The sequence below is a fragment of the Saccoglossus kowalevskii genome, chromosome 14 (genome assembly GCF_978046115.1).
Source record: "Saccoglossus kowalevskii chromosome 14, keSacKowa6.1, whole genome shotgun sequence".
Taxonomy (NCBI): Eukaryota; Metazoa; Hemichordata; class Enteropneusta; family Harrimaniidae; genus Saccoglossus; species Saccoglossus kowalevskii.
In genome coordinates, this window is record NC_140654.1 from 5,796,439 (window position 1) to 5,868,527 (window position 72,089).

The 72,089-nt window shown below is 35.9% G+C and overlaps 3 protein-coding genes across 4 annotated transcripts; all 3 read right to left on the reverse strand.

Moving 5' to 3' along the window:
* Positions 1 to 3,345: 3,345 nt before the first annotated feature.
* Positions 3,346 to 20,116, reverse strand: LOC100378901 (cytoglobin-1). Of its 2 annotated transcripts, none has more exons than XM_002732439.4 (4): positions 19,912 to 20,116; positions 5,221 to 5,397; positions 3,847 to 4,075; positions 3,346 to 3,731 (listed from the first exon to the last, which is right to left on the reverse strand). In XM_002732439.4, exons 2-4 carry the CDS (start codon positions 5,388 to 5,390, stop codon positions 3,579 to 3,581), a joined length of 552 nt encoding a protein of 183 aa, XP_002732485.2. In that variant the 5' UTR covers positions 5,391 to 5,397; positions 19,912 to 20,116; the 3' UTR covers positions 3,346 to 3,578. The 2 variants fall into 2 exon arrangements, with proteins under 2 accessions (XP_002732485.2, XP_085363964.1); XM_085507838.1 differs by lacking the exon at positions 19,912 to 20,116 and adding an exon at positions 13,623 to 13,699.
* A 2,374-nt stretch (positions 20,117 to 22,490) lies between these two features.
* LOC100366547 (globin-like) lies at positions 22,491 to 28,757 on the reverse strand. Its single transcript, XM_002732442.4, has 4 exons — positions 28,623 to 28,757; positions 24,073 to 24,182; positions 23,564 to 23,792; positions 22,491 to 22,988 (listed from the first exon to the last, which is right to left on the reverse strand). Exons 2-4 carry the CDS (start codon positions 24,165 to 24,167, stop codon positions 22,857 to 22,859), a joined length of 456 nt encoding a protein of 151 aa, XP_002732488.1. The 5' UTR covers positions 24,168 to 24,182; positions 28,623 to 28,757; the 3' UTR covers positions 22,491 to 22,856.
* A 20,514-nt stretch (positions 28,758 to 49,271) lies between these two features.
* LOC100366699 (cytoglobin-like) lies at positions 49,272 to 54,807 on the reverse strand. Its single transcript, XM_002732443.4, has 4 exons — positions 54,746 to 54,807; positions 51,886 to 51,995; positions 50,998 to 51,226; positions 49,272 to 49,964 (listed from the first exon to the last, which is right to left on the reverse strand). The coding sequence occupies exons 2-4, from the start codon at positions 51,978 to 51,980 to the stop codon at positions 49,833 to 49,835; spliced, it is 456 nt and encodes a 151-aa protein (XP_002732489.1). The 5' UTR covers positions 51,981 to 51,995; positions 54,746 to 54,807; the 3' UTR covers positions 49,272 to 49,832.
* Positions 54,808 to 72,089: the final 17,282 nt, after the last annotated feature.

The window sequence follows — 72,089 nt, forward strand, 5'->3', positions numbered from 1 at the left end:
TGTATGTATGTATGTATGTATGTATGTATGTATGTATGTATGTATGTATGTATGTATGTATGTATGTATGTATGTATGTATGTATGTATGTATGTATGTATGTATGTATGTATGTATGTATGTATGTATGTATGTATGTATGTATGTATGTATGTATGTATGTATGTATGTATGTATGTATGTATGTATGTATGTATGTATGTATGTATGTATGTATGTATGTATGTATGTATGTATGTATGTATGTATGTATGTATGTATGTATGTATGTATGTATGTATGTATGTATGTATGTATGTATGTATGTATGTATGTATGTATGTATGTATGTATGTATGTATGTATGTATGTATGTATGTATGTATGTATGTATGTATGTATGTATGTATGTATGTATGTATGTATGTATGTATGTATGTATGTATGTATGTATGTATGTATGTATGTATGTATGTATGTATGTATGTATGTATGTATGTATGTATGTATGTATGTATGTATGTATGTATGTATGTATGTATGTATGTATGTATGTATGTATGTATGTATGTATGTATGTATGTATGTATGTATGTATGTATGTATGTATGTATGTATGTATGTATGTATGTATGTATGTATGTATGTATGTATGTATGTATGTATGTATGTATGTATGTATGTATGTATGTATGTATGTATGTATGTATGTATGTATGTATGTATGTATGTATGTATGTATGTATGTATGTATGTATGTATGTATGTATGTATGTATGTATGTATGTATGTATGTATGTATGTATGTATGTATGTATGTATGTATGTATGTATGTATGTATGTATGTATGTATGTATGTATGTATGTATGTATGTATGTATGTATGTATGTATGTATGTATGTATGTATGTATGTATGTATGTATGTATGTATGTATGTATGTATGTATGTATGTATGTATGTATGTATGTATGTATGTATGTATGTATGTATGTATGTATGTATGTATGTATGTATGTATGTATGTATGTATGTATGTATGTATGTATGTATGTATGTATGTATGTATGTATGTTTTTTTGTTCCACCGTTATCTCAAGAACCACTAATCAAATTTTGGTGAAACTTGGTACATAGATGCTCTGGGATAATGCGCAGAGTTGATTAGGTTTTGGTAAAAATCTATGAATATTAATTACCTAATTTGCATGATAATTAGCTGATTTTTAGCTGTTCCAAGACTGTTCCACTGATATCTGAAGAACCACTCATTGGATTTTGATGAAATTTGGCACATGAATGCTCTGAACTAGTGCGCAGATTTGATTAGTTTTGGGTAACTATGAATATTAATTACCTAATTTGCATGATAATTAACTGATTTTAAGCTGTTCTATGACTGTTCCACTGATTTTTGAAGAACCACTCATTGGATTTCAATGAAACTTGGCACATGGATGCTCTGAACTAATGCGCAGATTTGATTAGTTTTGGGTAAAAATCTGTTAATATTATTAATTACCTAATTTACATAATGATTAATCAATTTTCGGCTTTTCCACCGATATCTCAAGTACTAATAACATTTCAATAAAACTTGGTACATAGGTGTCATATGACACTGCACATACCTGATAGTTTTTAGGGTAATATCAGTACATATTAATTACCTAATTTGCATAATTAATTAATTTTCAGCTTTTGATATTTCGAGTAGTAATGATCATGTTTCAATGAAACTTGGTACATAGTTACTTGAGGACTGTGCAGTGATCTAATTAGTTTTTGGGTAAATATTTGTGCATATTAATCACCTTATTAGCATAATTAGTTAATTTTCAGCTTTTCACCTGATATCTCAAGTACTAATCATCACATTTCAATGAGACTTGCGACATAGATATTCTAGGACTATGCAGAGACCTAATTAATTTTGGGATAAATAATTGTGCCTTTTAATTACCTAATTTGCATAATTAGTTAATTTTTTGCTGTTCTATGATGTCTAAAAACCAATGAAACTTTTAAAGAGTACCCATCACATTTCAATGAACGTAAGACTATGCACCATATTAGTTTTTGGTAAATATTTATGCTTCTTAATCATCTAATTAACATAATTAATATTGATATCTCAAGTATTGATCATCACATTTGAATAAAACTTGGTACATAAATGCTCTAGGACAATAGACAGTCTGATTAATTTTGGGTTAAAATCTGTTCATATTAATTCTCTAATTAGCATAATAATTAATATTTTTTTGGTTCTTATCACATTTCAATGAAACTTGGTACATTGTGCAGACATTATTAGTTTTACACTTAAATCTGTTCATATTAGTTACCTTATTTGCATAATTAGTTTTCAGCTATTCCATCAATATCTCAAGTATAAGTAATTTTGAATTAATTTTTAATGTGTCTCCAAAACTCTCAGCACACGGGAGTTCTTTCTAAGCTTTCTTTGATTAAATTTTTTTTCTGAGCGGGGGCTATGACATGACATGTCATGTCTTGTTTTTTACTAGAAGGACATGTCTTTTGGCAGCATTTCTTGTATTAATTTCCATTGCACACAAAAAGTAGCAAATACTGTTACTGAAGCACAGAATTTGCATGATTTTTTCTCCCTGGCCATTCACGCAAACTGCAAACGAAGTATTTTACCTCATCCATAGTTGTTGACACTTAGCAACCGCCTTGATGGATGTATTTTGACCACCGGATTCTGACCTTGCATTCTGGCTACATTTACTGCCCTTTCATACCAGTTCAATTTCCTTTCATTATTACATCCAAATTTCATGATATTTAATATTTAAAACCAACCTTTATTTCACAGTCACTTTAGTTTTCACTTTTCTAAAATTATTTTACTGATCAAAAGACTTTTCACTCCCATCATGCAATCTCCCATAGTACTTCCGCAGACACAGTGGCGATCGCCAACATATCTACAAATAACCTCGCTCTCAGGAGCTGTGGAATGAGCTGCGGCAAGCCGAAATAGATCTCGATTGCATACAGCGCCACCAATGGCTGTTCCCGGCTCCATGCGTCGAGCTCGAGAAACCGCGCGATTTGGACGATGGAAGGAAGGGAATTACAGGTTCCAGGAGGTAAGTGGGCCAGTGCCCCCCATATGTATACTACTCGATTACTTTATCTCATGCGTCCACCCTAACCGTCTTGTAACGAGTTAATATGTATGTACGTCGAGCTTACCAATAGTGAAGTTAGTTGACGAATGTTCTTACGTAACTGATAGAAAATGACGAGTATCCCAAACTTGGACGAAACTCCGACCCCAATCGACATATCTGTTCATCCCTGTTCATAAATTACGACAAAATATACAATGCTTATTGTTGAGCTAATTTCCCAAATTTATTCAGTTCATTTCAAAGATCAAGCAACACCGGCGAGATCTCGGGATACCCAGCAGACATATTGCGTGATTGAATAAAATGTAAAGCAGATTTTTCGAAGAGCTTATGAATCTTTATTCCAATGATTCATTGCACAATACTATAACAATTAATTAGTTATTGTCTCGTAGCCTCTTAGTGACGTGAGCATCATTATCTGACGCCCTCTATGTTTTCATTTTGGCATAGGCTTCCTCCAGTGATCCCACAATGACGGATTTCATCACGCCCCATCCTTTCAACCACGCGTTTTTGACAGCCGGGGTGAAGCTGTCGCCGTTTTCCTTTTGCAGTAACCAAATGATAACCGGTCCTAATGCCTGGAGAGGAAAGTGACAAAACATTTGCAGGATTCAATAGAAATGATGGCATTGTTTGACGTCTGCTAATAATGAAAAATCTTGACTAAGTATTATTTTGTTATATCACACTTACATCAAAATGTGAAGAGGTGACTTTATTCTTTGAATGTGAGCTTCCAAGATCTTTGAGCAACTGGACCAACAATTCACCCTCCTCCAAACTCTCTATCAACGAGTTAACAGATGACATAACACGAAAACCATGTGCTTTCAAACGTGGATGATTTCGTAGTTTCTCTTCATCGTCAATTCCGTCAAGATTTTTGAAGAGAGATTTTGAACCCGGGACTGACTGAAACAGTCTGTTAAAAATAAAAAATAATTAAATAATAATTTATTGTTCCAATAAATAAGAAGAAAAAATCACACTTTCTTCAGAGTTTAACATATATACATGGCAGAATATATACGTCGAAAAACCGATCAACAAACAAGCTGCGCTCTGATTGGTCTAACAGTTAGGTGTTAAAGCTGGGTAGCCAATCAGGCACATTCTTGTAAGTAGCTTCGCATTGACACTCCCTTCGGTGTGAATAGTGTATTAAGATGTAAATCACACAATTTATAAAAATTTCAATCATTTATAAAAACAAGCAGCCTCTCGGCTGAGATAGCTCCGCTGTTAGCAATGAACATTTCAATTAAAGAACTGAAGATATCATTAGAAAATAAACAATATGTATTGTATCAAAGCAATTCGCATAATGTCAAAAATATCACTTTTTACCAAAAAAGACAAAAATATTTATTAAAATTAGAGAATTGAAGAGATCATAAAACGAACAAATCTGCGAGAGGTATACCTGTAGTGCCTATATATATAATATCAAAGCAATTGGACTTACGGTTTTTAACAAGAAGTCGAAAATATCACTTTTCACCAAAAATTTAAAAAATATTCACCAAAATTAGAGAATTGAAGATATCATCATGATATGAGCAAATCTAAGAGAGGTCTACCCAAGGTACATTAAACATCAAGTATTAAAGCATGCAGGCTTGTAGTTTTCAAGAAGAAGTCGAACAAGTAAAAAGTTGACACGGACGACGACGACGACGGCCGCCGGACGCCGACGGACAATCACTCATATGATAAGCTCCGCTCGACAAAGTCGACAGCGGAGCTAAAAATCTATAAAAGGGAAACGTGAGCTTTAGCTTTCAAATTAATCACAATAAACTACTTCAGCACGCCAGCATGGAGATTAAACGAGTATAATTTGTGTGTATACGTGAAAGTCATACACCATACATCAACAATGGGTGGTAATTTATATTCTGCAAGTGCAAGTTACGCTAATCAATTATACATGTGCAGTGGGCTAACTAGCCATATTCAGTGGGGCCAAACAAACATGCGCACAGTATGACTAATTAGAATACTCGAATAGGTTATAGGTTACAAAGTCTACGGATCATTCCATTGGATTAGACAGGTAACACTTACCTTATGAATAGGGCTACACCATTCTCTTTTTTCTTAGCATAAACGACCTTCCAGGATTCGCTGATCGCTTTCACTTCCTTCGGTGTCAATGTCGTCACCTCATCCGGTATATCGTCTGGATTAATTTCCGTCGTTTCCTTTACGGGTGTGTTTGATTCGGTGCTCTCCATTTTATAACTGAAAAACACGAATGAATAAAATGAATTGCATCAACATCCAAAGTTTGAACTGGAATATCGAGGTGACAATTTGTCTTGATCTGATTTCGAGAAATAAATTTGTGTAATCTCATTATCGCGGCTATAGTATTTGATACCGTTCTTTTGGATTCATACAGAAATTAAAGGGCGGTGGTCGTCACGTAGCGCGTGTTCGATTTTCATGTAAACTAACAATGTATTTTACACGCGTTGTGGATGTCGAACATATCGAACAGGACAGCTTGCACTCAAATGATGAACCAATACGACAGCCTCTTATATGTCCCCTTATATGTAAATTCTTTCTTAACTTGACATTTTGTCAGGATTGCTCGACTCAGTCCTTGATGCCGTTCGAAGTTTATCCTTATACACAACCACCTGAGAATAATTTCACCGTTATAACATGGCAATGCTCCGCGGACAGAAGGCTTCCCGTTTAAAAAAATATCATCGGGAAAAAAAATCGTACAGAAAGAACAAGACATTCAAAATATTATAATCGAAGATAACAGAAAGTTGATCCTTGTATTAAAAGCAAAACAAAAGTACTGTTGCCAGTCATTTGTTTTGTGTTATTGGACTTGTCTTGGATGTTTTTGTCCAATTTCTACTATACTAGATATACGTCTGGTAGCATCATACATACATCGTAGTCACAACATTTTTTTTTCTTTGAATTAGAAACGAGCTAATGCTACGTGTGTACCTGTTTATTTAGACTTAAAACTTTAGTAAGTAAGACATTTATCAACTTTATTTTCTTCCCTCTTTTAATAGTAAATTTAATAGCTAAGTTAGAGATTCAGAGCAAGATGTATTTTGTTAATTTAGTAGTAAAATTTATACTCGTACTTTGAAGTAGTAGTATCGTAACTTTCTATTGAAATTCTATAAGATTTGTATAATTTTAGTCTAAATGGTGCCAAGTATATACAATCGCAGTTTTGAATAAGGGTGTTCAAATAAATGTGTTTAACTATACCTTCGAGTACCATCTTAGTTTTACAATGATATAATGACAGTGAGCTACTATAAATCTAATACCTAATATGTTTAACATTTAATATCCTTTGGTAGTGCTGATAAAATACTATATACCATTTAAAAAATCAAGTTAGATTTTAGTTTCAACTTCATTCTATTGGCGCGATTTACTAGTATTGAATATCCATCTGAAAAATATGCTATTGCCATCTTGTAAAATATATTAATTTTTCCATAGTCTCTGATTAAGGATTCTCTTATTTTAAGAATTTTACTACTTCACCTTCCAAGCCGATTATTTACTGCTAGTCCCGAAATTTTCTCAAAACCATCCATCTTTTCAAAACGTTTTCCCTCCTCTGTATTCTAAATATTCAACTTTTCTAACCACGTTCGCACACATCTATCCCGAAAAATACAGACTCGGTGTCATTAGTTACATTTATTAGTACTTTTTCAAGTTGTTTTGCTTAACACTTTGTCAATTATATCTATAGAGCGCCAATTTTTAACCATCTACGAATCTGCATTTACACTTTAATTATTTTAATTAAATTAAAAATTATCATACGTATTTATGACTAACACCACAATATAGATTATATTAAAATAACGGCCATCTGAGGCGAAGCGGTCATTCATCGGCTTGTTTAGCATCTACCAACCACAGTTAATATTATACAACCAATATTATGATATAACCCTAGATATAAAAACAATATTTTTCAACAATATCAACAAAATAAAAATAGTCGTGAAGAATAGCATATACACAAAGTATATAGTTTAGCGTTTATTTTTTTTATTGTTGATTTACTCATTTATGTGCATGAGAATTGAAGAGCGATCACGTGAACACACCAAGATGGTCACGTGAATAACACAGGAATGATTTATCACATTGTGCCAAATACTTCAAAGTATGAGGCAGTGAATTTATTCCTAACATGGGACGTGCCAAGACATTTTAGGAGTTGTGCTAATAATTCGCCTTCTCCTAAAATCTCGACCAATGTATAGATAGACATCGTGGCAAGCATGAATGGCCGCTTTGATCTGACCGCGATGCGACATCGCGTTAAAGACTATTTTTTTGTAATGGTTCCAGCTTATAAGATGGGTGTTTCGCTTTTCAATGGCGTCACAGTAACCTAGAAAGTGCCGCAAGCTTCGTCTCATATATCTTTACCGCCTTTCCCTTCCATTCTTCGATATTTAATACTAGTATTCATTTCACAATGAAGTGTATGCAAAATATTTTACATGCAGACTATTCATCATTACTAATATACATATTATTCATATTCATTAAAAATATATTGTATCATGTCAAATACTGAATGATTGGTGATATCAGTGCAATGACAGAAGGAATGGTGATATCACTTGCAATAACAGAAGGAATGGTGATATCACTTGCAATAACAGAAGGAATGGTGATATCACTTGCAATAACAGAAGGAATGGTGATATCACTTGCAATAACAGAAGGAATGGTGATATCACTTGCAATAACAGAATGAATGGTGATATCACTTGCAATAACAGAAGGAATGGTGATATCACTTGCAATAACAGAAGGAATGGTGATATCACTTGCAATAACAGAAGGAATGGTGATATCACTTGCAATAACAGAAGGAATGGTGATATCACTTGCAATAACAGAAGGAATGGTGATATCACTGCAATAACAGAAGGAATGGTGATATCACTTGCAATAACAGAAGGAATGGTGATATCACTGCAATAACAGAAGGAATGGTGATATCACTTGCAATAACAGAAGGAATGGTGATATCACTTGCAATAACAGAAGGAATGGTGATATCACTTGCAATAACAGAAAGAATGGTGATATCACTTGCAATAACAGAAGGAATGGTGATATCACTTGCAATAACAGAAGGAATAGTGATATCACTGCAATAACACACGGAATGGTGATATCACTTGCAATAACAGAAGGAATGGTGATATCACTTGCAATAACAGAAGGAATGGTGATATCACTTGCAATAACAGAAGGAATGGTGATATCACTTGCAATAACAGAAGGAATGATGATATCACTGCAATAACACACGGAATGGTGATATCACTTGCAATAACACACGGAATGGTGATATCACTTGCAATGACAGAAGGAATGGTGATATCACTGCAATAACAGAAGGAATGGTGATATCACTTGCAATGACAGAAGGAATGGTGATATCACTGCAATAACAGAAGGAATGGTGATATCACTTCCAATAACAGAAGGAATGGTGATATCACTTGCAATAACAGAAGGAATGGTGATATCACTTGCAATAACAGAAGGAATGGTGATATCACTTGCAATAACAGAAGGAATGGTGATATCACTTGCAATGACAGAAGGAATGGTGATATCACTTGCAATGACAGAAGGAATGGTGATATCACTTGCAATAACAGAAGGAATGGTGACATCACTTGCAATAACAGAAGGAATGGTGATATCACTGCAATAACAGGAGGAATGGTGATATCACTGCAATAACAGAAGGAATGGTGATATCACTTGCAATAACAGAAAGAATGGTGATATCACTGCAATAACAGAAGGAATGGTGATATCACTTGCAATAACAGAAATAATGGTGATATCACTGCAATAACAGAAGGAATGGTGATATCACTTGCAATAACAGAAGGAATGGTGATATCACTGCAATAACAGAAGGAATGGTGATATCACTTGCAATAACAGAAGGAATGGTGATATCACTGCAATAACAGAAGGAATGGTGATATCACTTGCAATAACAGAAGGAATGGTGATATCACTTGCAATAACTGAAAGGATGGTGATATCACTTGCAATAACAGAAGGAATGGTGATATCACTGCAATAACAGAAAGAATGGTGATATCACTTGCAATAACAGAAGGAATGGTGATATCACTTGCAAAAACAGAAGGAATGGTGATATCACTTGCAATGACAGAAGAAATGGTGATATCACTTGCAATAACAGAAGGAATGGTGATATCACTTGCAATAACAGAAGGAATGGTGATATCACTTGCAATAACAGAAGGAATGGTGATATCACTTGCAATAACAGAAGGAATAGTGATATCACTGCAATAACACACGGAATGGTGATATCACTTGCAATAACAGAAGGAATGGTGATATCACTTGCAATAACAGAAGGAATGGTGATATCACTTGCAATAACAGAAGGAATGGTGATATCACTTGCAATAACAGAAGGAATGATGATATCACTGCAATAACACACGGAATGGTGATATCACTTGCAATAACACACGGAATGGTGATATCACTTGCAATGACAGAAGGAATGGTGATATCACTGCAATAACAGAAGGAATGGTGATATCACTTCCAATAACAGAAGGAATGGTGATATCACTTGCAATAACAGAAGGAATGGTGATATCACTTGCAATAACAGAAGGAATGGTGATATCACTTGCAATAACAGAAGGAATGGTGATATCACTTGCAATGACAGAAGGAATGGTGATATCACTTGCAATGACAGAAGGAATGGTGATATCACTTGCAATAACAGAAGGAATGGTGACATCACTTGCAATAACAGAAGGAATGGTGATATCACTGCAATAACAGAAGGAATGGTGATATCACTGCAATAACAGAAGGAATGGTGATATCACTTGCAATAACAGAAAGAATGGTGATATCACTGCAATAACAGAAGGAATGGTGATATCACTTGCAATAACAGAAAGAATGGTGATATCACTGCAATAACAGAAGGAATGGTGATATCACTTGCAATAACAGAAGGAATGGTGATATCACTGCAATAACAGAAGGAATGGTGATATCACTTGCAATAACAGAAGGAATGGTGATATCACTGCAATAACAGAAGGAATGGTGATATCACTTGCAATAACAGAAGGAATGGTGATATCACTTGCAATAACTGAAAGGATGGTGATATCACTTGCAATAACAGAAGGAATGGTGATATCACTGCAATAACAGAAAGAATGGTGATATCACTTGCAATAACAGAAGGAATGGTGATATCACTTGCAAAAACAGAAGGAATGGTGATATCACTTGCAATGACAGAAGGAATGGTGATATCACTTGCAATAACAGAAGGAATGGTGATATCACTTGCAATAACAGAAGGAATGGTGATATCACTGCAATAACAGAAGGAATGGTGATATCACTTGCAATAACAGAAGGAATGGTGATATCACTGCAATAACAGAAGGAATGGTGATATCACTTGCAATGACAGAAGGAATGGTGATATCACTGCAATAACAGAAGGAATGGTGATATCACTTCCAATAACAGAAGGAATGGTGATATCACTTGCAATAACAGAAGGAATGGTGATATCACTTGCAATAACAGAAGGAATGGTGATATCACTTGCAATAACAGAAGGAATGGTGATATCACTTGCAATGACAGAAGGAATGGTGATATCACTTGCAATGACAGAAGGAATGGTGATATCACTTGCAATAACAGAAGGAATGGTGACATCACTTGCAATAACAGAAGGAATGGTGATATCACTGCAATAACAGGAGGAATGGTGATATCACTGCAATAACAGAAGGAATGGTGATATCACTTGCAATAACAGAAAGAATGGTGATATCACTGCAATAACAGAAGGAATGGTGATATCACTTGCAATAACAGAAATAATGGTGATATCACTGCAATAACAGAAGGAATGGTGATATCACTTGCAATAACAGAAGGAATGGTGATATCACTGCAATAACAGAAGGAATGGTGATATCACTTGCAATAACAGAAGGAATGGTGATATCACTGCAATAACAGAAGGAATGGTGATATCACTTGCAATAACAGAAGGAATGGTGATATCACTTGCAATAACTGAAAGGATGGTGATATCACTTGCAATAACAGAAGGAATGGTGATATCACTGCAATAACAGAAAGAATGGTGATATCACTTGCAATAACAGAAGGAATGGTGATATCACTTGCAAAAACAGAAGGAATGGTGATATCACTTGCAATGACAGAAGAAATGGTGATATCACTTGCAATAACAGAAGGAATGGTGATATCACTTGCAATAACAGAAGGAATGGTGATATCACTTGCAATAACAGAAGGAATGGTGATATCACTTGCAATAACAGAAGGAATAGTGATATCACTGCAATAACACACGGAATGGTGATATCACTTGCAATAACAGAAGGAATGGTGATATCACTTGCAATAACAGAAGGAATGGTGATATCACTTGCAATAACAGAAGGAATGGTGATATCACTTGCAATAACAGAAGGAATGATGATATCACTGCAATAACACACGGAATGGTGATATCACTTGCAATAACACACGGAATGGTGATATCACTTGCAATGACAGAAGGAATGGTGATATCACTGCAATAACAGAAGGAATGGTGATATCACTTCCAATAACAGAAGGAATGGTGATATCACTTGCAATAACAGAAGGAATGGTGATATCACTTGCAATAACAGAAGGAATGGTGATATCACTTGCAATAACAGAAGGAATGGTGATATCACTTGCAATGACAGAAGGAATGGTGATATCACTTGCAATGACAGAAGGAATGGTGATATCACTTGCAATAACAGAAGGAATGGTGACATCACTTGCAATAACAGAAGGAATGGTGATATCACTGCAATAACAGAAGGAATGGTGATATCACTGCAATAACAGAAGGAATGGTGATATCACTTGCAATAACAGAAAGAATGGTGATATCACTGCAATAACAGAAGGAATGGTGATATCACTTGCAATAACAGAAAGAATGGTGATATCACTGCAATAACAGAAGGAATGGTGATATCACTTGCAATAACAGAAGGAATGGTGATATCACTGCAATAACAGAAGGAATGGTGATATCACTTGCAATAACAGAAGGAATGGTGATATCACTGCAATAACAGAAGGAATGGTGATATCACTTGCAATAACAGAAGGAATGGTGATATCACTTGCAATAACTGAAAGGATGGTGATATCACTTGCAATAACAGAAGGAATGGTGATATCACTGCAATAACAGAAAGAATGGTGATATCACTTGCAATAACAGAAGGAATGGTGATATCACTTGCAAAAACAGAAGGAATGGTGATATCACTTGCAATGACAGAAGGAATGGTGATATCACTTGCAATAACAGAAGGAATGGTGATATCACTTGCAATAACAGAAGGAATGGTGATATCACTGCAATAACAGAAGGAATGGTGATATCACTTGCAATAACAGAAGGAATGGTGATATCACTTGCAATAACAGAAGGAATGGTGATATCACTTGCAATAACAGAAGGAATGGTGATATCACTTGCAATAACAGAAGGAATGGTGATATCACTTGCAATAACAGAAGGAATGGTGATATCACTTGCAATAACAGAAGGAATGGTGATATCACTTGCAATAACAGAAGGAATGGTGATATCACTTGCAATAACAGAAGGAATGGTGATATCACTTGCAATAACAGAAGGAATGGTGATATCACTTGCAATAACAGAAGGAATGGTGATATCACTTGCAATAACAGAAGGAATGGTGATATCACTTGCAATAACAGAAGGAATGGTGATATCACTTGCAATAACAGAAGGAATGGTGATATCACTTGCAATAACAGAAGGAATGGTGATGGTGAAAGCAGGAAGGAAATTAAATAATTGTAGGTAGAAAGGTAAACAATAATATAGAGAAATGAACAGGAATGGGAAAAGAATACTTGAATACTAAAAAGAAAACAATATCGAAGGAATAAACTAACAGTTTATGAACAATAGAAAAGAAGACAATAACGAGAATAACACATTGTAGAAATAAAACAATATGTAGAGGTATGTTTGTTATATTAGTATTTTAGTAATTTCATTGATGCGCATTCACAACAGCCTAAGGCAAACTATACTTTCATCTTGTAGATGGTTTACCATTGTCCGAAAAAATCACCCTTGTTTTTTTTCGTACACGGTAAAATAAAGTAAAAATATTCTGATTAAAAGATATTTTCCCAATATTTAAACCTAATATGTTTACACTTGTATCACACACCTGTTAGCATTCAAGCTCATCATCACTAATTTTGCGGTGATAATTGTGATAATCACTCGCGGATTTAGGGGGAGGCGCGCCAGGCCTGATTCTCACCTATCACATTCAAAGCGAAATATCACCTCCAGCACCGGTTACTCCGTCCAAATTCTTGCTTCAAACATCATAACTTTAAGGTCAAAGATCGGTGTATTCATTGCCGACTGTTCTGTTACGTAACATCATAAATTCCACTTGCGTTCTCCCCATTATGGGCAAGTCAATGTAAAAGTACATGGGGCAGACGGGTGAAGGGTTAAAGTCCAACTCTAAAGTTTAACAAGTAACCTGTAGAATGTTGTGTGGGTAATATTTTTATATTGATTTTTGTTGCATTTGCAGCAAATAGTTACCAAACAATGAAAGATCGATAGGATTGGATATACCTCTCAGCTGGCTTCACATGCATAGTTCAAGACTGCCTAACCGGTGCTTATACCAGGATTTAGTTACAGCACTGTGGTCTGTGGTTACAGCTTCATTTTCCGAGTAATCACAAGAAATTGACATTACAATAGAAAATAAAAGACTGGCACTCCCATACAATTAATAGCAAGTGACATTCCTGGAATTGAAACATAGATTTTGAAGTCACTGGTGTAGGCATTGAATAACTTCAAGTTGGCATAAAGACGAGGTAGTTTATTTAATCAGTGCTGAACTAGAGGTTGAAATTATAATTAAGTTCGTTGTCATATAATTTGTTTATTTAAATTTCTCATGAATTCAAATAGAATACACTGGTGAAAGGATGTTTTTGAGGTGTGGTTACATTGTGTATGGAGTGGTAGGGTTGGGTGTCATATAATTTTTTCATTTTCAACTCTCATGAAATCACACTAAATTTCACTTAATTTATTTTCGATGAAAAGTTTTCAAGCATACGGTGTGAATCAAATTTTCACTGTGCTGTGTCAAGTCTCAATAGAGTATGAGGGAAATGGCATTTTCACTGGAATTTATTTTAGCGGAAAAATGTTCACAGTGAAAGGAAGTATTCCACATTATTACATATATACTGCAGTTTATTTTGATTCGTCTCTGAAATCAAAATCGGTACTTCCACACCCCATATGCAAATGAGGTCTGAGAGCGAATAAAGTAGTCCGTTCAAGAGTAGCGTTTTTCGAAACATAGCAGAAATAAACAATATTTAGAAGTACGATACTTTACGTTTGGGTACATGAATATATTTGCCGAGTGAAATGAAATTTGAACAACAGTAATGGTACTTCTAAGCAGTAACTTATTTTGACTAAAACTAATTTGCATATCACCCATGCAATGATGTTTTTGGTATTTTCACGGTCAATATGCAAATGAACATGGTATTGGCGATTCGCTCCACTTGGATTGCCCTTAAAATCACTTTAATTTTGTGTATCTGTGTGTGTGTGTGATTTCTAGTGTTTTCACGTATTAATTCTTCTGTGATTTGTTTGGCTTGGCCGATTTCGCTCAAACTTAGCAGGTAGGTCACACCTTCACCCTAGTTATCAGGAAATGTATCTCCTACAAATTTTGGATACAACACCTCAGACATAGCTCATTTTGCTCAGCTTGAGTGTGGGCACAAAGTTACTATTGGTAAAATCTGAAAACAAATTCTGACCACCGTTTCCATGGAAACAGCCAACAACTGAATTTGTTAATACCTTCACGCCAAATGTATCACACCCTACATTTCTATGATTAAAAAGCATGGACGTAGCTCATTCTAATCCGCTTGAGTGTGGGCAACAATTTACTGAGATTTATTTTGGCTTGGCTAATTTTGTTTATAATTGACAGGCAGGTCGTACCGTCACTAATTGGCAAAACAATCCTGGTCCACAGCTACCATGGCAACAGCCAAAAACTGTTTTTTGAATACTTTCGACCCCAAATTTACCTCCCACTAGTCTTGTATTCATGCCTTTTATTTTGGCTACGTTGCACACCGGTAAGAGATCACCGACGCCGACATTGTTACACTGTATCAACGTAATCCCGACGCAACTTTGAACTTTGAATGAACTGTAAATGCTGCCTGCAATCTAGAAAATACTATGGGTTGGAAATAATAAATTTAAGGGATTGTTCAGTTACTCTGGCCTGGGGGGGGGGTCGGCAGATTCCATTTTGTCAGCTGTAAATCTCAGTTGACCCACCCCTATCAACAACAAAAAGTGGGCGACCCCCTAACATTATATTTTAAAACATGCTGACCCCCCCCCGAAAAACAAAGAAACATTAACAGTTTTGGCTCTGACATGATTACAAAATGTATGATGTGCATTGAAAATATCGTGGTTTGCCGTAATTTTTAGTGTTTGCATTTAATAGACCAGTCACCTTAGGAGGGGAGGGGAAGCATAAAGCCAAAAAACGACTACAGAAAAGGCTGCAGGAAGTAGGGAAATCTATGCTGCTAAAGATAGTAAATAAAAACAAAGCTGTGGAGTACTCACTCAATAAACGCCCTTTATATAAGATAGGAAAAGAGGATTTGAATCTAGGCGGTTTGAAAACTAATTTGGATTTAATATATCTTTCATATCTTATAGACCAGGAAAGCTTTACACCTGAAGCACAGTCTGTGCTTATGAAAACAAGGGACACTTTGATTTTTGTATAAATTTGTGTTGGATTTTGGTATTTTACAGAGCAAAATATGCATATTTAAAAGTTAAAAAAACAAAAAAACTATTTATTTATATACATGAATCCATTTAACTTTTTTGATTTGCTGAACAAAAACTGTCACTGCTCTTTGTACTAATTGCTGTGTTTTTCCGTCTCCAGCTACAATTGGATAAATCCAGTAAATATCTTATACAATGGTGACTTCAGACTTTAAATAAAATAATCTGATATCACATGGACTTGGGATGTGTTCAAAACTTAACAAATTTATAGGCAATATGGGTAATAGTTATTATTAAGAACACATTTGTACGATTAACTTTTTAATCTATTGTTCTGAAATAAAATTTAAAAAAATATATGCATAAGCGCGTGTGTGAATTGTGGAAAACAGGGTGATCCCCCCCCCCATTTGCAAAATCAAAAACAGGGTAACCCCCCTACTGATCCACCCCAGGCCGAAGTAACTGACCAATCCCTAACAACAGCATACGTCCTAGCAATAAAATAAAATGACTTCTAAGGACTGAATGTTTTTTTGCGAACTTTGTATACAGTGCCCGGTTTTAGTTATAAACCGACGTTAGCTTCACGTTCATGTCCTACCATGGCAACAGCCGAAAACATATTGCTAGTTTTTTTTTAGTGGAGTGGATCGCCAACCGGCTTGTTTTCATTGGCAAAATCGTTCAGCAACATGTTTGGCATATTAGGTGTACATCACATGGACTACTACGATTGAGAGAACTTTATGTATGTTGAATGAGTTTTATAAACCCCGAAGGGCTCTTGGAAGATCCACCCGCAGTAAAATTAGCGATTGCCATGGAGGCGCAACCATCAACATCAAAATCCCAGGAGGTTTCTGCTGGCGACGTTACCCAGTTCCAAATACAGATCACCAACACCAAATAAGCAACATTTTAACCGGTAATCAAGATTAATTCAATCCACGGCTAACAAGCAACATCACAAGTGAAGTTATAGCGTGAAGCTCAGCGACTACTGCTGACAACGTAAGTCATGCTTGCGTGCCTTCACCATTGTATTCAAACGAATCACGTGGTGTGCCGTTCTCTTTCAAACCCGGGATTCGATCAATAGGGGAGTTTCAGTAAAAAAAACACATTGCAAATCATGCAAATTCAACATTTTCAAACCAGTATACTAAAACAGAAATGCTCAGCGATGCAAAAGAAGGATAGATGTTACTTTTCATTATACACATCTCTGTTGATACAATCCCTCACATATTCTATTCCCAGTTATACCTGCGTAAATGGATTAGCCTCTTTTGATGTTGACATTCAGACTAAAATCACGTGACAGGCTGTTAAAATTGGCTGTTGCATACACTTTCGCCGGTCTGGAAAATGTGTTTAGTTAGCTCTCATTCAAGTAACAATGCAGATTTCCCAGTGGGAGTGAAAATATTCGACTCTGCCATTAAAAAATAGGGGTGTTTTGAGCAAAAAAACGAATAACCATGGAGTGCACAACACACTGAATTTCGGAACAAATCTTGCATTATTTACAGCAGCAGAATACCACAGAAATATCAGACGAAACATGGAAACACTATATATATATATATATGTATTTCGGCCTGAACCCTCTCTATTGCAATTCCAGGAATTACCCCCCATATGTGCAACCATTTTCCACCTTGGTACCACCCAAGCCTGAAAACAAAATCTTAATACCACGCTGAAGCGTTTGGTAATAAACAGTAAACACGGTGTCACGGTAAATGCTCGTCAGCAGTGATTTCGCTGCAGGTTCTGGCATTACTTCTCCAAATTGGACGTGGTAAACAGGTTGGCATGGTCGGTGCATAATCCGGTATAACTTCCCAAAATTGTGAACTTGCGTGGTGTCTTGAGCAAATGACCTTTTCGCCCTCGACATGTCCAAGGACATATTGAGCAAACTTAGATTTAAATGCATTCAACAGAGGTAATATGGTCATGGTCAATACAACTATCACGTGTCTATCTCTCGTATTACTATATATAATAATCGTTTACAGAAAATCAGAATTTAAAAATAGTATTCGAATACAACAGTCCTAATGCTCCCGAGTCTGTCGTCATTTCATAAATGCATAGGTTGCGACAAAACGTGCTACAGATGTGCTACAGTACATGGTTCACGGAAACATTTAATAAACTTGACAAATCTAAAGAAAATGCGGGTCGTGTTTATATATTCTAGTAGACTGTGAATATCGGAATGGGACAGAGGGAATGAAAATTAATCTACTTAGGGTTTCAATTGTGGGGAGAGGTCAAATGATCGGACAAAGATTGAGTTGAGTACGTGCTCTCTGTTCAGAAATATACACACGGCAAAATGTGGTGAAAGGCTATGACGACACGTGGTTGCCAGGAGAATAAACAAAAATTTTGCACTTAGACTTCACACTTGATACAACTGAGTTGCGAAATTAGAGACTTTTTGCATTCTCAGCAGAATAAATCTTATTTCTATGCCTGTATTGATGTGTTCTCTGGCAAGTTTTAGCGTTTACGAATAAAAAGAAACAATGATGTCACTTAGAAGAGTCGACAGTAATAATAATCTTTATTATCAAATGGAATAACAGATATCGACGGAGAAATTGAAGGAAAATATAAGTGTTGATAATTACTTTGCAAAATTGTTTGGGTTATATTTTAACACAACGATGTTGCTGTGATTTATTTGCTTTTTTCTATAGAGTGTATGTACTTTGTTATATAAATGTTCTATTGCTATTTTTTTCGAAATCAATTCTCAGTCTCTCCGAGTTTCTAATAGCGTGGCTCTTACTTTGAGTCATATGTCGCCTTTCATAACTATATTTTATTCAGATACTTTGTTGTACAAATATATGTCTTATTTATTTTATTTATTATAATATTGTAAAATTAGTACGCATGCGCCTGTCGATGTACGAATGTCAAACCACAGCAAGAAATTGATAACTTTTTTGATCGGAGTCAAAAACTCTAGTGTTTTTTATTAAGTTTGATACTAGATAACCAAGCTTTGATTTAATGTGACCCTAGTTGTGTTAGTAGTAATTGAAACCACTGAGCAGCGCTTCACAGAAAGAATACCTGGGGTTGATATGTTTGCACGCTGGCGTCGTAGATTCAACGGCAATGACTGTGTCTTACCAGAAAGAGTACTAACGAGAAGTACCGCGATTGTATCACGCCGCTTTTTTTTTTCAGATGTCTGGTCGGAACACGTCATCACTGCCGACTCGAATATAGCTGTAGCATAGATTGTGTCTCACAATTATTATATATGAATCAGAGATATTAGATCATGTATAAATAACGCACATATATTGCTTTCTAAGCAGGATATGGAGTCAGGTTAAACATGAAACTACAACCCGCTAGTTTCAAGGGATACTTTTGAAACTTTCTCGAGTACGGTAAATTATGCCACCGGGGAGCATGGAGTTATAATATAAATATAATGCAATGTTGATATTTCATTTGAAGAGGTCGTCAACCTTTATTTCCAATCAAACCTCGCGAATGTAACCTTCGTTCTACCCCAAAGCGCTTCCGTTACCATCGGAATTGAATTAAAATTGTGAAGTTGACCATTCGATTATACAGTTGTCAGTGCGACGATAAAATGACAGTGTAACTACAAGATTACGTTTAATATACAGTAACGTATATGCATGTCTGAAGATCAAATACTGACTGATGGTACTCACCTGTTGACGACACCAACAACGACGAGTCTCGGAGTCCAAATGGCAAGTTTTCTGCGTGTCAGTTACTCTTATACAGCGCGATTTGAATTTATTTAATCTGCTGAACCCAAGTCATGTGTAAACTTGTAAACACGTACGGCAGAAATGCCTAGGTCATATAGGGGCGAATACAATCACACTCACGCCGAGATAGCTCACCGGAATGGACAAGTATGTGGTCAAAGGTCAAATAGAGTTGACATCAAATCTTCAAACAATCTGAATGTCAATAACACAGCAATCATGGAATTTTATATATTTATTTATAATATATTTCAGGTTTACAGAATGGTCGATAAAGGGTCTGTCGTGGTGTGGATATTTGTAACATGTGTACTCAGTTTTGTAGACCGATGTGTGGAACAAATGTACGCTTTGTATTCAACAATAGATTGCACGTTATTGTCAAAGTGTACAATAAATCAAAGGTTATCTGATAGTTAACGTGGCCAATTTGCTACTGGTTTGTCGGTAGTTTGATTTTCACGGTCTAATGGTCGGAAATAAAAAAAATGAATCGAACTTTTCTCAGCCGGGGGATACAAGAGTGTGTTGCTCGCCATAGTGTCACTATTGTGGTTCGGTTACAATTGTTTATCGAGGACGACTCCGTTGTCATAACACATCTTAAGCTTAACCATCACTGACCTCGTCTACATAATAATATCTATTGGTAGCTCAACGGGAAAACCAGTTTTAGGTATTCAAATTCAGAGCTAATTTGGGTGAAACAGACACCGCCCACCACCGCGACTGTGTAACCATACGCCTCAAAACATTCATACACAGTATTGTACTGGATCCAAATTATTTTCTATGTATGCAGTGATGTTAGTTTATTTCTTTACTGTGATTGATTTACCTGATTCCAATTCAGAAATGTTTTTGCAACATCATGCAGCTCAATATTATAAACATACTTCGTTTGAAACTGAATAGAGGACGTTGACATTAGCGCCCCCAAGTGTAAAAAACACGACAAATAAAACTATGGACACTAGAGGGCAGTATGAACTTAACCATATACTAGTAGATGGTTTACGCATGTACGAGACTATTGTTGATAAATAGTGGTTATACCAGAATCCAATGCGCTCTCCCAGTGACAAGCATCTGTTTGTAGTGTGCACTAATATCTACTTTGGCTCGTTTAAGTTCTTCGATGCATTTCAATCAACCCATGAATCATCTAGGCAAACCTGGACAGTGTCGGTCAAAGTCTCCATCTGTGTTAATATTGGACCCATATCACCTCATATGTACGGCGCGACGGCCACCTCTTTAAACAAGGCGGTGTTACTGTGGTGCATTTCACAAATCATGTGTACACACTATCTGTGGACAATAATTTTGCTGTTACGTAATCAGTAATGCGTCTTGAGTCTTTATTATTGTTGTATTACTTGAATTATTCGGCGATTTTTTTTATTACTGACCACGTGCCTTGTAGACGTCCACGTGAAAAGAATGTTTCTGATTTAACGGGCCATGTGTTAGATACCCTTCTGTAGATACTCAAGCATTAATTCCACAATCCACGTACCGTAATGTCACGTTTATCTCAAAAAAGTATTTTTTTTTAACCTCAGGGTTTTTCCACATATGACAATTATAGCAGTACATTAAATATACTCACAAAGTATAAGCAATTTGCAAGGATTTCACGAATATTTATTCAACATTGAAATTATTTTTATTTATTTATAGTTTGTTGTTGTTGTTTTTTTGTTTTTTTGCATTTTTTTTTATATTCACAGTTTTGGTCTCCACTGCTTTACACGAAATGCCAGAAGTGTTACATTATTAGGTTAACACCCTATATTACATTAGTACAAAATAATAAAGCAACTGCCAACAATCTCTGACGTCATTTCGTAGATAAACACGTGATCAACATAGTGTACACGTTTCACACACGAATTTGAACTTCTGATCAACTATTAAACACAAATTGAGAGAATGACTAATTTTCATAATCATTTACTCATTGCTTATTTTTCACACACTTTCAATAAAATGGAAATAACTCTCACACAAAAAGGCAGGCTACTGCTTTGTAAGATACATGGTAATTCTGGCATTGTTTTTTAAATCTAAATTATTATTTCTATTATTATTGATGTACAGTCTTAACAAATATGTCATCCATTCAAAAATTAGTCATTTTTGTACTTTTACTGTCAATTCGAGCGCTTGTGGTAGAACCCCAAAATGTAACGCCAAAGTCTAAATATAAACATTGCAAACACAAATGACAGAATTACGATTGCCCCCTCTACTTATACTTCAATATGGAAGCAATCAAACACACAGAGACAATTCTTATTTCTAGTGTTATTTATTAAGCTTGACATTACACAACATTAGACTGACATATTTTGTTATATTGTAATTTGCAAATGAGAAAATTGTCACATTTTTTAAGATTTCAGAAGGAAGAATTGATTTGGACTGAAGGTGCAAGACAAACGAGAAAGACGATCTGAATTTTAGTGTCACACGCTATGTGTTCGACGTGTGATACATCAATGACTCCATCATTTTGTTCATTTCTTTCCGTAGTTAATCGTGTTATATTCTCTATACAACGGTGGATTATTATCTCCAAGTCTCGAACGAGCTTGATGACGCAAACACATACTATGACGTGCATAATACTAAGCTCCGAAATGGTCTGTCCTAGTATCTATGTAGACATCTTAACATGGATGTTTAAAGTGTGTATGTTTGACAGAAAAACACGTCAATGAAACATTGTACCCTTGTATCAATGAACAGAGATACTCGAGCGACGATCGCTCATTTGCATACGTGTTTTACAAGAACAGCTTGCTATAGAAATATATTTATAATCCGTATATTAAAATCGCCCGATCGGCGCTAAATGACAACTGGTGTTGTTATTTTCAACCTTGCAGAGCTTTGACAATGTGGGATTTCATGAGATCCCATCCCTTTGCCCACGCGTCCTTGGCAGCAGGAGTGAAAGCACCACCTGCTTTTTCTTGAAGCATCCACAACAGTACTGGACCCATGGCCTGATGAAAAAGCAAAGCAAAGAAGTAATGTTAATATATATTTGATTGATTTTGTTAGTTTGAACTCGTCCACGAAACCTCGCAACATTCAGTCTATATGGGATTATCGGCTTTTTGACTTGTCCAATGACATATAACAATGCAAGCTCTCTAAATAATAATAAAGTATGGATAGCCCTTAGATACAAATACACCGCGAGATCTCGTTGAGAGCCGGCAGAGAACTACGAGACTTGTTTTTGCCCTTCAAATAGCGTTACATTCCTGCAATCGCGTTAACTGTCATTGTGGTTCAATATATCAGGTGGACAGTGGACGCGTTGACAGGAAAGAATGGAAAGCTATTTGAAGGGTAAAACGGGTATCTCGCTCTCAACGAAATATCGGCGACCTTTGGCTTCTAAGATCTATTGGGTCTAGACCGGAATGCGTTATTTTGTATTATATGGCTAACCCGTCGACTATGTTTTGATATAAACAAACTATGGGACTTACATAACAAATGACAGTATAAGAAATATTTGTTATCAGGTTTCAGTAGGTATGACCGGTTTCTAGTTGCACGTAAAACTTACATCGAAGTTCGCCGGTGTGACTTTAAGTGCAATATGAGAAGTGCCAAGTGCTGTTAACTTCGCCACCATTGCAGAACTATCGCCCAAACTGCCGATCCATGAATTGATTGTATCCATCACCTTCACAGCGTGGTCTCCCAGGGCTGGCGTTTTCTCGATGGCAGCAAGACCAGACACACCATCCAGATAACGGAACTGCGATTGGAATCCGGGGTTCTCCGAGAAGAGTCTGTTCCAATGAGAAAAACACAATACTGCAATAGTTTGTATAATAATAATTCACTCGATATTATATCGCGATGATTACAATAAAAGGTGATACTTACCATATATGGTAACGTAAACTTACCCTAAATATGACAATTAACATATAAGCCTCAATTGTATATGGTAAGACTTGCATGTACAGTAAGTAGACGGTAGTTACAGTTACCATGTATGGTAACACTACCATATTATATTACAATTACTATATATGGTACCGATTACCATAACATCAGTACACTCACCTTACAAATAAAGCAACTCCATTTGCTTTCTTGTTAGCGTATACAGCAGTCCAGGAGTCAGTCACAAGTTTGATTTCGCCTGCCGACAGAGCCATCTTGATCGATAGGAACTGCATTCAAATAAAGAAGCACGAATGTAAGTGAGTCTCTGGTCATTATCATATGCACAATTGCTGGAATGCAACAAACTGCTCAAACTTACATGACGTAAATTGGGAAAAGAAAAGATGGGCAATCACGTGATACGTTTTTAGAGTGGACGGTGGGACAATTATGAAGTCGTTTTTTTCGGAAGTATAGACAATCACAATGTCGCTATTGTTTGGTTGAAAAGCTGTTGCCTATCAATAATAAATAAATAATATTGTTGAGGATTTCTACATTCTAAATTACGTCACAGCAAATCACAGTTGATATTGCATAGTCTCGTGGACACATCACAAAACAGGATCGATTGGGGGGGGAGTTACGATAAATTAAAGTAAAAATCAAACTCGAGAGTGACCAAGCCGGGGGTACAGGATTTTTTATGGGGGAGTGGTCCAAACTTTAAAATCGCCAGACTAAGTTAATGATTTGTTATATTATGCAAAAACAAATTGAATACATTTTTCAACGGGGGTGGGGGTCCGGACCCCAAGAACCCCCTAGATCCGCCACTGCAAGCAGAGACGACAAAGACATAAAAGAAAACGCACCAAAAAATTGACGACACATTTTAAAGCGCGAAGCAAAGAATGATATTAACGTTTTGACAAGTTACAATGGAATCTGTAAATCATTATTCATGTATCGTCTCGTTGATGGTATTCAAGAGTTACAACGGAAACAGATGTAAGTACACACAGTTCTTCGCTGACCGCGCATAATTTCGTATCGTACCAAACACGTTTTAAGTATGATCTCACGCACCATAAAATCACTTCACGGAGAAAGCACGCATAACTATGTTTCTGTAACCAGCATAACTGAGACTTGTTTCAAATTAGGAATAACAGTAGGGGTCAGAGGTCAGGTATGTCGTCATCAATTATCTATAATTCAAGTGCATTTTTGCTTTCATCGTATATAAAGCACGCTATCATCAGAGCCACCCGTAAAGAAAAGAAACCGATACCGTTCATTGATTGTTGATTTAATACACACTGAATAGCACCCCTTGATGGCGGTATTCAATCCAAATTATATCATTGGTCGCAGGTTTACCTCTTTGGTAAAAGAAAGTTTTTAGCACCTCACGTCCACATGCACATTTTCCCAGGGACGTCCATGTCACATGACCTCCATGAATTAACTGACTGATAGTACGATTGCGCATGCATAAAATCTATTTTGGGTTCTTCTCAATAGACCATTTTCCGTTCACTGCGAGAATCACGCGTTATGCGTGAAATCGAACGTAAAAACAGGACAAACAAAGGTCATAGCGTCTTAGCGGCGTCAAACATCGCGTGGGATTCGACAAACGCAAAAATATTTTTGGGGCATTTCTATGCTTAATAATGTGCTGTACACATTTGATGATAGACAATTTCGATTAAGTAAGGGTATTTGAAAGCAATATTCCTCTGTCGAAGATCGGCCGGTCGATGTGACCTACGAAATAAAGAAATTCGAGTTCAAAATCAAATCGTTCGATTTTTGCGGCAGACGTTCGACGCGCATCTTCCATGCATCTCACGAGATCTCGCAGTTGAACGGAAAATCACCTATTGTACATATTCGTAATGAAGTAAATTATTGCCTATTCTCGGGGCGGACATCCGGGCATTTTCACCGCATGACAATCATCACGATGAAAACGAAGGCCTAAAACTCTGAGAACACGGTACTTTGGAATGGTTGTTGAGACTCCCCTGAACCGTGTAACAAGATTACCCCAGCGTGTGTAACGCATATAAATTTGATTGTTCAGGATTACTCCAAAGTTGAGTTCCTGTTTTGTCGAATTTTCACTGGCGTTCCGCGTTCATCAGCAGCGCGCGCAGAGCCCATAGTACAGTGGTACGCGTCTTAGCAACTTGGAACGTCTTGTGACGTAGCTCCGACCTGATGATTGTCTAAAACTATCCCAATCACCTTCCCAGAGGCCTTTGCGCTTTACTGTGCGGAGTTCTAAACTATCCTTCAGTATATCGCCACTTTCGTCACGTAACGCGCGTATTTTACAAGCGTTGTGCAGGTCACAACTGGTGCCAGAATCGTACACCACGTGGAGTGACGAATATGGCGTTCTAAACTCCGGCCAGTCATCTGAATGTATATCTTTTTAAAATCTCAAAAACCTTAGATAATAAATAAATAATAAATATGCAATCGAGTCAGAATTGACCCAACATATTTAAACGTAAGCTCGAAATGTCGTAAGCGTTCCACCGATAACAAACAACTTGAGAACAGCAATCTCGAAATGATAGACAAAATAATTTATTTGGAGATTCGACTGACCAACAAGTTCTTCCAGCAGGTCAAATATAAGGGTCATACAGGAGTCAAACATATTATGTTACTGTTTTCTAATTAAATTTAGTTATAATCTTATAGTATAATCACTAGACCCACTCAGGGGGAAATGTAATTTGTTTCCAGCGGTTACATTTACTATGGGCGTTTTGTGGTGAATGATGCGTGACCCTAGCGTAAATACATAAAATGTGGAGAAAAGTGTTCCCTCACCGGGAAGAGGTTTTAGACAAAGTGAAGCACATTGGTTGAAACAATGCATTAAAGGGCGGCAGTCTTCGCGCCGCGTCCTGTTCGATATGGGACTCATAGCAACGTATACAACGCGTGTAAAATCCATTGTTTATTTACATGAAATTCGAACACGTGCTGCGCGACTACCACCGCGCTTTAACATCGAATGCATTACTAGTAGTTCAACTGATTGGCTGAGTTACCGCAAACTTATGTAATCCGTTTTTGTCTCTCTATCGATTGCACATATTCATTAATGCAGACATTATTGCGATTATGATAGTCATGTTTCGAAACTATTCAATTCTTTCATTCGTACGCTGATTCAGGCCGACTGCTGACCTCAGGTCACCCGGACCTGACGCCTGATTAGTAAGCGGTTAAAAAGCTCACATGCCATTAATAAACATAAGACAGAAATGGTGACAGCCAATCACAGCAGAGCACGCTGGTCCGCACAGAGCGGAGAATAACATTTAGAAATCCACATCAGAAGTACCTTGCATACGAAATGAAATTTGTACACTCAGACTCACTATGCCAGTTACGCATGTTACAATTTCGGATAAATAATCAACAACAAACAGGTTTCTTTTCAAACGCAAGTGAAGGAATATCAATAATTTTCGTCTCAGGTTATAATTTTGTCTGTTCACCGATTTTCGGCAGCTTCGTGAATATTTATGTGTCGATAACCAAGTCTAATTTTGGCATATAACTTCGCGCACGGCACGCAGCTTATATGCCGTATTAAATATGTCTACGCCAATTTTCGGATGAAATGTTTCATGAGCTCATCAATTATTATTCTTGCCTTCCAAAAACTCCTTGTTTTCTGTAAATCCTCTCCCTCGAACTGTCTACGGCAAATAATTATACCCTTAAATAAGTTGACTACTCTCAGATATGAAGTTAATTTTACTATTATATGTAACATTTGAATTGCGAGTTATGCAATTGATTTTGAATTTGGAACAGACATGTTGGGTGTATGATGTCATATAACATACATCGTCAAAATCGTCCAAGCAAATCTATAAAATTAGATTCACGGGTATTTTACCGAACAATTCAATATGTCAATGTCAATATGATGGAAGTATTGTGGGCTGTGGACAACGAAACTCTCGAGTAAAGAATCGCAGTCGTGTCGCGCGAAGTGAACGCAAATCGTACAACTCGCAATCGACAGCCGTGTTTAAACTGACTTTCGAATTTTGAAAGAAATAATTACTTTAGGAGGATGCATCGACTTGAAAGTATTCATATATTATTGTGAATTGGGCATTAACTAGAAACAGATTTAATTTAACAATAACAGGATTTATATATATATATATATATATATATATATATATATATATATATATATATATATATATATATATATATATATATATATATATATATATATATATATATATATATATATATATATATATATATATATATATATATTAGTTATAAATTTATTTTACAAGCAGTTTGACGTATTACAAACTGTCTATGGACATATTAAACTATTTTTATAATATCTAGTGAAAGGAACGGCAGAAAATGTTGAGCTCCGTCAAACATAAGAAGGAAACGCTGCCAAACTTTCACTATTTTTTCAGATCAATAGAAGTTAAGTTGATTACGGAATCATAAAACTTACGTTGCAATAAAAGTCAAATGATATACGATGTGACGCCGGCCGCCATAAAATGGGAAGTCGTTACTTTCTCTCTCAAAATCGATGAATAACAAAAATAACATATTCTTGTAAGATAATATCAAATATATCAGCATTAGCCGTCAAAACAATACTAATGATCCACTTAACGTTATTAAATGTATATTGTATCACGTACCTGGGTCTTGGTGTAATATGATGTCGAGATGTGGCAATGCGAAGATGCAGTCCTGAAGTGGTTTAGAGCTCAACTGAATCACTTTTAGAATGGTCCTGGTATATCATGAGCTTGTGAACACAAAGAATCGAGTCACCTGACTGAGTTCACTGGTCGGACATAGAAAGTAACACGTAGACCAGATTAAAAAGTGTAGCATGTATATCAGCACGTAAGCACGTTACATCTGTTGTTAGGGTGAATTTATCTTTCCCTGGGTCAGTACACTGGGACAGTATAGAAAAATCGTATGCGCATGCGTGGAACATGCTGGGGTACGTTCTCACCTGTAAAGTAAATTATAGACCGATTAGAAATCTCTCGTTGTAACCTCACCCCTTTTTCTTTGTTTTTTTTAGAATCTACTCTCTACCCTAAACCGCCAGTCTGGATGTTACTTCCGACTGAGCAGACAAACTTAGCAAGTACCAGCTGTAACATCATGCGATATGCATTCAAATAAATAATGGCCAGTTTATGATAACAGGGCATTCCACCTAAAGCGCTCACTTCCAGTTGCGCCAGACATCACAAAGGTATTTGGGAGACGCTGGTTCATAGTGGATATATCATATCGAAGAACGCGCACTGCATATGTGTCTATAATGAAAGACTAAGGAACTGCGCATGCCTAGTTGAAGAATACCAAACTTTATTGGAAACGTTTAACCCGTCTTACTAGGTGAATCGCATAAGCTTGTCGAAGACACTGTGATGATTAAATATAAATATAAATATAAAATATAAATTAAAATAAATTACAAACCAAAGGGTCAAATAAATTTGATTTATAATTGTTATTAATTATTCCAAGACTTGCGAATTAATTGCCTGGCATTACTGTTAAAACATACGACATAGCTCCAATTGCACTCATGCTATAACAATGTATGTTGTGCGTTGTCGGGAATAGTGTGTCTGTTTTGAATCAAGTACGGCACGTGTTGGTGCTACTAACTGCTAGGAGTACAGTACTGACACAGTATGATGTAATTCCAAACAGGCTGACACTAGAATATATTTAAAGCTAAATCAAACATTGTCAGATATTATTTTGAAATGAATTACAGTTACATGTAGTAAAATAGTGTACATTTCGTTTTGATCTGACACGCATGTGCGCGTTCTCGATGCTTTGATTTATTATTTGGATTTTGGCAACACGCTTTGTGATATCTCATGGCGGCTCGTTTAGGGTGGAATTCGCTGTAATCAAAATAGGTATATGTTTTGTTATTAAACTACATTTGTTAAACACATATTGATATACAGCAACGATAAGGCTTAACAATGATGGCATTCTGTAAACCTGCTGTCGACTGGCACTATTGTAAAATATTTTCGAAATATTTAAGCTGATTAGTTAATGATCGTTACCTACGACTTATTAATAATAATATATTTGAGGGTGATAGTCGTCACGCAGCCCGTGTTCGAATTTTGCGCAAATAAAAGATGTATTTCACACACGTTGTCATCGTTGCTATTCGACCCATATCGAAAACGAGGTGGCGCGATGTCCAACGTCCTTTTTTAGTTTAATCTTGATGGTATGGCAAGGACATTCTATTCCAGTGAGTTCAACACAGGAGAATTGCGAACACCACCACTGTTATAAAATATTTTTGAAGTATGCGAACTGATTTATCACATAATTTAATGATTCGCTGTCAATTCGTTATATATATTTTCGTTTCTATACTCTATTAAAAGCAATAGGTTTAATTTGTATGTAGTGTGCATGTTTTTTGTTTTCTTTTGCATTGAAACTCAAAAAATCGAAGATGATGACGTCTATCAAGCAGTAGACACTGCGCATGCGTATTTATGGGCGAATATATGTTACTAGTATTTCAATTCAAATCAGGAGGATGGTTTTATACCGGGGAAAAGGGAAACTCGGTCAATGGTCGGTGATTGACATTATTAGGGTACCGAGATTCTTATTATAGAAGGGATAGTGGTATACGATATGAGTTATGGGGTAAAACACTCATGACCAAGGTCAAATAGGTGACCTAGGCAGTGGACCATTTAAAGGCTCTGAGAAAGTGAAAGAATTCTACAAACGAAATGTGGTAGCGGGAAGGAACAAGATCATTCTTGAAACACACTTAGTACTTTTCGACTAATGAGAATGCTGCATTGCGGGACTTCATGTGCACTAAATGTCCAGTTCTCAGATCTGACTTATTTTCTCAAGACATATTTCTCTGATCAAATAAATTGTGCTAGGACTTTTATACAGCCGTTGTTCTCATAAATTGTCCGAGACGTTCATACTGATTACGTGACATCGATGACGTAACACTCCCCAGACGCTAAGACGAAACAACAAAGCTTGTGTTCGAGATCGGACCTCACACAACGGTCGATCTGACAGACACACTCATTATTGACCTATCTGGGACTCGATGTCGGTCATTGGCTTTTGGGCTATTTCATTGCTGATTTTCCGTGTTCGGGGACTTTAATTGCATATTCCATACAAAAATGAATCCCTTTTCCCATTTCGTGCAAAATAATTGATAGAACTCGCTGAAGGACTTCAAAAGTATGAGAATTTCCGCAAAATATATATCTGGTAAATAAAGTTCCCCCGTGATAAAATGCAGACCGGATCGGATTTTATATCTCAGAAGACTCCAAATCATCGGCAGCCGGTTGTTTTTAGTCATTCGGGAATATTAATCTCACTTTTTTTTTTCATCACACGAGTGCTTAATAATTTATTTTGTATCAGTAAAATACAGTACATCAGTGAGGTAACTGAAAAACTACAATTGTAAAAGTTAAAGACAAAACACTCATTAAAATTAATGATAAAAAAAAAATAAACAAATTACAAATATTAAAGGCAAGTACACAGAAGTATAGGTAAAAAATCAAATGGTAATAATAAAATCTCAAATAAATACATAGCAATAGAAATGAATACTTTGTCAATGAGAAAGAACGAAAAAATATTTAATTATTCAGGAGACATTGTTGTCTCATTTCAAATGCATTTTTCAGAAATTGCGAAAGAGGAATGGACATGTGTTTGTTTCTCATCACAAAAATGAATTTGTATTCATTATTTTTATGTTTAAATTCCTTTATTAATTTTTTCTGCCTCAATGAATACTTTACCTCTTTGGGTGCAGTACTGAGGACATGTTAACACAAAATGTTTCTCATCCTCTATTTCATTTGTGTTGCAGACCTCGCATATTCTGTTATTTAATGGAGTCTTGCTATGACGACCTGTTTATATTCTAAGGGTGTGGTTACTTAATCTAAATTTTGTCACGGTTTCACACAGTTCTGGATTTTTTAGGTCAATGATATAATTTTCAATTTTACTTTTTTGAGTTACTGTTTTTTCTATTGTTATTAATGATGTTCCTTTCCATTGTAACATGTACATATTTCTAATTGACGGCAAGCATGAACGAGATTTATAGAAATGTTGCAAAAGTGACATATGAAATATAGGTTAGACGGACTAAAAAAGTCTAATAATCGGTGAACCACTGCCGCCCAAAGGAAGTAGAGAATATTTGTTCATACACGAAATTTTCTATTTAATGTTTTGTCAAGAATTAGTATAAACTCAACGCATGAAAAAGGCGTTTATTTGTACAGCTATTCTTTCCTAATTCCAGCAGGCCGACTATAGTCAATAAATCCAAGCCCTGGGCAAGTTGTGCACAGGTCAGATGACCTGAGCAACGGTACATTGTTTGACGCATTCGCCTCGCCGCTTTTCACGGTGGGGGTTTGGGTTCGATTCTCGTACTGTTTGCTCGAGGGTATATAAATCAGAGTACAGTCTGCCTTGTCCTTCAAACATCTGGTATTAGTTTAGGGAGATTGGTTCACACGTTCACTTGCACTGAACAGATAATGCACTGAAATAGAAACAATAACTTTAAACGATAGGCCAGACAGCGGTTACTATCCGAAAATGTTGGTGACAATATATTAACTGAAAAAATGTTGTGTAAAGATCCGGAGAACATTCTTCCTCTGAATGTTCAAACACTAACTATGACTTTTTCTCTATAACAGTCGTACATTCCCCACAGTTGGATGACTTAAAACTTCAATAAAGGATCCTTAATTTAGAAATCAGTGTATCATAACTGTAAAATTGAGTACGGTAAATTGACCAATGAGTACCAATTGACTACACACATTACGACATTTTCTTGGCGAGAATATAATGTGATTGTACACTATCTTTTTTTGTGTGTTAATAACAATTTTGTTTTGATTGTACACTATCGCTGAGGCGCTAAACCTACTTTTGAAATAAAATAAAAGTTATTAAATAATCTTCAGAAAACAAGTTTAGTTGACAATATTACTCGCTGTCATCACCTTGTGTCTTACAATTAACTGTAAATCAGTGGTCTTTGACAACGCCCACAATTTCAGCCAATCAGCGTATGGTCGACGTTTGTGATAGCTCTTGACGTGTTGAAAACAGTTCAGACGCCTACAGCCCACAATAAAACTATTATTTGCATATCATTGCTTGGTTTGATCATGGAAGTGGTTTTAATAAATCGATAAAGTTTATAACTGATTAAAATTTGGATAATTCTCAAGTCGTGACAGTATCGGGGCTGATAATGTGTCTGTGTATTTTTTTCCGGGAGTTGACAAGCTCCTGTGATATAATTAGTAATCATCAAAAGCGGCGAGGGGCACATTGTGTTTTGGGGTTGACGTCCGATTATCGAGAATTCAGACTGTTCTACTCAAATTCACTGACCCGGACTTTCCGGCGGACATTATGCACTTTTTTTACCATTTTACTGCTTCAAGAGACACGAGTTTCTATGTGTTCTTTGGTCATGTAACCATAGTTACGGACATCTATTCTTCACTTCAATCAAATTTTTGCTCTAAACACCATTACTATGATGCGTTGAAGTGAACTGTGAAATCGCATTGATGGATACGTTTTGAAAGTTACACTCGCCTTTGTCCATAACTACAAAGAAAACAAATAAGACCGACATTCTTTATCGAAGGGATTGCAACACATATATTATAGTATACTATACTTTCTATGATTGAACTAATTCTCCATTATCTAATTGTATTCATTGGAATTTGTCACGTAATGATGTCTGCTTCAGTGAAATGACGTAATTATGTAGATTAATGCGATGATTTATTTGTATACGATTCTTTAACGATTTGTCTATGAATGGTTGAGACGGAGGTCATTAACGTTTCCATCGGTTGTCGACTGCAATATGTGCTACATGTGGTTTATTCTGCCGGTGCCAAGTCCCCCAGATTCTCATGTCATAGTGATTTACCAATATTTTGACCGTGTCCAGGTAACGGTTTCAACAACCCCACTTTGAGCACGAGCTATTTCTAATAAAAAAGCGATATTGTTTACGTTCGGTTCGATATTGCTAATTCATAACTTTCGTTGAGCCACATGATTGTCTGTTACCTTTAACCCAGCCAGTTTTTGTGACTAAATTAGGGAATGGACTTACTACTTTTGTAACTAGGAACTCTGAGAATTCAGAAAGTCGATTACCAAAATTGTATGACCCTCCCACACTACAGGAACTGACAATCTCTGTGCCCCCAATGATGTGCTGGGAAAACGATGATTCACCTCCCAATAATATTTGTATCGCCATCTATAATTGAATATTCGTGTCTATCACGCTTTACAAACAAATGCGGGTCAATTTTAGGGAAATGTCGAATCTTTTAGTGTGAGAAAATCTACCAAAATATCGCTTGGCCGTCAACTTAATCCTTAAATCAAAATGAAATAATGATGTATGTTTAACTTCCACAACGCAACCAACAACAATGATCGTTGGTCAGAAATAAAGAAAGCAATGATGCAGCTCTCTCATAGATGGAGATATCTCAAATACAGAAACACTAAAACATAATTAATAAAATGCTTTGAATTGTTATGCAAGTACAGCGATTGTATTGGAACTCACGATTAAGAGATTAGCTGGCAACTGGTTTCTAGAAAAGATACATGGAACGCCATGTTTTCTATATGCTCCAGTTTCACTAGAAAATCATTTTAATAATATCTTTTTTTTTATTTCCTACTTGTGGTCTGGTAAGCTGATTATATTGCATTCTGTATTTATCTTGGTCACAATTTACTGTGTGGGATGCCTTTGTTTGGTAATTTCAGTTTATTATCCCAAACCCAGTTGTGGGTAAACATTCTACCGTTAATGTACGTAACCAAGCCAATGACCAACTAAAATCAATGAATTTGATTTATACACTGTTTGAAGCATAACAAAGGATTTGAATAAACAAATTAGGGGCGCGATACGGCATTTAACTTATACACTTACTGTCGCTGAAATTTCTGGGTGACAGTCCAACTCTTTTCCTAGTCCTAGTAGATCATATACTTGTATATTTATGAAATATGATCGAAAAGGCGTACATTTGACCAAAAAAACGTTGTTTGTCTGTTTATTTATTGAATTTTACGAACTAATTTTTGACTGTCGCAATTATTGAAAATGTCGTCTTGCATCATTTTCCTTCCCGCTAATGTAAATTCACACCATCTATTTACATCAGAATTGGCTTGGCTTAAAATGACGTATCACACACGATTCTTGTAAGGTCAAATTGAAAAAATAAAAAACATAGAAAAAACAAACATCGAGAAAAGTGTTACCATAGTGACATCACCTACACACATTTGGTTCACATGACGTAGCTGTACTATCTCGGATCAACAACTTGCATGTTTAAGGTAGACATTATAAACATATATTGGATTTTATACTTTATGTAATAATTGTATTCAGTAGTAGCAATTTCGCGTTGGTTTAACCTTTAAGAACATCGTTGTAATCACGTGATCGTGCCCTGTTTATTAAGCCAGAGTTTTTATGGGAATGTATGTAAGATAATGTAAGAGAAGTGAGCAGCGAGGCGTTACCTCGGCTGGCTTTTTTGAGGAATAATACTGGACTGTTTATAATGAACTAATGTGTATTCTTTTGTAGCCTTCGGAACAAGCTTAGTGTCTCAATAGTGTAAGTGTTTTCTGCCAATCAATTGGAAGTTCCCTACACTCTACGTTCTTTTGGTAGCAAAATGCCAATCCCTATAACATATACCTAGTATATTGTCACAATTACAAGCTTAGTAACTGATAAGGAATGCCCTAATCGTAAGTACACTATTTATCGTTGTTCCTTCCTCGCTACCCTAATGCAATCTGATCGACCATTCTTCAACGCGGAAAGCGAGTAAAACGGAAATGGCTACTAAACATTTTAATTCAAAAATATGTGATGACACCCGACACATTGCTTTAAAGGGCTGCAGTTGCCGCCCCACGCTTGCGCGAGATATGGGTCTCATACAAACAAAGATAGCGACTTTGACTGTTGCGCAATACAAACTGAAACGTTACCAAATATTAATTATGTAATTTCTTTGGTGATCGAAAAAGACACCGGCGGTAATTAGTGCAAGTCACGCCCAGGTCAAAGCTCATACGGATTGAATTGTGGTAAAATCAGTGTTTATCAACACAAATGTCGCACATGCGCGGCGCGATGACCACTGCCCTTTAATATCATTGGCAGCAACGGGAATGTCAAGCCTGATTCCTGTGAGCAACCTAATCTGTTGGCACAGTTCTGCGTACCGAAGGCCATTGGCCAAGTCCCACACGAGGCAATTAAAATTTGCAGATTTTTTTTTCAAAACCACAGAAGCCTCAAAAATCATCTATTCTGAGCAGTACAATGCACATGATTATTTATACGCGGGTATTTTTTTTATATCAATTGGAATCAGAGAATGGGGTTATACCTGGAAAGAAAAACTATGTCGATGTCCGGTGATTAACACAATTCGGATATTGAAATTTATGGGTCCTATTATAATAGAGATAGTGATATGCAATATGATTTATGGGGTTAAGACACCCATAACCAGGGTAAATGATGTGATCTAGGCAGTGAACCATTTGAAAGCTGAGAGAAAGTGAAGGATTCTTGAAAACGAAATGTGGTAAGAAAGGAATCATTCATATACCAAAAGCCGGTTGGTCATTTAGCATTGTGTCTTACGTATATTTTCACTGACACACGGGGGGGGGGGTGATGAATATTGTACTTACACAAAATTCTGTATTCAATGCTTCCTCATGAGTTCAGTAAAGACCTAATAACCATTGCTGAGGCGCGATAACTGCTTTTGAAATAAAATTTATCAAATAATCTGCAGAAAATATTTGATTACTCCCGGTCATCACCTTGTTTAGAAAACGCCCACTATTTCAGCCAATCAGCGTAATGTTGACGCTTGCGATAGCCCTTGGAACACTGGGAAAACTGTTTAAATGGATTACAGCCTAAACAAACAAGTACTAATATTAGCAAATCATTTTATGATTTAATCGTGGATAATATAATATGTAAATAAACATATTGTGAGGTATATTCAAAGTAAAAACAGTTTATAACTGTCTAAAAATCGGATAGTATTGCAGTTGTTACATTATTGAGGCTAATAGTGAGAAGGGTCGTTCCAGAGGCCTTTCTTGGAGTTGACAAGCTCCTGTGATATAAGTAGTAATCGTGCAAAGCGGTGTTGGGCGCTCTGTGCTTCGGGGTTAACGTCCGATTACCAAACATTCACACGGTTCTACCAAATAGTACCCCGATTCACTGACCCGGACTTTGTGGTGGTCATTATGCGCTTTTCACCACAATTTCAATAGCTACAATTTATATCATTACTGCGATGAACCTCTGGTGGACTTTTGAAGTGTCATGTGAATTCAAATTGAGAACACGTTCTGAAAGTTACACTCATCTTTGTCCATGAAAACAAAAAATAACAAACACAGACCTTATAGTATACTATACTTTCTATAATTGAACTAATTCCCCAATCTCATTGCAGGGTATTTATTGGAATTTTAACGCCACAATGTCTGAATTTATGCTTCAGTGAGCCGAATATAAGTATTTATGTAATGATTTATATTTTTTAACGACTTGACTATAAATGGTTCAGGCGCAGGCCATTATCTTTCCCACCGGTCTGTCTGTCACCTTTAGCCCAGTTACGCACAATTTCCATCCAATTTTCGTGAAGTCATTAAACTTTTGCACTGTCACTGAATGTACCACTAGACGAAAATGACCACTATAAAATTACCAAAGTGTACATGTATGCCATATCACAAATATAAATGATTCTCAAACAGTTCGAAATCTCAACAAATCAGAATAATTAAATCCAACTATGATTTTACTCATTGAGTAGATGTAGTTCATGGCGATACTGCCTGGTCATGTTTACCATTCGTGATTACTCTCCTCCTCATTTTGTCTTTCAACCGTATACACTATGCGGTTAATTGTACGCATCATAATCAAGTGACTTTATTGCATAATCGGGGTAATATTTCAAAACGAGTTATTAGCCCCCCCAATCAACTTCGAAATTCAAAGCTACACAAACCTTTCATGGTAATGTGTTTTTTTCACTGAGAAGACAAAATGAAAATATTACAACACTTTATAATGGTCAACTATTTTGTATATTTGACAATGATGTTGGGAATACCCTAATATCGCATTGGTTTATTTTATATTGTGGTAAATATTCAATGTGGTAAACATTCAATGTATGACAAATATCAACGACACCTTGGATTCACACTTCAATATTCAAAAAAAAATATAAGTTAGGAAAGGGTTAGGTCGTGATTATCTTACAACATTAGCACGCTAACGTATATTGGAATTCGATAAAAATCAATAAAACGTAAAACAATATAAAACCGGACAATTATATTAAAATACATGCTCAAAATATTTGGACCACAACCACAAAATTATATCAGAAATAAATAAGCCACCTGACAAAAAGCAATATGACCTATAAACGAGTAATACATAGGCACATAGTTATTCATAAATATAGAAAACATAGATGTTTGAAGACATCAAGCTCATATCCTGGTATCAAAGCCCAGATAGATAAAGTCATACTTAGATATGGTAGAGTGGTCTGCTTACTTGGTTGTATAGATTTGATGCCGTGACCTCACGCTGTATTAGTTTTGAGCGAATGATGTCTTACTGTGTCTGCGCTCATTGCAGGTAAAATATATGACAAAGAGTAGCGCATTTCTGTGGGATTGGCTTTCATGTCAGCCCTCATAAGAGTGGGGCTTAGAGATATGTGAAAGAATAAGGCATTATTACTAGCTTCAAACGTCTTATCAACATTATTCACAATTGTACAAACTAAATGACACAAGACACATACAAATGATACAATCTGGACATACACAGTCTGCGGGTAAGTTTATTAAGGTAAGGAGATACAGGTTCGTGGGCACTTGGGAGTGATTTTTTTTTGCTTTTTATTATCCAAACAGAGGCTATAGACTGTTAAAATTTTGTAGAATTGTGAATAGTGGAACATACTCAAAAAACGATTTTAAAATATAGATAACAGGTGCAAACATTCTCTCTTTTGAATGCTTAGCAAGATTTAGCAAGGCTGTACATAAAAATTAAAAAAATAAACATGGTGAAAAAAAGAAATGACGGGATTTCCATATTATGCACTATATTTAACTTTTAACAATACGATAATACATTTCAATTTGGAACTGTTACAGCCATTTTAGTTATGAGCAGTAGTAAACTTCTTACTGAGTGAATTGTTATGCAAATTAGCAATTATCTCAGCTTCTTTTTAGTGCACATCCCAGAACTTTAAAAAAAGCTCCTAGACGCTTTGACATTTTGTTTTGAAATTTTTTACAAATGATTGACAATGTGTTTATCTTCAAAACGCCGTCAGGGCATTGTTTTTGGTTGAACGGTGTTACAACAATCGTACAGACAACTAGCCTGGGTGTTAATTTATGCATAAACTTGAAATTTGAGCTGCTGCCCTGCAAAATTGACAGCTGGTAGACAGTTTTCAAGACGGCACTTTCTTCATAGTAAACAGATGCACCCATAAACCAATTTTGACAAGAAACAGATGCATGGTTTAGAAGCTATTTTTTTAAAATCACTTTTGACCAAAAAAGCACATTTTTGTGCATATTTCAAACTACAGTGTCCATGAAAAAAAAATACTAACAAAATTCATACAATAAGCTTTCAGAAAATATATAGTTTTATGGGCAAGGGAGGTCATCTTGGTTTCCTAATTAACTAATTAAAATACCTGTCAGGTAAACTGCATATCTACCTTAAGTTAATGAAAACGAGATTTGATGTTTTTGACATGTAGGCAGTCCTAGGAATGAGACTGGGATTGAAATGATTGAAATACTTCAAGTAAAGTCTCGTAACAATGTACTCGGTGAAATTAAAAATGTACAGATTTGGAGCACAATTTATCACTATGTCACGATATTCACAATAGATTCAGGACGAAGTTTTGTAAGATTTCATTTCATTCAAATATGCCAACTAGTGATAAAGTATGGTAATGATATTTTGAATCTTTGGTTGTTTTTTGTCCACTGATGTTATTGTTCATATTTATACTGTTTTCAATCTGAACAATTCGCAATGATAAAAAAGTAATGAATATAATTATTTTTAATATTTTTATTTATTTATTTATTTATTTATTTATTTATTTATTTATTTAAATTATATAAACTATAAGAGACAGATGGGGATGAAGAGAGAGACAGACATACAAATATGTTTATTTATTTACTATTTACAACACATTCTACAAACTTCATGTGTTTTGTTCGAGACGCGCCAAATGGGGTGTTGCATCAGGTGAAACATCTACATGTACACATGGAAGAGTGCCGTGATGATAATATATACATTGAGACAACACATGAATCGCAATCGAACTTACATATCAAAATAATAACACTCACAGCGACACCTCAGGTATGGGCAAGAGATGTACCACATACAGTTTAAAACAACAGCAAAAGATTCTACAAAAATACTTCCAATATTAATGTTTAATCCTTTTCTTGAACAGAGATATACTTACCTAGTACGAGTTAGTCTCGGTTGTAAGTGACTGACATCACTTCTGAACCTGGTAATCATACCCTGGGATCTGCTGCTACAAAACTTGAATGATTTAGACAAGTCAAGGTTTACTAAACTATATGACAATTTGTAGAAAAAACACATCAATCATTTCTTTTCGAAGTGATAGTGGTAACAATTGACACCATAAACTTAGTTGAACGTCTTTGCTTAGACACAGGATTTTTAAGGCTGGCAAAATGTCGATTCCATTTACTTTATTTTTGTCTGAAATACTGAGAACTTACGTGAGTAATTGACACACTCGGTTTGTCAATAATATTATTTATATTTGGCATTATCAAAAAATGAAAAAAGGAGTCACTGAAAATATGTCGCTTTGTGGTCTTCTAAATATGAACATCTGAATTTTCCTTATTGAGCGCACAGGGTTATTAAGGGACTCATTTACACATTGTTTGTAAATAGTAGTTGTAAATGATATTTTTATGAGTTTGTTTTATTTCATTACGAAATTCCCTTTATTTGTCCAATTGCTTCTGAATTTGTTCGCATAGCTTTCTTTCTTAAAAGTTTAGAACCGCTCAAAATAAACAGGTATGATGTATTCACATGAGGAGCGCCACCAACATTCACTGTGTGTTTGTACTGTTCTGTTTGTCCTTTGTAATCTAATACATTTTATTTTTATTCTGTCATGTATCTTTCAATTACAATGCTGCAACAATTAAAGGAAATTTATTAAAAAAAGAAACACGATCGTCATAAATTACATGTACATACTGGTATTTACACTGCCATTTACGTCCGATGTTCCCAAATATTAGTTAACCCGATAGTATCAAATATTCTTATCCTATATTAAAATGATATGTACGCAATATTATCTACACTATTAAAGTGTTACCATATATTTACCAGAACCATTATCTGGAATGTCAGACATACATAATGGACGCCACACACACATTTTCATTCGCGTTAACAAACGCGTAACCATGGTAGTAAAACATACAGGAAATTCAAGCTATTTGGAACCAAATCTGGCACAAGACTAAAGTATTTACTAGTTATACTTTTAATGTAGTGGGAAGGCTATGATGGAATTTTAAATAAAGAATTATCTGTTATCTCATTTAAACCCATCACTTGCCATATGTTTTTAAAAGCAAAGAAGATCGAACACACATCGAAGATACTGCTCGTAACAATATAATTCCCAAACACAATTCTCATTACCCCAAAACGCGCCATGTCCTTGTGCATTGCTTTGTCTCAGGCTGGTTTCACCGAACTGCAAAACACGGTTGTCTCTGCGTCTCCATCCATGCTTACAAATGTACGTTGATAATAAACAAACATTCATTATAGTAGAAACCTGGTGAAATTTATATTGTGTTTTACTTTTCTACCGTGATTCATCTAAGTTTGAGATATTATGTATTGAGATCATTGTCAATGACATAGCCCCATTCAGTATTAAGGACTGTGTCAACTTAACAATGAAAGATCTGGGCAGATCATAATTAAATGTTGGGGGCAGTATTCAGCTACAGACTCTATGTATTCATTTTAGCATGCAGTTTGCAAGAAAGTCTAAAGGAGTTTAGTGCCATGGCATTAACAAGAACAAAAGTCCACAAGTGGTGATACAAGCATAGGAGCATTGTATTGTTATTACGTTATGTATTGATTTTCACTATTTATTATTTGATATATATTAATTAACGTTTATTTGGTACAAACTAATTTCCTACTGTTACGATGCAAATAGACTTTTAACAATTTTACATTTCTTGCTTTCGGGCGATATTGAAATAAACCCTGGCACAATCGGTGCTTCATGTTAGTTAATACTAAGTTTGAAATCAGTTACATCTTCAAGGAACAAACGATCTACAACCGATACTCATATTCAATGTAGAAATAGCATAAACTCAATCATAAGCAAAATTAATTGCTCTTCTCAGTTTTGGGTTAAGGATGTTGGCTAATTTGCTAATAATTAACATATAATTTGCATAATTTATTCATATCGTTAGTACCTTTTTTCTCTTATAGAAAACTGATTATATTAAATTAATAAATCATAACAAAAATATTATTATACAGTACACATCCGCTATTTGTTATGCAAAAATAGTAGAAACTGAACGTTGAAAATATTTTTCATTATGTTTGTGAATTTGACTCAAGATTCAAGCAATCACAGTACACAAATGAAGTGACGTCATTGCATTAACAAAAATGATTTGGAGTATAATAATATGTAAGATAGGATTAAGACGTATGGATGTAATTTCAGTAGTGGGCAGTATCTACATCGAGTATGGTGCAATAAATTTTATAGGGAATTGTAAACGACATGTCGCATAAAAGATATGTTTTATGATAGATTCGCATTTTAACAAATTAGAAAAGTGACATATAAAGTTTGACAAAATTTGTTGAATGTTGACGACGATATATTGACGTATGTCAGTGACGTCAGTCTCTGTTGCAAATAGATTATTTGGAAAAATTACTTAATTGTATTATTTTCTTGATATTCGTTTACATTATCCTACATGCAGAAGCAAACATAATGTAATATATCAAATGAAAAACATTTTGAATATAGCATTTATACAATAGTACAACAACTTACATGTAGGACATACATTGCATCTTGGACAAATTACATCTTAGAAAAGTACAATATTTAACTAACTGTTCATACACTATGTCAGACATTACACATGTGTAAATATACCTCTTTGCTATCAATATTTAAAATAATAGCAATATTGGGAACAGCGGGTTTCCCGACGGTATTGACATTGCGTTAAAGGAGTTTCTTAGCCCAATCTTCCTGCCCCAATTTTCTGAGAATTTTGTCCAAAAAATATTCACCAATGGACAATCAACCATAAGATGTATTAATGTTTCATCCTCTCTCTGGCAAAATGTACATAGCTTGGTTTCACAAATTTCAGGTCTAATTTTGTAGTGAGAAGGTTATGATTAACCTTCCATTGGAACTCTCTCAATTTTGTATCTATTGTTAATTTAAATGGCAAACAATATTTATATTCCCATTCATATATTGTCTCATTTAAAAAAATCAGCCAAAATACTTTCTGATTTAGAAGGGATGAAGCCCTGAGCAATGATACCCGGAATAACCTGTTTTGCAGTACATTGTTTTATATGGATATAACAGTCTGTGAATTTCACCCCAATCATCTGTTTCCCTTGGTTTGATATATCAAATTTTGACAAATTCACACCTTTTCTCTGCTCATTTGCAAGAGCTGAGATTATTCCTATACCATTTCAAGAACAAGTGTTCAGGCAATTTGCTCAATACTCCCTCTCTCCACTCTAAAAGTCTACCATTGTTTTTTTAAAAACATGACCAAGATATTTAATGCCAATTTCAGAGAACTCCTGAAAATAAAAACTATTCCCAGCAATAATTTTGTGCTTGTTGTTCCATACTATCTGATTAAGAATATCATTTTCAGGGACGTGATCTTTTACTGATTGCCAGGACTTTAATAGACTACCATGGAAATTGTTAATTTTATTGCCATTTCAATTGTATCGAAATTGCTATCCAGTAAATCTTCAATCTTGCCAAATGTGTCTATCTTGTTTTGCAGTAACCATTTTCAAGGGTGTTACACATTCTTGTCACAATAACGGCGCATCCAATTTATTCTCTGGAATTTATATATGGCAAAAATATCGGGTATATTTAAATTTGAAGATCTAACTGTTAATTTTTTTCAGAACATCCATCTGAGGTTCAGAGAGCTTCATCACATACAGAACTCTAGAGATTTCAAAACTTTAATTATTTGAACTCTACCCAGTAGAGTCAAATTTCTCACTTTCCAGAAATTTAAATATTTTTGTTATTCTTTATGAATTACTCGAAAAGGCAATTTATCTCCACTATGCCGAACATGAATGCATTATTATTTCACAATAAACACAGTTTTACAAACTTATATACATTGTATTTATTACAACAAATCTAGAATATCTAGAATTGCCAACCACAAATTTGCATATTTTGGATAGTTAATAATGAACTTATATCAATTAATCGCTTGATTAAATGCTCAACACCTCAAAATACAACATGAAATTATAGGTCAGTGTAATATTTTAGTAAATATTATTATGTTAGTTCTGATTTTTTGTTTTCAAAATTGTTTTACTCTTATCTAAAGTTGCAAAAAAAATATTTTTATTATTGTCATATTTTAGTAAATGATAAATATGCTAAATTGAGGAAACAATTGTTTAATTAAAGATTTTCTAAAGGAACTTGTAGCTGGAAAGTTGAAAGAAAAAGTAAATGTTCATAGAAAACCTATGGGAAAAGAAATAATATTGTTATGAACCTAGAGTATCTGAAGAATATCATGGTGATATTCACAAATCAGCCAAATGTGAAACACGAATAATGAAATGTATAATAATTAAATATAAATATTAAGTATAATACGTATGTTCTTTCAAAGTCAATATAAGTGTGTTGGCCTTCGACATTTTATGATATACTATAGATTGATATTGCGTGGCTCACTTTTTATTTCGGCCTTAATCGAAAACAAGTCACAATATTCAACACATAACAAAAATTAGGGTAGAAAAACCTACTCATAATTTTTGACAAAATTGGTCACAAATCACATGACAATGTTCATTAGTTTATTATGTAACACCATGAAGCTAATGTCTCATGGTACAATGAAATAGCATTATTTTGTGTGTTACGGTGACATTTTTTCAAAAAATATTGTTAAAGAAAAAATGCTTTCAGGACAACGAAAAGTACCCCATCATTTACAAAATATGATTTTTCTCACCAGTCTACAATTTGAGATATGGCATAATATCGTTATAGTACTGCGAAATGTCTACTATCCACTATTATATTATACCAGTATATTGATGTTGTTAATCCATCGATTTGATTGGTCCAAACACAAAATTTGCATATGCGATTCATGGTATATTGGCTGATAATACACAGTTACGCTAAACCATAGACCCTCTACAAGTGGCTAAACAAAGTGGCCCTGGGACATGAATTGACTATAGGTTTAACGTGGAAATACATAAAATCGGTAGTATTTGATATTTAGGGAAATATATTGGTTGAATTGTGAAATAATAATTGAAAAATTACCGAATTAAAAACATCTGAAAAAATGATATAACCATAATATTGCCTTTTGTTAACGGTGGGATGCAATTTGTGAGCGTCGGTCGTGAGTGATTGTCGTTCGCCATTACCCTAAACGAACGCCATATTGCTGTGTTTGCGAGTAAAACATGTCTTATCGTCCGTGTTGTGACTTTGAAATGGATTGCAAACCTCCAGCAAAGAAAACATGATCTTTAAGTTTAAATTATGACCAACTAGATAAGATTGAGGAATGGAAGTGAAGGAAGAAAAAATTACAAAAAATACGAGGCACAGAAAAAATGTATGCCACCAATAACAACTGGTGTCCCACATCGGCGTTCGAATTCCAGCTGACAAAATTGCACCCGGGTAATTGCCATCTGTTTCAAACACCGCGGTATAATGCAGAATTCAACGACGATATATGGCATTGTAATTGTCCACTGGGGGTAAATACATTTCGATAATTTCGAAAGCTGCAGATTTGTGCCGAGTGTACACCAACCACTGTATTAGAGCGACGGCGTGCAAAGTTTTTCATTCGACCGGAGTTGAGACAAGGCATATAATGTACGTGTCACAAAAACGATGCGGGCATCCAATCTTACACCAACAAACTTACCTCAGAACAACGACAAAACTTGTCAGGCATACTGTCACAAAACCTTGGTTATACCAAAAATGTATCCATGTCAGATGTTGGGTCTGAGGTCGCCCTGCCGGTCACCGTACATGATACACCACCGCGTCCCACCATGTCTCAAACTTCGGTCGAACCACAGTCCCTCTGATAATGATCCAAATTGTATACGACCCTATATTCCAATGGCGTTGACGTACTGTGAAATCCTTTATTTTAGCTGGAATTAATATGTTTTGTATGTAATTTATTTTCACTGATTTCTGACAAGTTTAACGTAAAATGTAGGAAAAAGGTATATTCACTGGATTTTATTTTCACTGAAAGGTCATGAAGGTAATCTTTTGTCATGCTAATTTGTGTGTTTACGCTGTTGTATTATCTGTGGATATGTTTCGCTTTCGCGTATTGTAGTTGTGCATATATTATTTGTGTATATTTTTTGTGCATTCAGTGTACAACTACATACTGTTTTTATAAATATTCATGTTCAAGGGCCATATTCACGATCTTATAATAGATTGCAAGTAGTTTTATCGAATTGTGAATATACTGCGGCTCGTGCATATATGTCGTGAATTGTGCAATATGTCGTGGTATACCCGCCTTCGGGGGGTATTGTTTGAAAACACAACCATCATTTTCTGGAAAATTTGACTGGTGATTCCCAACTTTTTTAAGTACAATGTATTGCAAAAAGAAATTCATTTTGAATAAATTCTGGGTATTTGCATTTATGAGTAGGCTTCTAGTTTTTTTTCTCATATAGTGAATGCTCAAATGCTATATTAATCCAACTCTGGAAGACATTTACTTACAGTATGATGAAGTATGTTATTGTTGTTGACCAAAACACTTTTGATATTGGCGCAATAGAACTATTTACACCATAATGGTAATTTTACGATATTTTGGATGGTATCTAAGTGGATAGATTGTGAAATATTACCACAATAGATAACATATATAATTAAAGAAATAATGACATATACTCGTGACTTTCTAGTATATAACAAAGTACTGTATTAAGCCAATTTCCTGATTACTAGTAATTATCAGACATTGTTACTAGTTACTATACTATTAATTTCATGTACGTGGAGGTGTACAGTTTTTGAATATTGAGAAAAAAACAGTAATAATTTAGTAATTGAAAAATAGAGATCAGATAATGATTTCAACTCATTGTAGCGAGTTTTATAAAAGTATACCAAAATGGAACCGGCCGAGAAGTACGTACGGTCGCTACTCGACAGCCCTGTTGACACATTGAGTAAGGCCGCCGTCACCCATTGCATCTCAGCAATTGACGGACAGTAGGTGTTAAGTTGTCTCTTTAACGGTTAGTTAAAAACACAGGAGACCAAACATTAGCCTTTGTACTTCAAAACTGCTGTCAAAACACAATAGAAATTTTGGGAGCCATCCAAGTACCCGCGACTTAGCCGAATCGCGACTTACCGAGGCGCGACTTGGCGAGGGGTCACTGTAATACATATTTAGTATATTGATATATATATTCACGTTCATACGTTTGTATTTTGCCAGTATTAATATACTGCATTATGCAAATAAGGTACGGAGTAAAATTGTAAATATTAATATGTTGTTGTTTTTTTGTTCAGCACAAAAAGAATAATCCTAAAATGTTGAGTCTGAGAAGCCCATAGACTAATTCCCCCGCCCCCGTGAACGTCCTTGTTTATATGGCACTCAGGTCTCACACAAGCGTGGCACGATGGCCTCCACTTCAAACATGGCGGTGTTGCTATGGTGCATTTCACTTATCATGTATACACACTATTTTGTGAAGAATGTCGTGATTAATTTTTCTATTACGTAATCAGTAATGCACTGATCCTTTATCAGGGTGTTCCATGGCAGTTCCGCAATGCACCATGGGAGTTCCACCGTGTACCATGAGAGAACCAGTAGGCAGTGCACGCATGACTCGTGGAGCCGGATTTTAGTTTCTTCACACGAAGTTCGGACATTGAAATGTAACTGCTTTGGGCTCTATAACAGAACACAACCTTAAAATGCGGGGAATTGTTTCAAACCAGGCACGTCCCATCAATATTCATGGAGTATCGAGTAACTGAGTATTATTCTCAGACGATGAACTCAGTATCATACTACCAATTTGTCTTTCATTGGCCGTAATTAAATCGCATGGTTCCTATTAGCCAGTGAGATTGTTCTCGTATCGATTGTAACGTCATCTGTATGTAGAGATTTGTTTTAAGAACTGATGACTTGTGGACCCGGGGCAACTGTCTATTAGGCACAACTACACTGTTTTCTGAAAATGTTGAGGAAGAAATGCCGATCAATCTGTGTCTTTCAATTTTGAAGAATTTGATTATATAAATATGGCTTCGGTATATATAGAAATACGCCAACACGTTAAACTGAAGGCAGCCTTCCGCGTCCCAGTGACTTGTTTTGTTACTAGTCGCCCTCGGGGAGGCACACAGACACCTATGGTCGCTGTATTAAAAAAGTTACCACAACGTTGGCGGAAAACACAAAAATGATTCACTGTTCTCTATTGTTGATTTGTAGCCAAATTATTGAAACTAGCGTATCTTTACAAATAGGTCAGTAACCCCTTTTCAAAACTATTACACAATGTTATTTTCTCTCGAAAAATCTGATTTAATGAGCTAGTTTTCTACACAATGTCGGTAATTTTCAAAGAGAAACTGTATTGCGCAACTTTAATATGTGAACAAACAAACAAACAAAGACAATTCTTAATTCTAGTGTTATTTATTAAACTTGACAGTGCACAAAAAGCTTTGTTATATTGTAATTTGTAAATTTGAGAAAAATTGTCTTGTTATTTCAGTTTTTAGAAGTAAGACTTGATTTGAACTTCGAATTATATGCCATGAATATAACACATTCGTATGAAAATGAACGAAAAATGCTATCTGTGTTTCAGTGTCACGTTGTACTTATGTCCGAGCTACTCCCAAATTTGTTCGTTCTTGTTCGTAGTCTAGCATTTTATCTCTCGAACATATAGTGACGTAATCAAACAGACTATGACGTGAGCAACACTAAACTCAGAAGTGATCTATCCCAGTATCTCTGTAGACATCTTAACATGGATGTTTAAAGTATGTATGTTTGACAGAAAGACACGTCAATAAAATACTGTACTCAGTTTCAATGGACAGAGATACTCAAGCGACGATCGCTCATTTGCATACGCGTTTTACAAGAACAGCTTGCTATAAAAAATATATTTATTATCCGTATATTAAAATCGCCCGATCGGCGCTAAATGACAACTGGTGTTGTTATTTTCAACCTTGCAGAGCTTTGACAATGTGGGATTTCATGAGGTCCCATCCCTTTGCCCAAGCGTCCTTGGCAGCAGGAGTGAAAGCACCACCTGCTTTTTCTTGAAGCGTCCACAACAGTACTGGACCCATGGCCTGATGAAAAAGCAAAGCAAAGAAGGAATGTTTATATATATTAGTGATTTAGTTTGTCTAAACACGCCCACGACAGCAGCGACATATGATTATGAATTTAAGTTAAAGCGGGGCAGTCGTCACCTGCGCATGCGTCAGATGGCCATAACGTGTAATTGTTCACAAACAAGCGTCTACCCATGAGCCTTTACATTTTTAGCGTGTGTTGTTATCGTCGCTTGGCATTGTGTCAACACAGGTGGCGCTATTCAGCACAGACCTGTGTCTTATGACGCAAAACTAGCCTCTGAAGGCTAAATATCAATCATCCACCATTTTAGTCAGCGTTTCTTCCGCGGAACTATATACAAGTATTTGTTTCTTGTTTTGAACACATTCTCTCCTTATTTTTAGCAAGATTGAATATTTAATGAGTTGATCAATTAAAATAACGCACAACACTCATCAGCATGTCTTATCCTATTAACATTAAAATGCATGTAAATTGCGAGGTCAAAGGTCTATTGTTTCTCAATATTGCATTGACAAGCAGATCGCCGCAAACCAATCAAATAGCGCCACCTGTGTTGGCACAATGTGGAAATAGTTCCGACCACTTTTCCCAGAGTTCCACGCGCGGTATGTGTCAGATCGGTTGGTTTGCGGCGATCTGCGTGTCAATGCGTCGCTTGGAACTCAATTCCCGCGCGTGCGCAGGTGACGCCCCTCTCGCTTTAATAATTACTATAACGTATGAATAGACCATAGACGGAAATGGCCACTGAAATCTCATAGAGAGCAGAAGAACCACGAGACTTGTTCTTGCCCCCAATTAGTGATCCATTTTATTCTGCCCACGCATCCACTGTCCCAAATTCCATGATTACATAAAAGTCAGGTGAACTATTTCAGGGACTCGGACAAATGTGGAGAACGGACAGCGTTATTTCGTATGGTATAGGCTGACATACATAACATGTGACAGTATAAGAAAGAGATTTGTTATCAGGATTCACTTATGTAAGGTCATTTCCTAGTTGAACGTAAAACTTACATCGAAGTTCGCCGGTGTGACTTTAAGGGCAATATGAGAAGTGCCAAGTGCTGTTAACTGTTTCACCAATGCTGGAGCATCTCCCAAACTGCCGACCCATGAATTGACTGTATCCATCACCTTCACACCGTGGTCAGCCAGGGCTGGCGTTTTCTCGATGGCAGCAAGACCAGACACACCATCCAGATAACGGAACTGCGATTGGAATCCAGGGTTCTCTGAGAAGAGTCTTTTCCAATGGGAAAAAAACAATACTGCAATAATTTGTATAATAATAGTTTATCTAATATTATACAGTAAATAGCCACCAAATATGGTAATATTTACCCAGTATGGTGATGATTACCATAACAAGTAATATATAACATACATGGTAAATTATACTTACCATATAGCATGGCAATTATCATATTACATAACTCAATTACATAGTACGTAACAAAATAGTAACAAACCACCTGACGGTTGAAATTGCACCGCTGTCCTATAAGACCACTGCGGTGGGAAGTCAAATAATGCACACTCATAATACAAAACGCAGTTAAGCCACACACAAAAAGTAGTTTGGTTCTGGCTGTCAAGAACATGCCACCGGAACTTAATCAAACAAATTGTTCACAAAAGTTATGTTCTCAAATTTAAAACATATTGAAAACAGCTGATAGTTTTCAAAAATATCATTTGTTACCAAAAATTGACACAAATGTTTACTAAAAATAAAATAAAAATGAACAAATCTGATATAGGTCCAACCAAGGTTCAACATATCAAAGTAATCCGGCCAGTAGTTTTCAAGAAGAAGTCAAAAATGCGATTGTTGACGGGCGGCGGATGGACGATATATGACGGACGTATTACTTCATAAATAATATATATGGTAACAATTACCTTACAAATAAAGCAATCCCACTTTCTTTCTTGTTAGCGTATACAGGAGCCCATGAGTCTTTCACAAGTTTGATTTCGCCTGCTGAGAGAGACATCTTGGTTGATGGGAACTGCATTCAAATAAAGAAAAAAAAAACAATGTTTATGCACATTATTATGCACAATTCCCGGCATGCAACACTGTTCAAACACACAATACAACTGTTCTATTCTCTGTCGTAGTTCATTTTCGTTCGCCATTTTATATTGTATAGAGCATATCACGAAATAGTCGATGTTTACAACGATGCTACAGCCAAATTGGCAACAATGCGCCGTTTGGAGAGGGATTTGGTTTATTTTAAAAGACGATGACTACAAACCCAAACTTAGTTAAATATTTGAGCAGCATGGCTCACATTTATCTCCGTCCATGCCGTAAATGGGCCAATCACATTGTCGCTAATATTTGGAGCGGGAGGATGGCCAATCACAATTGGCTAATATTTGGAGCGGAAAGATGGCCAATCACATCGTCGCTAATATTTGGAGGGGAAGGATGACCAATCACATCGTCGCTAATAGTTGGAGCGTAAGGATGACCAATCACATCGTCGCTAATATTTGGAGCGGAAGGATGGCCAATCACACTTGGAGTAGTAGCTGTTGACTATCAATAACAAATAATATTTTTGAGATTGATTGATTTATTTATTTATTTATTTATTTATTTATTTAACACGACACAAAACAGCAACAACAGAGGGCGTTATCTATAAAAAGTACTTTACTTCATTCTATATGTCTGCGTCCCATATGCGCACATAATGAAGAATGTGTAAAACAATTATTTAAAACATATCTTAAACAAATGTCCTGATGGTCGACATAGCTCCGCTGTGTCAGCAAAGCACAGTATTGCCATACTAAGTGCATGTATAGATACATAGACTCAATAGTGGCGAAAGGATTATTTTGTTTTCAAGAGGACGTCACAAAAATAAAAATTTCTGACCAAAAAAAAGAGGATTCAAAATATCTTCTCACGAAATGATCGTAACTCATAAAAGTCCACCTACACTAGTACGAGGTATAAAAGCAATAGAGTTTGGATTTCTTTTTCATAAAAATTGTAAAAAAAGTTGACAATCACCTATATCAACAACTCTGTCGGTCATCTTCGAGACGATGAAGGAAGAAAAGAATGTGTTGGCACAATTAAAAGCGCAAAGCAATAAATGAGATTTAGTACATTCTGACTTAAGATGGATTCTGTAAATCTTGTTTGTGGTATCCAGCAATTACTGGTACATACAATTTTTCACTCACCCCACATATCTACACCAAGCATGTTTTCAGTATCTCACGCACCTCAGAAAAACACAAATCAGTATCGTGCTCGTCACGTGACCATGATTTAATAACTGTTTTCTTACAAATCATTCTTAGAGCGCCACATGCGTTGTATACTACGCGCAACGACGACTGTGGCGTTTTAAACCCAACCCGTCGCCTGATTGTATATCCGTTCAGAAAACCTTATGCTAATAAACATGCGATTTGCAACAACCAATCACAGCAGATCGTTTACACTGGCATGCACAGAGTAGATTTTCAAATTCAATGTATATTGCGTACGAAATGAAACTTGTACACTCAGACTCGCTGTGCCAGTTCTTGTGCATGCGCAGTTTCGGATACATGACTAACGACAACCGCACTATATATCGGCGGGTAGACTTTTTTTTATTATTATTTGCGTCTCAGGTCATAATTTTAACTATTCGGGGATTTTTGGCACATATTTAACAGCTCAATATGGACATGTTTTATTTAGAACAGTATTTTATGTAGGTAATCTTTATATGTAGGCTCATCATTTGGAGTAGTTTTTGATTGACTAAGTTATTTTTATCTTCCTTGTCGTCTAAAAGTCCTGTTATGTTTTCTGTAAATCCTTTCCCTCGAACATTCTACGGTCAAATATTTATACACTTAAACAAGTTGACTTCTGTCAAGTATGAAGTTATTTTTACTTTTATATGTAACATTTGAATTGCAAATTATGCAATTGATTTTGAACTTGGAACAGGCATGTTGGGTGTATGATGTCATATAACGGGAACGCAGACTCTTAAAAACCGTCCAAGCAAATCTGTAAAATCAGATTCACGAGTATTTCACCGAGCAATCTATTGTTTCGGCTATTGTGTCAATAAGATGGAAGCAGTTGGCCGTCAATGACACCCATGGTAACGAAACTCACGAACTCTTGAGTAAAGAATCGTAGCCGTGTCGCGCGCTGTGAACGCAAATCGTACAACTCGGCGATAAAGCCGTATTTAAACTGACACACGAATTATAAATTAATAAGTAACTATAAGATGATATTATACTATAACTTTTTTTCACTCAACAAAATATTGACGTATCATCGTGAATTTGTAATCAGAAACAAATTTAACTTCAAACAATAGAAGAAAGTCTATAAATATATTGTTTTAAATTTTGTTCTAAAAATTGTCTACGGATTTATTAACCTGTTTATAAATTAGTAGTAAAAAAACGACAGCAAATGGTGAGCCCCGTCAGCGGTTAAAAATAAAAACGGAAATATCGCGAAACGTTTTACGAAACCTATAAAAGTTGAGATAAACTAGAAGCTAATCAAACTACTTAGCGAAATCATTAAACTTAAGTTGCAATAAAAGTTGGATGATATACGATGTGACGCCTGCTGCCGTAAAATCATTACTTTCTCTCTTAAAATGAATAATAAAAATAACACTCTGGTAAAATAATATCAAATATATCAGCATTAACCGTCAAAACGATACTAATGATCCACTTAACGATATTAAATGTCTATTATATCACATACCTGGGTCTTGGTGTAATATGATGTCGAGATGTGGCAATGCGAAGATGCAGTCCTGAGGTGGTTGAGAGCTCAACTGAATCACTTTTTAAATGGTCCTGGTATACGGTGAGCTTATGGACACAAAGAATCGAGTCACATGACTGAGTTCACTGGTAGGACATAGAAAGTAAAACGTAGACCAGATTTATGTAAAAGTGTAGCATGTATATCGGCACGTAGGCACGTCACATCTGTTTGGATAAATGTATTCCAGTTCCCTGGGTAAGTACACTGGGGCAGTACGTACAATTGTCTGCGCATCCTCGGACTTGCTTCAGTACTTTCACATGACTTGAAGAACTTATGATGACGTCACTTGTAAAATCAATTATAGACCAATTAAAAAACATTCTATGGTCTCTTTTAATATGTGCCTTTGTTTTTTCTTTCTTAACACCTTACAACAATCTGTGTTCAAACAGTGTGAAATCGCATTTACTGCAACTTTGAGAATCCTCTTTATATCTCAACAGTCTGTCTGGGTATATCTACCGACTGAGCAAACTCCAAGCACCAGCTGAATAACATGTGACGCGCTTTCAAATAAATACTGGCCTGTCCATTAATCAACATATATGTATTTTTTGTTATTATACTATACTGTATTTGTTTTATGTAAAACATACATAGATGCACGACAAATTGTTAAGGCCTAACAATGCCGACATTCTTCAACACCACTTTTGACTGTGACTGTGACGGCAATGCTTAAGTCGAAATGTCAAGTTCAAGTGAAGTTCATCGCCCGATAAAAATGCAAAGAATCTTGTAGATTTGAGACTATTAGATAAGATAAGATAAGATACGATAAGATAATTCTTTATTACAATCATATTGAAAGAAATTCAATTTAGGTGAATACAAATGTAATAAAGGTATAACTGAAACTATTCTACAAACTAAAACTATACTTATCATAAAGATACAGTAAAGAAATATCACTGGTACTTGAAGATAACAATATTACATTTCCATTAGTTTTTGTTTAACATTGATAATATTGTTTTCTTGTCGTATATGATGTTTTTATGCATTTAATTAATTCTTTTATCAATGGTATGTTCTCAGCATTTAAAATGTAAACAAGCTTTTCTGTATTATTTGCTTGAACAAAATTTTCAATTGATTCTGAAAATGTTATGTATAATCTTACTCTAGCCTCAGTATAAAGACTACATGATTTGAAAAAGTGTAGCTCATTTTCAGTAATATTACATTTTGCACATTTTCTATTTTCAATTTTGTTTTTGTTTTTGGTCTCTTCCAGATTCAATGATAAGTTAATGTGCACTTAGTCTTAGTCTTAGTCTAGAAATAAGCCCAGTGTCCCCTCTGTTCTGTACTGTTTTTAATTATTTAGCAATTTCAATCTTATTCTTTAATAATTTATATGTCCGTAGTTTTGAGTTTGGATCATTATTATATGAAAATAGTTTAATTGATTCTCAGTGTTTACTATTGATGCGGTTACGTAGGTGAGTTTTGCTCAACATATGAGATAATGACTATTAACTCCCTAATAATAACACCTCATATTGTGAAATATTTTCTAAATATGAAAACTGATTAGTTAGTAATCACTGTCACATTCGTAATATTTATTTCTATTTGTATACACAAGTCCTGGGCTGTGCGATAATCTCGCACAATCCGTGTTTGAATATCGTGCAATCAAACATATTTTACATGCGTTGTATACGTTGCCATGGGACCCATATCGACCCACACGACGCGGCGCGATGGCCATTGCCATTCAACCCGAGCATTTAACTTTGATGGTAGGGCAAGGACGGTTCGTGAGTTTAACACAGGAAATATGCGAACTAATTCATAACACTTACTTTAACCATTCGCTATCAGTTCGTAACATTTATTTTCGTTTGTATATAGAATCTACGGAAATGAGCGCATGTTTTTTCAAACCTTTAGAAGCACAAAAACCGACGATTCCGATGTAAATCAAACGGTACACTAAAATGATTTATTTATGCGCGGGTCATTTTTTTGTTTCAATTATAATCAGATGACATAATTGACAAATATCCTCGATGGCAACCGATGTTTGAAAGTTATTAACGTCCAATTGCTGTACGAATCATGTTATTAGCAATGATAAATGGATAATTCTAAAACTTATAGATTTTATCATCTTTTGTATATTCTTAGTTTGTTATTGGTGTTTTGGTTGTCATCTTTACAGTCTTTATTTCATTGTTTTTGTCATGCTTGACTATATCAATCTTTTAATTTTGTGTATACTACTTTCCTATGATAGTGATATACGATTTGACTTATGGGGTTAATGTGCCCATGATCGGAAGGTCAAAGTGGTGACCTAGTCGGTGAACCATTTAAAGGCTGGGGAAGAGTGAATGAATCTTGCAAACAAAATGCTGTAGGACGGGACAGAATCATTCATATACCAAATGCTGGTTTTATATTTTGTTTTCAGCAAACTTTCCCGTGTTTCACACCAGACTCACAGAAAACCAATACGGCGAACTAATTGGAAAAACCCTGCATTTTGGCCTTATTTAGCTCTTTTTCCAGTAGTTATACTTGCAACAAGTCTCTCTTTATTCCCATTACACGTAGGGCCTTTATCTCGGGTTGGAATTTATATCCAAAAGAACCCCGGTACGAGGAGCGTATTCTAAACATCCTATAAATATATAATATTTATCTGTTTTTTTCTCTCTGACAAACAGCCCATGAATGTGTAACACTATATTTTGTATCATAATTGATGGCAAGCATGAGAGAGTTTTGTAGTTCTATTGTAATATTGAAAGTGATATATGATCTGAGATATAGGTTATTATGCCTTTGGACAACGACCTAGGAAAGTCTTATAAGCTGTGGATCACTGACGCAGAGAAAAGTGCAGAATTTTCTGTAAAACTTGTAGTTTGGACAATATAAATGCTTGTGGGTAACAACGTATTAAGCATCTGTCAAATCTTTCTATGAACAAACATCGGTGACAACGACGATTTCTACGGAATATCCAACGTCGCCTTAAATAATCACCAACAGCACGTGCCGTTGTGTGCACTATCCAAAGGGGACAATCTTGCGAAAGTGGGTTCGTGACTTCTCTCACACAGCAAGGTTCATTCGCCCATAAAGTAGCGTGACTGTTGATTAAGTGCCCACTAGACCTAGGAGGATGTTTTAGGGACACACCATTTAACATTCAAGAGAAGTTTTTTATAATGCCCAACAAAAACGTGGCACCTAAGCTTCTGAACAGGGTTTTGAAAAAGCCTTTATTCTCAAATATGTAAACAACAAAGTACACCCTATCATATAATTTGACAATTATGCATTTTATTATACAGTAGAAGTGGTAAAAAACGCAAAGTAAAGCTTTTTTGTCGTTATTTGTGCTGCATCAGGCAAAAACGTTTGCAAATACTCTATGCAATGGAAACCTATTTCACATAATTATTTTCCCCAAAACGTCCCTTTCCATATTTCACGCATTCTCTTAGCTCTAGAAATATACACCCGACCCAATGTGCTACGTGCGTGAGATACCCCGGGTTACTAATTCTCATGTGAATCCAGTATATACTCTAAATTCTATTTTCAATGATTTGCCATTAGCTCAGTGAAAACTCTATGTGTGAAAACGTGTTTATTTGTATAGCTTTTCCAACCTAATTCCCGGCAGACCGATTATAGTCAATAAAGTCCACACCTGGACAAGTTGTGTATAGATGACCTGAGTGACAGTACATTGTCTAGCGTGTTTGTCTCGTCGCCCTGCATAAGTGGTGTTGTGTGTTCGACCCTCTTACTGTTTACTCAGCAGAATAAATCACAGTACAGTCTGCATTGCCATCCAACACGCGGTGTTAGTTTTGGGAGATTAGTTAACATGTTCTCTTGCACTGAATTAACACCAAAAACCAACTTAAAACGACAGGAAAGACAGCGCGAGGTAACTTTTATTTCCTAACATATCATCAAAAAAAAATCGTCGTGCAAAATCCGGAGAGCTTTCATCCTAGCCACATGATTTGTATATTTCTAGTTGTCTCGGGTGTAAATACAATTATTCTTCAAAAAATACTGATTCTTTTACACATGATGTTCTGGGTCGGTACAAGTATATGTCACGTGTTTTTGTAGCAAAAATTATATTTAGTTACAATTATGTTCTCTGTATTAATGGACAACCACCGTATGGTTTTTGGTGGATAACGGCAAAACAGACTTGTATTCTCTAGTTGGACGACAAATTGCAATAATTTAACTTAAAAATCAGTGTACTGTGGCAGCTACATTGAGTGTGGAGTTCAGTACTGTAAATTCTAGGAATTTTACTACCTCCGTTTACATTATCGTTGTGATTATACATGATAGTAAACTATTGCTGCGGCATAAAACCTCCTTTAATAATTTCATTAAATAATCACCAACATCACGTGCCGTTGATAATATTACTGGCTGTCGTCGTCGTGTTTCTCAAAATCAGTGCTCTTAGACGTAGATTCTTTAAAGCATACGTTTTGCGCATTGATAGCAACGAAAACAAATGAGACCGATGACCTTTTTCCAGGGGGTGAACTAATTACCCGTTTTCTAATTGTAGGACATTCATTGGAATTTGTCACGTAATTATTCTAAACTTAAGCTTTAGTGATATGACGTAAGTATGCAGACGGGTATTCCTGCAATGATTTATTTCTATATACTTCCTCAAAGATTCGTCTATGAATGGTTCAGGCGTAGGTCATTATCTTTTCTATCGACTGCAAAACATACTTCATGTAGTTTATTTTAAGCCAAGTTTCCAAGCTTTTACGGCCAAGGTGATTGCGTATTTTGCCAATCTGTAACACCTATTTGAGGTTGGTCTACACTACAAAGCACAATACCCGAATACAATTTCTAATAAAATAGCGGACGGGGTTTGTGCTTTACCCTAATGTCACTAATTCAACACCTTCGTTGGGAAACGCAATTGTCTGTTCCCTGTAGCCATGTTACTCAAAATTTCCATCCATTTTTGGAACATCCTTATCACTGAACTTTCACACACCAACTATGTGACGGTACTTCTGGACGAAAGAAAAGATGGACGCCACAAAAATACCAAGACGAATTACATGCATTCCTTATCACAAACACTATATTATCTCAAACCGTTTTATTCATTTTATTATTAAACACATCTTAACAAATCACAATACTTGTATCTAACCTGGAATCCACTCACAGAGTAGAACACACACAAAATACCCGCTGATAAATGTGGTATCCCGGATGGAAAGCGTGCTGGCTGCCTACAGCGCCACCAATATACCTCCATCAAACATAATAACGGGTATACTACCTTTTACGTAATATTCTCATCAGCATATTGTTTTCATACAATACAGTACACAATGTGAGGTTAATTGTACGCACCATATTCAGGTGACAGGTAAAAACAAGCTATTGAGTCTCCCCATCAACTTTTGAAATTTGAAGCTGCACAAATTTTACATGGCAATGTTTTTTACACTGAGGTCCACATGTCTAAAATAATACTGTCTGATAAACGCTTTTTCAACGCGTGAAGGTAAAATTAAAATGTATATTGGCCACTCAACCATTTCGTATATTTGACAGTAATGTTGAGAATAAGCTAATAGTGGCAATGATCTAATGTTATATTGTGATACTGATTGTTATTTAATATATGACAACTGCAGCTTCTTGCTCAAAAACACCTTCAATTAACACCACCAGCTTTCCACAGGTAAAATATATTTGTTTGGAAGGAAAAGGTTTGCCTCAGTTACAATATTAGCACTATCACGTACATATGAATTTGGTCAAATTTCAAAAAACGTAAAACAAAAAGAATCGGAAATACATGTTCAAGATATATAGACCACATGGCATACAGTCAAACGGTGATATAAAGTGTTTCAAAATAAGATATCTCACTATAATTTATAGTATCTGTGTATTTATACATAAATTGAGGCATCCGCCGATTTGTTTACAGTCAAATCTTTATCGGTCGGTCAGGCGGTCTAAGAGAGGTATAGATACAGTTTTACACCAAACTGACAACCTCTGCGCTTTTCGTGTGTATTGATCAAATTCCAAGTAGATTCTTGCCTGAAACGTAATTGTTTTGAGTACCTATCAAAATTTAATTAACATCTATATATGCTATTTCGTGTGTTTGCACGTAAACCGTCCTTTACACAAATAATATAATATTTCAGGTGAATATTGATGTCCGGACAACTTTTCTATTCACTTTTTGCGAAAATTTCTGAAAATATACAGTTATGATCTGTCTTTGCACTTTTTTCACATTTCTCTTCACCCGTGACACAACAATCCTCAAACCCATTCTCCAATATAATATGATGTCGAGCAGTGGTAATGCAAAGATGCAGTTCTGAAGTGGATGAGAGCTCAACTGAATCACTTTTAGAATCATCTTAGTATGTCATGAGCTTACGAACACAGAGAATTACCTGTTTCGTTGTTCGTTGTTTACACTTTACAACAATCCGTGTACTGTCACCTGTAATGTAATAATGTGAAATCGCATTCAACTGATTAACAGCAACTTGGGGAGTTCTCCTTCTATCTCAAACCATCTGTCTGGGTATATCTACCGACTGAGCAGACAAACTCCAAGCACCAGCTGAATAACATGTGACGCGCTTTCAAATAAATACTGCCCAGACAATTAATCAAAATATATGTACTATTTGATATTAAACTACAATTGTGAAACATACACTGATATATAGAACATGACAAATCGTGTAATTGTTTAACAGAGCTGTTTACTGTCTTGATTAATTCGAAGTTTAAAGGGCGGTAGTCGCCGCGCCGCGCCCTGATCGATATGGGACTCATAGCGACGTACACAACGCGTGTAATTTACATTGTTTAATTACATGAAATTCGAACACGCGCTGCGCGACTACCACCATCCTTTAAGTGGAGTTCATCGCCATGTAGAAAATACCTTGGATTGAAAGTGCGCCGGGGTCACTAGTACAAACCTACCAACGGGCATCCAATGGGTCTGGTGATTATGTTTTAAAATGAGCAAGACATTCATTTTTCAGGAATCAGAGCTATGTTTAAACCACTTTAAGGGTGGGTTTTTCTTGAAAATTCGTTTCAAGGAGGATTTTTTTTTGAAAACCTGTTTCATGGGGTCGGTTTGTGGCCGAATTTAGACTACTCCAGGGCTGCGATTTTCACCATAAGTTGGTGCCTCGCATACACTTATATAAATAATACAACACAATTTTGCCCACCGAATTGTTCTCACTATTCAGCTACACACTAATACTCATTTAACCTTGATAGCGGACAAGGACAGACCACGTCAGTGTGTTCAAAATGCAAGAATTGTAAACGCGATCCGTCACTGTGGTGAAGTATTCTCGAAATAAGCAAACTGATTTTTTATAGGATTGAATAATTCGCTGTAACATCATGAGATTTATTTTCTCAAATTCTTATACACAATCGACAGCTGTGTAATAATATATTTGACATTGATGGTGGGGCAAGGACAGTCTAAGCCAGTGAGTTTAACTCACGCATATGTTTTCTCCAAACCACTGAAGCGCAAAACTCGACGATTCAACAGTACATTGCACATGCTTATTTATGAGTGGGTAGTTTTTTTTATTGCAAATCCCGAAAAAGGGAAACTCGGTCGTTGATTGACATAATTAGGGTACCGAAAATTACATGTCATAAGTGCTATTGTAATAGTGATATACGATATGAGTTATGAGGTTGATGCGCTTATGACCGGGGGTCAAAGAAGCAGTGGCCGAAGTGAATCATTTAAAAGCCGAGGGAAAGTTTATGCAAACAAACGAACACCCCAAACGAATTCCCCTTGGGAATACCAAGATGAAGAACCAAATCAAGCATTTTGATCTGAAAAATTATGAAAATATCAGAATTAACACTTAACAGCAACAAGTGTCTCTGTATTCCTATTTTATATAGGGTCTTGATCTCGGGTTGGATTTTATATCACAGTAGAGCTCGCATTAGTTAAATCTTTCCATTTGCAACTATCGGTGACAATGATGATGTTTTCGCGGTTTGCCCAACGATCTCGTATGCTACTGTGAAATTAAGGAATTGGCTTCTTGTGAATATTTGGGGTATTTTCGCTTGCAGAGGTGTCGGGGTACCGTTCAAGGTTCATAGCAGAAAAACAATATCTTTAGTGGTGAAGACATCACATCACCAAGCGGACAGCTCTCCCTGTCCGTCCTACCAAAATCTTTCTTTTTGATCACCCAATATGTGGGCGTGTCATGTCTTTCACTCGGTCGATTTAACTGTTACACAATTGGTTAATAAATGATTTATTAGAGTCATTATGGGTCTTCAATCGTTGAAACTGTGGACCGAGTGCAAACTGCACTTATAGTTTGTTGCGAACCATCAAATAGCATCTAAATAGATCTAAATAGAAAGTCAAATATCAAATAGATTTTTTGTAGACTTGGTCTTCAGTAATTGGGGATGTTGGGAGAAGGATGTATGCTTATTGTAGATATCAGAGGCCTAGTCTGTTATGTTGCGTAATTTGATGATTTTGTAGACATGGTCTTCAATCGTTGAGTCTGGGTTCAATCGTTGAAACAGGATGTATATTGGTTGTAGACAACAGAGGTGTTGTGTGTAATGTTACGTGATTCTGTAGACTTGATCTTCTATTATTAGTGGGGGTGTCATGCTGCATACATGTTGGTTGTAGACATCAGAGTTGTGGTGTGTGATGTTATGTAAATTTGGTGATTACACAGACTTTGTCTTGATTCGTTGAGACTGGGCAATGTCATACTCAAGGCAGAATGTATGTTAGATACTTAGATACAGAGGTGTGCACTTACGAAACAAATCCTCAGAATTATATAGAAATTCTATAGAATTTGTATCGATTATATTATATTATAGAAGTGTATATAAATTCTATAGAATATACATGTTTCCACCAGACATGAGAATTTAGATGCATTAAAACATTATATGTGAGGAAAGGGTGTGTTTACCGAGAAAAAAAAACAGTTTGATTGGCCGGGTGATTGATGGCTTATAGACAGTATTTTAAACCTGGCGCCTTTGATTAGCAGTGTGCATCAAATCTATGTAAGTTTGTGCGTAGATTAAGTTTGTCACGTGTGATTCTGATACAGTGCTCACTCGAAAAAATACAGCCAGAGTGAAGGACTTTTTCACGTTCCTCGTGCTGTAATATTACAGGGATTCAAGGACCACCACAACTTCACCACCCCACTCCATATATGCTAGGTGTACAGTTTATTATAGTTCCTAGGTTCCAAGTGACTGGATATGCAATCACTATATCAAGTCTCTTGCCTGTGTTCTGGGCTTCACTGAGAAGGATTCCCTAAATAGCGTTCTATGTTCTAGCGTTCTGTTCCATGCATTTTTTCCGTAATTGCAGTGAAAAAATTATCAAGACATTATTATCAGATTTCTATTTCATTCAAATAAAGTGTGATACTTCTGAACGTTGCTAACAAGCAGCTACTAAAGAATATTTACGATGACATACTTTGTGCCAAATAAGTTCTATGTAGGGTTAACACTAGAGGAAATAACAGTTTAAACTTTGCCATTGTTAAGTCTCTTGCTTGATGCTTAGTAATCACAGCTTGTTTCCTCGTACAATGACATAGACACAACAAACATGTGAATATCTTGAGTGTCAAATAATATTGCATATTCTCATTCGTAATGACACACAAATAACTTAACAATTAAACCACTCATTGACACTTTCAACAATGTTATTTAAATGAGTTATTTGAAAATAGTTGATTTCACCAAAAAATACAATGTAGGTGTATCTACATTACTAGTACACCAATAGATTGTATCAAACTATTTTTGTCAACCTTATATTATTAATGTAAATGCCAAACAAAAATGCATTCAATTGAACATATAACAATACTGTACTGACCTTGTACGTTAATTGTTCCGCAACATTCATGTAGTGTTTTGATGAGCTGTATTAGTCAATATCTGGATATATTATGGTTTTCCATCTATGGCAGCACTAGAATAAAAAATGCAATTATAATCATTAAAATTAATTATCCTGTTCTACAGAAAGCAGAAGTAAAATAATTCAACAACTACAAAGTAATTTTTATCAAATTTGAATCAAACAACAAATGTGTCCTTAATATAAAATGAATATCATTAAGGAAAGAGAAGGATGAACACAGTGAATCTATTTATTGTAATGTATATTGAATACAATTTAATTTCGATAATTTATTCATGGCGCCATATTTGAAAATCAGTAAACAAAGAAACAAAGTCAGTTAAATCAAAACAGTCAAAAACTGCATTTACTTGTGTCCGTGTCTATCTCAATTACCGGTAAATTGTCTTACAATATCAATTAATTCAGAAAGCAAATAACACATGTATCACTTGTCTGTCTATGCTGCCTTTTTCGCAATCACTTATACAACAATCAGCATCGTCATTGACCTTTGTCTGTAGTCAGACTTCTGGCTGAGTCAGTCAGTCAATCACATTACTACTTCATGAAAACTACAAGTTGATGTACTTTGATTTTGTTACCCATGTGTTCTCTGTTCATTCATTAATTACAGGTTCCAACGGTATGCCTCATCTGTGAATGTTGTTGAATGACAACAGCCATCTTGTTTGGTTGTTTTGGTGAAGCGCCCTCTGTGTATACCTACAATGCAAATGCAGAGGATACCATACTTTCAGAGAGATAGTTGCAAAATGTTTGTTTTCATTATTATTATTATTATTATTATTATTATTATTATTATTATTATTATTATTATTAATATTAATATTAATATTATTATTATTTGAATTACACTTTTTTTAATTGTATAAAGATCCGGAGAATTGTCATAACTATACATTTTTCATAATAATATAACACTGATATTCAAAACTGCTGTGTATTTAGTTAAACAATTATGGTCTCTGTGTCTATGAACAATCGCTATTGGATCACATCAAATTACAATAATAAAAGACTTCAGTACTGCAAATTTTAGCAACTTTACTACGCCGGTTTATTACATTTTCTTGGTGAGAATAATTCCTAGTCGTGACATGATTGGGACCGACGAATGTCGCTCTAGATGTGTTGACAAAATCCTGTAATATAAATAGTAATCGTGAAAAGCGAGGGGCACCTTGTGTTTTGGGGTTAACGTCCGATTATCTAACATTCAGACAGTTCTATTTAATAGTACAGGGTTTCATTAATCATAATGTATAAACAAAGTGACCCAATAAGGCATTATTACTAGCTTTAAACTTCTTACCAAAATTAAACGGAGATTTCAATATGTAGTAACAATAATTGATGCTAGAACACCAATTGCTTCAACCTTAGATGAGTAAACCCAGCACGGGTGTTATTGGTTGTTTCGAATTGTATAGCACGGTGTCGAGGTCAAACTACTAGAAAGTTCAATATCATGTCACATGGACTACAGTGCCAGTAAACGTCATTGGTTCCAGCAATATATATGACAACGCGAAGCACGGTTGGGGAAACACTAACATTCAACCAGATTTTATTGGTTGTTTCACATTTTATAAGATTGTTTTATCACTGCTGTGCAAATAATTTATACATGAAACGGGTGTGTTCACGGGTACAGTAGAAAATATCACATAAAACAATGAGTTACTCAAAAAAAACAAAGCAAGGTGTGTAGTTGGTATTATGTGTGTTATAAAATGTAGAAGTTTGTGTTGAATGGTGAATAGAAGTGGTTTTCAAAGTGGCTAGGCCACTCATAATATTCAAGTTTGTAAGCAGTTAAAGCGGGAGGGTTGTCACCTGCGCACGCGCGGGAATTGAGTCCCAAACGATGATAACAAAACACGCTATAACACAAATGCTCATGGGTATACGCTTGTTTGTTAACAGTGACACGCTATGGCCATCTGACGCATGCGCAGGTGACGACTCTCTCGCTTTAAAATACCAATGGTGCGCTTCTTCATTTTACTGTTTTCTCTATTAGCAAACTTCGGTTTTTGCGTTAAATTGAGTGAACAACCAATTATGCCTCACAACTGAATTTGATGCGTACAACATACTAGTAGTATTGGTTGACCAATAAGATGTTTGTAGGCTTGTTTGGGGTAACTTGGCAATGAATGACTTGGATTGTTTGTTTTTGGGTATTAACATGCTGGATATCACTTTCAACTTACTAGTTTAGAAAACACATAGAACTACTGTATTCCATTGCTTAGTTAAAGCCATTAACACGAACCATCTCAACCCAGCCCACTAAGTGGCACAAAGCAATCATATATGTGTTGTTGTTATTTGACTCACCATCTTCACCATGCGCATGCATTACAACAATTGCCGGAACTACTTCTATCAAGGGGATTATGTTTTTACGGCGATGGTTTGCTTGTCCGATTTTGAGAGAGAATCTCAGATCTGGATCCGGTTTACACGGAGACAGGAATTTTATGGGAAGGATTCTTCATTATTGTCAGATACTTCAAGAAATTACGAACAAATTTATAATCTCTTAGGAGGGGTTACCCATGAGACAAGCACCACTTGAAATAGATTTTGGGAGAGATTGATTGATTTAGGGAAAGATCTTTATCTGATTGCAGAAATTGCATTGACAAATATAGTCACTGTAATGATAAGTACTTTGCAGCAGTGACTATGTGACTTCGGAGCACAGAACTAAATATTCGTAATGACCGATAATGAAACACACATTTTTAAGATTTTAGCCATTTGTTTTTAGAAAAATCGCCCTCGACGTCAATATTTTTTGGAAACAGTTTTCTACTGACTGCGGAACACTTCAACCCAGGCGAGTAAACATCCATCACCCCCCCCCCCGGCTTTGTCTCCCCGTCCCCTGTATACAAAGGTCCTCTTCCTCACCATGATGTAAACGATGAAAAAATAAATAACAGGTTTTTTTTTCCATCATCTCCCCTCCAACGCACATTCTCTGCGCTTGAATGAATGCACCTCGAGCACCCGAGGGGGATGTAGAATAGAAAGACTTTCCAACTGTGCATGTCTCCTGTCCCGATTTAACGAGATCTGTGTACTCGCATCTCGCACAAATGTTATTTCCAACGATTTACTTCCCCTCGATGCTAATTAGGCTACGATTTACGAGCGTGTTTGTTGCAGGCATGATACAGTTCATTCTAATTCTCGGCAAGGTACGGGTACGGCGGTAAACTAGCGTGGTTTTAAAGACTTTATTTAAGACTCGGAGAAAGAGAGAGTATTCAGATTACAGTGTGTTGAAATGACACCGTCACCGTGTAGCGGCGTTCGAATTTCGTGTAATTAAATAATGTCAATTTAACGTAGCATAGGACCAACGTAGATCACGACGCGATGTGACGCTTCAATAATACAGTTAATAATAGATACGTAATAAGTCATAATCATAAATAAATTGTGTTGATGAACGTGGGTTAACGTCCGCTTGACAAAATAATTCGTTCTGGGACCCGTCAACGATTTGCAATAGGATTTTAGTGAATACTCACGGATCAACACAGTATGTTCTCTCCAGTTTACTGACCCAGACTACTTCGCTGGGGTTATTGTTTCATCACTCAAAGACATTTCTAAGCGCATTCTCTGTAGCCATGGTTACGACGCGATGAATGTAACACTCGGTTTGAGACTGGTCCGTTTTAGGCACGTTTAATGAACTCATCCCACATCGCATTGTATGCCATTTATTCAAAGTTGTCACGTATTAATGAGAGAACTAATGCTTTAATGATTTGTAAAGGACACATTACAGTGATAATGTATACATATGTTACACATCCTTGCCCTACAATCCGGATTGTGTACAGATGCAGTCTTTTGACCCTGTTCGTGCAGAAAGAGTGACCTTTGCACCTAAATAGGTCAGAATTGGCGTTCAGTCAGTACTGGTGTTCTGATTCTAGGCATACCGTCAGGTATTTTAAATATTAATATTGTATTTGACAGTCTCACTACTCGGGCATTCCAATAAATCTTCACAGGATTACCCAGCTGTACACTAACGTTCAATGATCATGAGCCGTTCAGGGAAGTACCACTATTTTTATGGGTGGTTATGTGCATTGTATCTGATTAGAAGTTTACACATTTTAATGACGTCATTGTCGAATTGTATTATGGGATTTGTGCATCTGAAGGTCTGGCGTGTTCCCGGGTGCAGCTTCGGTACATCCATTCTGTAGGCCTCGTCAAGTCAACCACTTTATCTAATTCAAAGTCCCGACCATCCGTTATTGAGTAAATCTCGACCTCTCCATTGAATTTGTGGCACACTCACCCAGAAAACTACTGTGCATTTTTTTTCATCTAGATTTGAGCTTTTTAGATTTTTCGTTTTGTCACACTGATTGATGTTTTCTTCCATGTATGTGTGGCATTTCTTGGTTATAAATATATATTTTACCAGTAGTTTTTTTCTTTATCGGCACAACAAACCCGTTCCCTTCTTTTATAATTTTTTTTAAATTACCGTGATCGTTTAATACAGCAAGCCAATCAACGAACACAGTCAGCAATGACGTCATTTGAAACCTTCCAAAACTCGGCCAATAGAAACCTCTCGTCGTTTCAGTTGGAATTGTGGGGTTTATAAATGTTTATGAAGATGAATTAAATGGGTTTGTTGTGCCGATGGTAGACTTTTTTTAATTTTCTCTGTGCAGATTATTTTTATTTTTGTTCAAATGTCACCCCAACTTGTTCATGGTCCTCCCCTATGCAATAACCACTCCACTAATTTTGAGGATTTCTTTCATCCAGCGTCCTTGTCTGTTTCCTTAGTGTTTGTCCTTGTGTGGAACCACTCCAGTAGCAAGAACTATCACTCCTATAAATGTATTACTGTAGGTTTATGCGGGCGTGGGAAGCGCCAATAACGTTTAGTCAAAGAGAGAGGTCAGGGGTGAATAATGTTGCCCGTACTGTGAACTTCATTAATGCCATCGGACAATTCATGCTTACGCCACTTCTGTTATCTGCCACCAAAGTATTGTATTTACTTCAAACATCAAGTCACGTACGATTAAGGGCAACAGTTCAATTGAGGATAACAGCCTAATTTCTGGGGAGGGTTACCTTGAATAAATTATTATACGACAAAAGAAAACGATTTTATTTTAGTTCTGGTGAAACATTTCTGAAACAGAACTATACATGGCAAATATATGAGAATCTGAAAACCTTTATATAGTAGTGAAATAACTAGCCTACTAACGACGCTTTCTAAACTGAGGATACATACTGGCATGTTTAATACTGTGACACAAGATAAGTTCAATTTTTTACCATGCCGCCTTCTTACTTTTACGTTTTCTAGTGATATTACACAAATTAAACATGCTGTCAATATTACGGGTTGGGGTAACTTAGAATATTAAGTCTGTTTCTCGTACATTGAACTGTTGATGTTGCCCCTAGGAAATTGGACAAACACACTCGTAGCTGACCCGTATCTGTCTACGTATTGTTACAACCAATGAGGCAACTACTTTCTTTTACGCAATCGAATCTGGCCAAGCTGGGTGTGGTCGAGCGTTAACGAAACGGGTTCTACTAGTTTTATTTTTAACATAATACTGAAAAATACCAACATTTAAATTTACGGCAAGTAACCAGTACAATTGTCTTGTTCGTGATGTCCGAGTCTAACTGGTACTTTTTTTTTATTTTTCTTGAATATGGCAACACCTTGCAATTAACTTTATTTCTGTAGGTAACCAGCTTACAAATGTTTTTTTTTTAACAAATCTATCAACCACCCCACTATTTCAAATGACCGACCCTTAAGTCAGTTTCAGATTAATAAAAGAAACAGTCGAATTAGCTCTGTTGTAACTACATTTGTTCCATTGTCAAATTATATAGTCCTCAATGTGGTTTTCTCTGTTTTCCTGTCCATTGTGTGTGAGGGCTCACTACAATCCCATCAGCTGTTGCGTGAAGGTTTGTTTTTACTCACAATTGCTGTTTCCGTTCCACGACAAATGTCGTGCAGTTTTTAATTCAAGAAAAATATATATAATTTTTAGAAACAATTTCCCCGGTCGTTCAGAGTAGACTATGTCTCACCCGTCTCCGGTGTTCCAAATAGTTCTCCCCAGCCCCATAATTTAATCTATGGAGAACATATTTTGCATAGTTTTTCCACTACCCCCTTTCCAGATTTCTTAATCGGGTCAACTCCAGCATCCGATGGCAAAAGGATGTGGAGCAGAAGGATTTTCCAACTACGCATATCCACTATCCCAATTTTACGAGATCTGTGTCTTTGGCACAAATGTTATTTCGGACGATTTACGTTCCCCTGGACGCTAATGATACCTCGATTTACGAGCGTGTTTGTTGCAGACACGGCACAATTGATTCCCACTCTCGGTAAGGTCTGATTACGGTCAGCTAGCGTGGTTTTGAAGACTAGAGAGAGTTGTAAACAGATAACGTAATTTACATGCCGCGTTGTATACCTCGCGTGGGACTCGCATGGAACACGGCGCGCTGTGACGCTTTAATAATTAATTTAACAGTTAATTTTAAAAACGTGTACCAGGGGCGAACAAATTATAGACGACTTCAAAATAGTCAAAAAAGCTTTGTTGAAGCTACTTTTGATCCATGCAAATAATTATCCAATCAGAAGCCCCAGTAAAATGGTATGGTTTTTATTAACCAATGGGGTTTTCTGTGTTTCCTGTCCATCGCGTGTGACGGTTCACTACCGCTTCGTCAGCTGTTGAAGTTGCGTGGAACTTTGTTTACTGACAAATACATGACTCATCCATGATTTGTGAATCTGAACAACTATCGTCGATGCAATGTAGAGCCCATCGACACCGATGAGTTTTTATGGTTTTGAATTACCAAGGTCTGAGTCGATTCTAAATCCAGAGATATCACTGGAGGATCTAGAAATTTGATAACGGGGGGGGGGGGGGGGGGGTTGCTGATATATATTGAATCTTATCATGACGTGACCGAGGGTATTTGTCTAGAAATGGCTTATTTTAGTGCCGGCTGTTGTTTGAAGCGCGGTGGTCGTCGCGCAGCGCGTGTTCGAATTTCATGTAAATAAACAATGTATTTTACACGCGTTCTATACGTCGCTATGAGTCCCATATCATACCTATGTGTATACGAACAATAAAATTATGAACAGAAAACATACACCTGAAACATGCTAATCACGGTTCACTTATTGCATTCCCA

Coding starts and splice junctions, on each gene's coding strand:
- LOC100366547 (XM_002732442.4), bottom strand. CDS start 24,167: ATGGCTCTGTCGGCAGGCGAAATCAAACTTGTGACTGACTCCTGGACT. Junction 23,793..24,072: donor GGAGTTGCTTTATTTGTAAG/GTGAGTGTACTG, acceptor TCATTGGAACAG/ACTCTTCTCGGAGAACCCCG. Junction 22,989..23,563: donor TCACACCGGCGAACTTCGAT/GTAAGTTTTACG, acceptor CTTTTTCATCAG/GCCATGGGTCCAGTACTGTT.
- LOC100366699 (XM_002732443.4), bottom strand. CDS start 51,980: ATGTCTCTCTCAGCAGGCGAAATCAAACTTGTGAAAGACTCATGGGCT. Junction 51,227..51,885: donor GGGATTGCTTTATTTGTAAG/GTAATTGTTACC, acceptor CCATTGGAAAAG/ACTCTTCTCAGAGAACCCTG. Junction 49,965..50,997: donor TCACACCGGCGAACTTCGAT/GTAAGTTTTACG, acceptor CTTTTTCATCAG/GCCATGGGTCCAGTACTGTT.
- LOC100378901 (XM_002732439.4), bottom strand. CDS start 5,390: ATGGAGAGCACCGAATCAAACACACCCGTAAAGGAAACGACGGAAATT. Junction 4,076..5,220: donor GGTGTAGCCCTATTCATAAG/GTAAGTGTTACC, acceptor TATTTTTAACAG/ACTGTTTCAGTCAGTCCCGG. Junction 3,732..3,846: donor TCACCTCTTCACATTTTGAT/GTAAGTGTGATA, acceptor TTTCCTCTCCAG/GCATTAGGACCGGTTATCAT.